The following is a 72,089-nucleotide window of genomic DNA, read 5'->3' on the forward strand; positions in this document are numbered from 1 at the left end:
AACAACAAATTGTATTTATATAGCACCTTTAACATAGTAAAACGTCCCAAGGCGCTGCACAGGAGTATTGTAAGACAAAAAAAATTGACACTGAGCCACATAAGGATAAATTAAGGCAGGTGACCAAAAGCTTGGTCAAAGAGATAGGTTTTAAGGAGCATCTTAAAGGAGGAAAGAGAGGTAGCGAGGCGGAGAGGTTTAGGCAGGGAATTCCAGAGCTTAGGGCCTAGGCAATGCATCTATGCTATTCACCTCAACCACTCTAAGTAGTAGCAAGTTCCACATTCTAACGACTCTCTGAGTAAAGAAGTTTCTCCTGAATTCCTTGTTGGATTTATTAATGACTGTCTTATATTTATGGCCCCTAGTTCTGGATTCCCCCACAAGTGGCAACAGCTTCTCTACGTCTACCCTATCAAACCCCTTCAAAATTTTAAATACCTCTATCAGGTCACCTCTGAGTCTTTTCTTTTCAGCATGTTCAATCTTTCCTGATAGTAAAAAAACACAGGTACTGAGATGTTCAGGATGATCTCCTCCAAGTTAGTCCAGGGTTTGTGATTACTAAGACTTATTTGGGTGTCCTGGGCAACACTTATCCCTCAACCAACACCACTAAGGCACTTTAATTGGTCATTTATTCTATTGCTGTTTGTGGGAGCTTGCTGTATGCAAATTGGTTGTTGCGTTTCCTACATTACCACAGTGACTACACTTCAGAAGTGCTTCATTGGCTGTAAGGCGCTTTGGGACACCCTGAGAGTGTGAAAAGTACAATAGAAATGCAAGTTCTTTCTTCCTTCTTTCGTGACGTCAGTCGAGTATGCAACACCCCGGTAGTGTCCGGACCGGATATTGAGTGGCACCCCCTGCCTTACCGCCTGCTGCTAGTAATGACAGGTTGAGGGGAGTGTTTTGCAGTCGGGAAGGGACTGGGGGAGCGCTATTTAAAGGCGACCGCATCCTGCCTTTTTTTGTTGGTGACATTTTTGCACCACCCATTCTGAGTGAGAGAGAGAGAGACTTCTGGAGAGATTCAACACTGTGTTGAGGAGTTTTGAGCAGCACTTTGCAGGTTCATTTTGATTTGATCTTCCTTGCATTGATTTAGAAGAGACTATGGGGTCTGCTCGCTGAGCTCTTTCCCTGGGCTTTTCCATTGTTCTTTCCAGCAGATTTGATGTACAGGTCTCTTCAGGCCGAGATTCAAGGTTGCAATGAGCAGGGTGTGGATGAAGAGCAAGATCAACCCTCCCCTTTAAGAACTGGCCGGCGCCAGTGTGTCTGTGTTCCATTGCTGACTGACATCACATGAGCTTTGCCAGCGCTCTGAGGTAGCGCCTCGCTCCTCAGCGTTAGCGCCTTAAGAGAGGTGTGTAGTGCCTGATTTCGCGCTCCAATCACCTCCAGGGGCGATAGAAGCCAAGTTTGCAGTCAGAGGCGATAATTAGTGCCAGGCGCTAAACTTTGCACCCGGCCAATAATTGCGCCCCAAACAGGGCGATACCGAACTTCTCCCCCAGAGAGTCTAAACACCTTCCCTTAACATTCAACAGCATTAACATCATCGAATCCCCCACCATCAATATCCTGGGAGTCACCATTGACCAGAAACTTAACTGGACTAGCCACATAAACGCCGTGGCTACAAGAGCAGGTCAGAGGCTAGTTATTCTGTGGCGAGTGTCTCACCTCCTGACTCCTCAAAGCCTTTCCACCACTTACAAGGCACAAGTCAGGAGTGTGATGGAATACACTCCACTTGCCTGGATGAGTGCAGCTCCAACAACTGTCAAGAAGCTTGACACCATCCAGGACAAAGCAGCCCGCTTGATTGGCACCTCATCCACCACCTTAAACATTCACTCCCTCCACCACCGGCACACCGTGGCTGCAGTGTGTACCATCTACAAGATGCACTGCTGCAACTTGCCAAGTCTTCTTCGACAGCACCTCCGAAACCCACGACCTCTACCACCTAGAAGGACAAGGGCAGCAGGCGCATGGGAAGACCACCACCTGCAAGTTCCCCTCCAAGTTACGCAACATCCTGACTTGGTAATATATCACCGTTCCTTCATTGTCGTTGGGTCAAAATCCTGGAACTCCCTCCTGAACAGCACTGTGAGAGTACCTTCACCACACGGACTGCAGCGGTTCAAGAAGGCAGCTCACCACCTTCTCAAGGGCAATTAGGGATGGGCAATAAATGCTGGCCTTGCCAGCGACACCCACATCCCGTGAATGAATAAAAAAATAAGTTAAATGGCTTCACCCCTCTCAATTTTCCCAGTTCATCTCCTGCTCCTCTGTCAGTGAGATTTCTTGTACCTGCTCCAACCTGCATGAAGAATTTATTGAAATGTGCTGACCAAGAAAGAAGAAAGATCTTGCATTTCTGTCGCACCTTTCACAACCTCAGGATATCCCAAGGTGCTTTACAGCCAATGAATTACTTTAGAAATGTAGTCACTGTTGTAATGCAGGAAATGCAGCAGTCAATTTGCACACAGCAAGCTCCCACAAACAGCAATGTGATAATGATCTGATAATCTTCTTTAGTGACGTTGGTTAAGGGATAAATATTGACCAGGACATCAGGGAGAACTGCCCTAATCTTCCATGAAATTGTGCTGTGGGATCTTTTATGTCTACCTGAGAGGGCAGACGGGTCCTTGGTTTAACATCTGATCCGAAAGATGGCACCTCTGACAGTGCAGCACTCCCTCAGTACTGTACTGGGAAGGTGCTTAAATCTCTGGTAGGGGGACTTGAACCCACAACTGTCTGACTCAGAGGCGAGAGTGCTATCTATTATGCCACGGCTGACAGTCCTGTGTTCAGTGACACAATGACAGTGACTCCCACGTTAGCACTCGGTGGCAGAGCTTAACTGAGTGACATCAGACACTGAGCGTTCATGGCCTTGCCAAGTCACATGACACCGTGCTGCTGATGTTATCAGTGTTCGCAGCCCATTACCAGGCCACGGTTGGTGCTGTACATTTGTTTAGTTAATTGCTCATTTTGTTCACAACGTGTTTCCCAGGGTCAGGGATTATAGAGTATGCATGAGTGCTCAAAAACAATGACACACTCACTGCTGTGTCCCGATGGTAATCCACACCAATTAATCATGCACACGTCAAATGATGCTCCTTCTGTCGCCACTTTCAACTCCACAGAAAAAGACTTCCAGCTTTTTGCTAAGAAACTGACTTGAAATAACAGCTAGAGTTCCAGATGTGCAGTTCCAGTAAACGTATTATAGCATCATACAGCACAGAAGGAGGCCATTCGGTGCCTGTGCTGACTCTTTGAAAGAGCTATTAAATTAGTCCCACACCCCTGACTCCTTCACAACAGCCATGCAAATGTTTTCTTCCTTCCTTAAGTGTAATACCCAGAAGTGGACACAATACTCCAGCTGAGGTCTAACCAGTGATTTATAGCACAAGACTGTACTACAAGATGTGCTAAAACTGGAACACTCCCTTTTACGGGATTAAAACACAGTTCTTTAAAGTACCTGTGTTTCTTTTCCACCAATTTTCTTCTGGTTTCTCTTCTCATCAAGGCATAACCCTAGGTTTTCCAGTCATAGCATTGAGTGTAGCCCCTTAATTTTAGTTGTCTCTTATTGTCTCCTTGCTGGAGTTTGTTTCCATAGATGACTCTCAGTCCCTTGTTCAAGCAACCATTACTCATGTGTGGTCATTGATGATCAGTGTCTGCAGGCTGTTCTACATAGAGGGCATTGCTGCTGAGCCTGATCCTGCCCTCGTTCAACTTTCATTCCCAGTGGGGGTTGCTGGATAGGAGCTGATTGGGAATCAGTTTTCCCTTTCCTGTTGCCAGGGGTCATAAGACCAGTTGTAGCACCCGACTGTGGCCTTAGTTAAAATCAGTTAACTCAGCGCAGACTGGAACACAAGCCTGGGACCTTCCTGACCTGTAAGATTCAGCTAATAAACTCACAGGCAGCAGGAGAGACTGAATTGCTTTCGAAAGTTGCATCAGCTTTACGAGAAACTAAGAGGTTGTACAGGAGGCTGTAAGTAAAGCGTGACAAAGTTTACATGGGCAGCTCCATTATAAATGTAGTCACTGGAATTTATAATGGAAAATGTTGACAGGAAGTGCGTGCAAGCATAACATTTTTAATATATGGATTGTTGATTGTGGCTTTTGTGAAGTATTGAACAGATCACAAGATAATTACAGAGGTGGAAGGCCATTTGGCCCATCTTAATTCATCCATCCTGAAAGATCCGACAGTCCCCATATTGCACCAGCCAACTCTTTCTTAAATGGTTGTAGGGTTTTTGCTTCCGTGTCTCTAGCTGAAAGTTTATTCCACAAACTGATCACTCTTTGTGTGAAGAAGAATCTTCTGATATCAGTTCTCAAATTACCTTTACCAGTTTGAACCTGTGCCCCCTTTTCCTACTCTCTAAAATTTGACCCTTTCCACTCCCTTAACTATCATCTATCCTCTATAAGATCACTTTCCAGGTTCCTTCTTTCTAGGCTGAAAAGCCTAAATTTCTCTAATCTTTCCTCGTAACTCAGATGTTGGACACGAAGGATCAGCCTTATAGCTCTTCTCTGCACTTAAGGCTTGAAGGTCTCCCATGAATCTCGGTGACCAGAACTGGATACAGTTAATAAAGGTGCAGTCTGACAGGAGCACTGTACAATTTGATTATGACTTCCTCTGTAGCATATTGTACTGTTGTACCTACGTAGATCAACATTCTATTGGCTTTGTTGATTGCTGCTCTGCATTGGTTGGACATACTGAGTGTTGCATCTACTAAGATTCCTAGGTCTCATTCATTTCATCCTCAGTTATTTCAACACCATTAATGAAGTATGTGTGTCACCCATTTTTCCTTCTTATGTGCAATACTTTATATTTGTTTGCATTAAATTGCATTTACCACTTTTCTGCACACTCAGGTATTGTGTCAAACTCATTGTGCAATTTCTGAGCTGCCTTCTCTGATTCTACTGGCCCTGCTAGCTTGTTAGTACATTACTTAATATTAGCTTTGCTCAGTCAGAAGTTTGTGGGTTCAAGTCCCCCTCCAAAGACTTGAACATATAATCCAGGCTGACACTGCAGTACAGTATTGAGGGAGTGCTGCACTGTTGGAGATGCAGTCTTTTGGATGGGATGTTAAACCACGTCTGCTCTCTCAGGTGGACGTAAAGGATTCCACAGCACTATTCGAAGAAGAGCAGCGGAGTTCTCCCTGGTGTCCTGGCCAATATTTATCCCCCAACCAATATCACTGAAACAGATTATCTGGTCATTATCACATTGCTGTTTGTGGGACCTTACTGTGCACAAATTGGCCTACGTTTCCTACATTACATCAGTGAGTACAGCAAAAAACTTACTTAATTGGCTGTAAAGTACTTTAGGATGGTTTGAGGTTGTGAAAGGCGCTATATAAATACAAACTCTTTCTTTCTGAGTCAGAAGGTTGTGGATTTAAGCTCCAGTCCAAGACATGGTATGTTGGCCTTCGTAGCGAGAGGGTTCGAGTACAGGAACAAGGATGTCTTGCTGCAGTTGTACAGGGCCTTGGTGAGACCACATCTTGAGTATTGTGTGCAGTTTTGGTCGCCTTATCTGAGGAAGGATGTTCTTGCTATGGAGGGAGTGCAGCGAAGATTCACCAGGCTGATACCTGGGATGGCAGGAATGATGTATGAGGAGAGATTGGGTCGATTGGGCTTATACTCGCTGGAGTTTAGAAGAATGAGAGGGGATTTCATTGAAACTTATAAAATTCTAACAGGACTAGACAGACTAGATGCAGGAAGGATGTTCCCGATGGCCAGGGAGTCCAGAACCAGGGGTCACAGTCTAAGGATAAGGGGTAAGCCATTTAGGACAGAGATGAGGAGGAATTTCTTCACCCAGAGAGTGGTGAACCTGTGGAATTCTCTACCAAAGAAGACAGTAGAGGCCAACTCATTAAATATATTCAAGAAGGAGTTAGATATATTTCTTAAGGCTAAAGGGATCAAGGGATATGGAGAGAAGGCAGGAACAGGGTACTGAATTTGGATGATCAGCCATGATCTCATTGAATGGCGGAGCAGGCTCGAGGGGCCGAATGGCCTACTCCTGCTCCTATCTTCTATGTTTCTATATGTTAAGTACAGCAAGCCGCTTTTGCGGTGCAGCACTGAGGGAATACTGCATTGTCAGACGTATTGTCTTTTGGATGAAACATTAAACGGGCTCCATTTGCATGTTCAGGTGGATGTAAAAGACCCCTTGACACTATTTGAACAAGAGGAAATAGCTCTTCTAGTACCTTTTCTAGTGTCTTGGCGAACATTCATCCCTCAACCAGCACTTTGGGATGTGCTGAGAGTGTGAAAGGCCTTGTATTAGTGCACGTTCTTTCTTTTTTTTATATTCAAGAAATCAGACAGCAAGCGTCGTTATTTCCAAGAAAGGAAATGTTTGGGATTTCCTGGAATGGATGGCTCCAATATCCTAACAGGTTACAAACTGCAGGTTGCTTGAGTTGAGCAGTCCACTTGGAGCTCTGAGATTTGTTCAGACTGTAAATTGAGGTTTGCGTTCTCTATATTATATTTCAATTTCAACAGACTGTGATGGTGAAAGTGGTATGAGAGATCGAGGACAGGTGGAATTTGTCAATCCAGACACTTTGTTAATGTCCAAGGATAGCTTTCGAATAGGGTAATTAATCCATTCTGGACTTTGCTTATATTTATGTTTGATATTATGCTCAGTGATGTTCACTCAACTCTTTCGAGCTACATATTTTCATTTAATTGTAAGTAATTATATTAGTTGGCTCACAGATGGCGACTCCTTTCCCCATACTGAAGCCTCCCTACCTGGCGATACTTTCCACCACTGGCCCTGCCCAAACTGCCGTGATGGCAGTGTGTCGCTGGAAAAAAACACTCCCCCAAGTCACTTACAACTGCACTTTCTAAATCCTAACACTCCAGTCTTTGACCCTTCATTCACCAAAATACTTCTGCAGCTGTCAATCTGCTCAACCACTCCTTCATTTCCACCTTTGATGCCTCTGTCCCCAGGTGGATTCTCCCATGCTAATCCAACCCCTGGCATGGCCCCCATCTTCATCCCTTCAAGTCAAAGGTGCCTCGACGATCAGATTTTGCTGCAAATGATTCAGAATCATTGCAAATATAAATAGGCAAGAGCAAACGGATCAAAGAACAGAATAGGTAGGACAGAAGCCCCAGTGGAGCCCTGTCCTTTCTGTTGCAAGGTGAGATCTCACAACGTGAACAAGTCCACTCCAAATTGGAATCTACGATTGAATCCTGAATTTAAGCATTAAACTTTGCCAAGTGGAGTCCACGTAAACAAGGGATTAGATAACCTCACACCTTTACAGAGTGCCATCAATCAGCCATTAACGTCCACAGCCATGTAACAGTAGCTTCCTAACTTGCTAGAAGCCTTCTTAAAAGATGAAGGGCTAAAAATTGAGTAACTTCACGCCCTGGAAAAATTAGCACCCCCGCGCCGGAAATTGAGTGGTTGCGCCCCAAAGGGGAAGCAGGGCGCCCCGCATCCCTCTATCCCTCTTGGGGCGTTGCGAGTCAATATCGTGGCGCTACGTGGCGCAGCGGCAGGTTGCGCCGCAGTATTGCAGGCCTTCCTCCCCTTCACAGCGCGACTTGGGGGCCCAGGGATCGGGAGTGCTGGCAAAAGAGCCTGGCACTCAAGAGAAGTGCCGGGCTCTTGGAGCGCAGCTGGCACTCCGCGAGGGGAGGGGCGTTCAGGAGACCGGGGACGGGAGCGCAGGTAGGTGCTGGCAGGCGGCCAGCAACAAAAATGGCCGCCCTGCACCTCGCCTTTAAATTGTGCCTCCCCGGCCACAGGTAGGCCCCCCTGACCCCGTCGGACATAGCGTCCAGCAGTAAGTCAGGGGGCGCTCCCGAAGATCGCAGCTGGGGCATTGCGTACGGCGATGACGTCATCGCCGGCGGTGCAGCGCCTCGGGGCGCTACCGGTTTACACTAACAGGAGGCGCAAAGCAACCCAACTTTCCCCCCAAAGGGTATACTGTACCCAGCATTGGCGTTTATATCTCAGTCAGCTCTGTCAGAGTTTGCTGCATTTTCATTATTTCAGCAATTTACAGCAACCAGTGGTGGGAGATTTGGAGGAAGAAGAGCGGTTCTCAAGGGAACGATGAAAGCAGTTGCAACAGTACTTTTGGCATTACATAAGACACCCATCCATACCCCATAACCTGTATTAACTGACCCACACCATCCTTCAGGATATATCAGAATAGATCTGCCTTTGGTGCCTCCAGTTCACGAAGGAGGTTGCCTCAAATCTACGACATGTTTTGGATGGTTGTTATGCCACCGGATTCTTCTATGGTGGATTGGTCAATCGGCTATCCATAGATGCATCAAGCAAGAGATAGAGCGTTGTTTGCAAAGGGCAGCAAGTTCATCACTTTCCTCATGGAAAGGAGGCAGCAGCTTGACACTGTACAAAACCTTTCTCGAGTGTCATGGGTTCCGAGGGTAATGAGCATTATAGGGCCTCTATCTCTCCCATCGACCAGTTCCTACCTAAAATGGCAATCGGGGCCCTATTTAGGTCCTAGAACCCCGGTTTCCATATTGAAAGGGGCCTGTCGCCTGAAACAGGCGGGTGCTTTGGTCACTCAGCGGTAGGCCAATTTCAAAGTGGAGCCCAACCGCATCGCTGGTGTTAACAGGATGGTAAGGCTACCGACACCATTGTGAGGCTGTTACCACCCTATTAATGCTATGCAAGGGCACTCAAAATCAATCCCAATGCCTTATGTTGTTGCTGGTAAGCCGGGAGAAACGTACTTATGGTTACACATGGTCCGTGCTTAGCGTAGCCCGTAATTTCAATTGCTGTGTCATGCTACCTGCTCCTGGCTTAAACACACGGCTTCGAACCCAGCAGCATCTTCGAGCCTTCAACTAACCCGACCAGAAACCCCATCCAGCAGAGGCCTGGACCCCTGTTCTCTAAATGAAACCTATAAAACATACAAGGGGAGAAATTGAGCTCTGTTGCACCTGTTATTTGTGCAGATTCCTCCTCTATCCTATCCTCTAAAATATGCGCAGTGCCAGTATCTGAGCTGGTGGCTGTGACTGTGTGATCGAGTGACGGTCTCCCTTAATCTTCACTTCTTCCTCTTCCTCCACTGACTGGGCAGGTTCCAATTCTTGAGTATCTGAAATGAAAAAGAAGTAAGGGTTGGGTAGTGGTAAGGGGAAGAGGAGAAAGTAAGATGTGCATGCCTACACCCTCTGCAGCTTCTCAGTCAGAAGAGATTGAGGGATGAGGGTGAAGTGGGATGAGAGCAGAAGGATTAGGTATGTGGATACCCTCATCATAAATCACTTCAGCCCCGCCAGTGGCCATGGCCTCAGCGATGCCCCTTCCCATGATGGCCAGCACTGAATCCTCCATGAGGGTGAAAACATGCAGGTGCGCCTCTCCCCCTTCCGTTAATTCCTGCTGCCTCCTGTTATGCAGCACCTTCTGCAAGAAAGAGGGAAGTGTGCTAATGAGTGTCATACAATATATTTGGATGATGTGGCTGTCATAATTGAATAGCTGCCAGAGTGTGCAAGCTGTGCAATTTGGGTGTGAGGCTTGCAACAGTGATAAGTGTGTGAGGGTGAGGTAAAGTATATGAATAGCCGGGTTGAGTCCTGATTGATAGAGATTGTTGGTAAATTGGTGATTGGGGTGTAGTGAATGAGGCTAGTGGTGCAGTTGGTAGGATACGGCATTTGAAGATAAACTCACTGACCTTGACAACTCGTGTGAGATCATTAAACTTCTTCCTGCACTGCATCCAGGTTTTTGCAGCTATACCATTGGCATTGACCTCCACCGCTATCTGAAGGGCCTCTTGTGCCCCTGAGGATACAGGACATCGCACCTCCATTCCACATCTTCCGCCAAAACCTCTAGTGCAGTGTCTGAAACCTTAATGCGCGCTCTCTACCATGGTCAGCCATTGTTGAATCCTCCACAGCAACTTTTGAAAATACTCCCAGCACCTATTCCAGCCACAATGCACCTAACCTTTAAGAGGTGCAGACTGGCTTTAAGTAGTGCTAGGTGTAATGATATCAGCAAATAGAGATAGCATTTGCCTGTTCGATTATGATGCCTTAATTGCATGTATTGATTGCTTGTGCCTGACCAGCAGAGGGCATGTGACCGAGAGAAGCAAGGCAGTTAGTTTGGTTTCAGTTTCGTTCTAGATGCATCACAAGCTTGTTGTCTCCTGTAAATGCTGTATAAAGAGTTGAACAGACTTTAGATTAAAACTCATTCTCTTTCATAAATGTCTCATCATTGAACCCACAAAGAAATCAATACATGGTGTCAGAAGTGGCTGAAAGAGATGAAGAGAAAAAATCTGCAGTTAAATCAGCTCTCCACAGATTAGCAAGCCAAAAGAGAACATCGTTACTTACCATTAGAGAATAGCTAACGAAGTGAAAAATGGAAGGTTTACTCCCACCGGCGACGCTTCAGTTGACAGGTAATGTGGCTGAAAATTGGAGGAGGTTCAAACAACGTGTGGGGTTGTATTTATCAGCAATCGGAGCTGACGAGAAAAGTAATAATAAGAAATTGTCAGTGTTCTTACATGTCGTGGGTGATGAAGCACTGGAGGTGTATAATAATTTCACATTCGCTGCTGATGGAGACAAAATGAAGTTAGATAAAATAATGGAACAGTTTGAGGCCTACTGCATACCTAAACGTAACGTGATGTTTGAGAGGCACAGATTTTTCACATGTGTACAGAAAACGGGTGAGACTATTGATCAGTATGTGACTGAACTGAGAAACCGAAGCAAATCGTGTGAATTTGGGGGACTGACAGACTCGCTGATAAAAGACAGACTGGTGTGTGGTATTCCAGATAATGGTCTAAGGGAAAGACTGCTAAGAGAGCAAGATCTAGACCTGGGAAAAGCCATAGCACTGTGTAGGGCTACAGAGACTGTGAAGTTGCAGGCAAAGGAGCTGTTCAGTGACAATAGCTGCAACGTGGATGCAGTGAGAATGAACGGATACAAACCGTTTAACAAAACGAGCGCCAATGTGAAAAAAGAGGTGTGGCCAGCGAACAAAAATGAAAGGGACAATCGAAAGTCATGTAGTCGATGCGGTACACAGCATCCACCAAGAAAGTGTCCAGCATATGGTAAAACATGCAATAGTTGCAACAAGAACAACCATTATGCCCGTTGCTGTAAGAACCAAATGCAACAAAGCAAGGTCCATGCAGTAGATGAAAGCGACATAGAGGAGTTCTATGTAGATGTTGTGTCTGAAAACAAAAAAGAAGAAAGAGACTGGATGTTGACACTAAAAGTGAATGACATACACATTCCATTTAAATTGGATACTGGAGCACAAGTTAATGTGATATCAGAGACTGATTTTAAGAAAATTAGACCCAGACCAAAGATACGTGGAATCAAAGTGAAAGTGACAGGATACTCAGGTACTGAAATACCAGTGAAAGGAAGATGCATTGTCAAAGTGACACACAAGGACAGAGAGCACACGTTAGCATTAATCGTAGTGCCAAAGGAGGTGCAAGCCACACTAGGTTTAAAAGCCTGTGAGAGACTGAACCTGGTAAAGAGAGTCCTCATTGTGGAAAGCGAAGGAGAGACAGTCTATGATGAACTCATGAAAGAGTACAAAGACCTATTTAAGGGTCTAGGCTGCATTCCAGGAGAACACACGATCAGAGTAGATAAAAGTATGACACCGGTCATACATCCATGCAGAAAAGTTCCGTTTGCTCTTCAAAAGCAACTGAAGGCAGAGTTGGACAGGATGGAAAGCCTGAACGTGATTCAGAAGATAGATGAGCCAACTGAGTGGGTGAGTTCCCTCGTCGTAGTGGACAAAAAGAATGGAAAGCTCAGAATTTGCCTGGATCCAAGAGATCTAAACAGAGCAATAAAGAGAGAGCACTTCAAGCTTCCTACACGTGAGGAAATCATGGCACAGTTTGCAAATGCAAAATATTTCAGCAAGTTAGATGCATCATCAGGATTTTGGCAGATGAAGCTGGACGAAGCAAGTTCAAGACTGTGCACGTTCAACAGTCCATTTGGCAGATACAGATTCCTAAGGTTACCATTTGGCATTGCCTCATCTCCTGAAGTGTATCACAAAACAATCCATATGATCTATGAGCACCTGGAGGGAGTTGATACATCAATGGATGACATCATAGTATGGGGAACCACGAGAACTGAGCATGACGAGAGACTGAAAAAAGTGCTGGAAGCAACAAGGAAAACAAACCTGAAGCTGAATAGAGAGAAATGCCAGCTCGGGGTGACAGAACTGACATTCGTGGGAGATATCCTTAGCAGTGAGGGCATCAGACCAGATCCCAGAAAGGTGTCCGCCATTGAGAATATGCCAAGGCCACAATGCAAAAAGGACGTGCAGAGGTTTAATGGAATGATCAACTACATGGGTAAATTCATATCCAACCTCTCAGAAAAGATGGCGCCACTGAGAAGACTAACTGAAAAGAACATAGAATGGGAATGGAATCATGAGCATGAGAAGTCATGGAGCGATCTAAAGAAACTGCTCACAGAGGAACCAGTTCTGAGGTTTTATGACCCAGCGAGACCCATCAAGATATCATCAGATGCATCACAGAGTGGGCTCGGTGCCATTCTTCTGCAACAATATGACTACTGGCAACCTATTGCATATGCATCGCGCTCAATGACAGACGTGGAGACGCGATATGCTCAAATAGAAATGGAGCTGCTCAGCATCACATACGCCTGTGAAAGATTTCACCAGTTTGTGGCAGGACAAGCAATCAGTGTAGAGACTGACCATAAGCCCTTGATTGCATTGTTCCAAAAGCCACTAAATAGCTGTCCACTTAGAATACAAAGAATGATGATCAGGCTGCAACGCTATACACTGACTGTTGCGTACACACCGGGTAAGCTGATGTATACAGCAGACACGTTGTCCAGAGCTGTTGACCCAAGTGAGCCCGCAAACACCACAATGGATGAAAAAGTGAACGCCTACGTGGACATGATCACAAGTGCACTGCCCATAGCAGATGCAAAAATGGAGCTCATAAAGACTGAGACAAACAAAGATGAAACAATGAGACGACTGAGGAAAAGCATCTTGGATGGATGGCCCAACATGAAGCAAGACTGCTCACCTGACATGGCAGAGTACTGGAACTGCAGGGCGGAACTATCAGTGGTCGAAGACATCATCTACAAAGGAAGTAAAATAGCTATCCCAAAGAGTCTGAGAAAAGAGATGTTAAAAAAGATCCATGGAGGACATCTGGGAATCGAAAAGCGTAAGAAAAGAGCACGAGAGGTGATGTACTGGCCACAAATCAACCAAGATGTGACAAATGAGGTGTCAAACAGCACAATATGCATGAAATATCGAGCAAGCAATCCGGTAGAACCACTAAAGCCACACCCAGTGCCAGACAGACCTTACCAGAAGGTAGGCGCTGACCTATTCGTATGTCAAGGGAAGGACTATCTTGTAGTCACAGACTATTACTCCCTGTATCCAGAGGTTTGTAGACTGTACACCACCACTGCAGATGCTGTGATAACATGTATGAAAGCCATATTCTCCAGACATGGCGTGGCAAGCGAGGTCTTCACAGACAACGGACTCCAGTTTTACAATGCAAGTTTCCGACACTTTGCCAAAGAGTGGGACTTTGTCCACACAACGTCAAGTCCTCACTTTCCACAGTCCAATGGTCTAGTGGAAAAATCGGTCCAGACTGTGAAAAGACTGATGTACAAGGCAAAAGACAGTGGAACTGACTTCTACCAGAGCATGCTTGTATACCGCACAACGCCGCTCGAGTGTGGTATGTCACCAGCCCAACTCCTGATGGGACGTCGGCTAAGGTCAAACCTACCCATCCCGGAGAACCTCCTGAAAACAAAAGAGGGGGAGAAAGTGAGGAAGTTCAAAGAGCAACAGAAAGAAAAGCAAAAGTACTACTATGACAGAGGAACACAAAACCTACCTGAACTCCACACTGGTGACCAAGTAAGGTTCAAAGACAAAACAAACACATGGACTCAGAAGGGAACTGTCCTGAGTGAAGTTCAACCAAGATCATACACCATTCAGACAGATGAGGGTGCTGTTCTGAGAAGAAATAGAAGAATGACCCAAGTTGACACCAAGGGTACAGACTACCCCAACAGCACAGTGTTCTCTGCTGTTAGAAAATGTTGTTTTGGAAAATGGGGCCCATGAACCAATGTTGTGAATGGAACTGAAGAAATAACTTCATTTTCAGTAAAGTAGAAATTATTAAGATGAAACACAATGGGCTGGATTTTCATTGAGGAGTCGGGTAGGAGGCGGGACTACAACTTTCGGGGTTGTAGTCCCGCCTCCATCAAGTTGTAGCCAACCCACGCGATTTTGACTTGATTGACCTTGTTGAGCCCGACCAGCGGGCTCAGCAGGCCAATTAAGGGCCACCCGGCAACAGGTGACGTCACAGATTGATATTTCATCTGTCAAGACCTTTTGACAGATGAAATATCAGCGTTTGACAGCTGTTTGAAGCTGTCAAACACTGACAATCTGTACTCTAAGTTAATTCCTTCATGTCAGGATGATTTAGAGATCTCCCCGGAACAGAAAGCTGAATGCTGGAACTTATGACAGCTCGCGGCCATTCTGCTTTCTGTGCCGGTGAGATGAGGGACTCCCGAGACCTGAAGGAAGGAAGGCTGTAAAGGTAAGTAAATGTAAGTACAACTTCTTTAAACACTTTACACACACCAAACACACTTATCTCTGCACTCATGCACCCATCACTCACCTGAACACCGGACATCTCGACTCTTCCAAGCCCTTCATCCCGACGGCCCGCCTCGCTAACTTGGCGTGGTTTGGAGCTGTCGGGAATCCCACATTTCAACAATGAAAATAGAGATTAGGCTAAAAACTGCCTGTTAACTACCTCCTTTGAAACTGGCATGGAGGCGGGTTGGGGGCGGGATGGGTTCGTGCCCCCGATTTCAGTATTTTAACCCTCCACATGCCTCCAATCCCACCTCCACGGCCCAGTGAAAATCCTGCCCAACGTATAACATGCTATCTTGAAGCCTTGGCAGGCGTTTTCGTTTTTTAGTGCAACACCAGACTAGAACTGAATCAGGAGAGTCTAAAACTGTAGCTGCTTTTATGTTGGCTTAGCACTTTCGTGGTGCCACTGACTACCAGCATGAAATTCGGCAGCCATGGCAATGGTGAAGTAAACTTGCCAGGTTCGCTAAGACTGGTAATGGGATGGGGCCGGGGAGGATGGGTGTCAGCTGTGGCTCAGTGGGTAGCACTCTTGCTTCTCCCACTCTGGAGACTTGACTGCATAATCCAGGCTGACACTGAGGGAGTGCTGCACTGTCGGAGGTGCCGCCTTTTCGATGAGACATTAAACAGGTGGATGTAAAAGATCCCAGGGAACTATTTGAAGAAGAGCAGTGGGATGGTTCTCCCAGTGTACTGGCCAATATTTATCTGATTATGATATTGCTGTTCATAGGATCTTGCTATATGCAAATTGGCTGCCGCGTGTGCAGTGACTACACTTCAAAAAGTACTTAATTGGCTGTAAAGCGCTTTGGGATGTCCTGATGTTGTGAATGTCACCATATAAATGCACAATCATAGAATCATAGAAATTTACAGCACAGAAGAAGGCCGTGCCAGCCGACAAAGAGCTATCCAGCCTGATCCCACTTTCCAGCACTTGGTCCATAGCGCTGTAGGTTACAGCACTTCAAGTGCATACCCAAGTACTTTTTAAATGTGATGAGGGTTTCTGCCTCTACCACCCTTTCAGGCAGTGAGTTCCAGCCCCCCACCACCCTCTGGGTGAAAAAAATTCTCCTCAAATCCCCTCTAAACCTCCTACCAATTACTGTACTTTAAATCTATGCCCCCTGGTTATCGACCCATCTGCTAAGGGAAATAGGTCCTTCCTATCCACTCTATCTAGGCCGGCTCCTCATAATTTTATACACCTCAATTAGGTCTCCCCTCAGCCTCCTCTGTTCCAAAGAAAATAACCCCAACCTATGCAATTTTTCCTCATAGCTAAAATTCCCCAGCCCAGGCAACATCCTCGTAAATCTCCTCTGCACCCCCTCTAGTGCAATCACATCCTTCCTGTAATGTGGTAACCAGAACTGCACACAGTGCTCTAGCTGCGGCCTAACTAGTGTTTTATACAGTTCAAGCATAACCTCCCTGCTCTTATATTCTATGCCTCGGCTAATAAAGAAAAGTATCCCGTATGTCTTCTTAACCACCTTATCTACCTGTCCTGCTACCTTCAGGGATCTGTGGACATGCACTCCAATGTTCCTCTGATCCACTGCACTTCTCAGTGTCCTACCATTTATTGTGCATTCCCTTGCCTTGTTAGTCTTCTCCAAATGCATTACCTCACACTTCTCCAGATTGAATTCCATTTGCCACTGTTCTGCCCAACTGACCAGTCCATTGATATCTTCCTGCAGTCTACAGCTTTCTTCTTCGTTATCAACTACATGGCCAATTTTTGTATCATCTGTAAACTTCCTAATCATACTTCCTACATTCAAGTCCAAATCATTGATATATACCACAAAAAGCAAAGGACCCAGTACTGAGCCCTGCGGAATCCCACTGGAAACAGCCTTCTAGTCACACAAACACCCTTCGACCATTACAGTTTCTCTCCTGCCTCTGAGCCAATTTCTGATCCAACTTGCCACTTTGCCTTGGATCCCATGGGCTTTTACTTTTGTGACCAGTCTGCCATGTGGGACCTTATCAAACGCCTTGCTAAAATCAATATAGACAACATCAAACACACTACCCTCATCGACCCTCCTTGTCACCTCCTCAAAAAATTCAATCAAGTTAGTCAGACACGACCTTCCCTTAAAAAATCAATGCTGACTGTTCCTGATTAATCCGTGCCTTTCTAAATGAATACTTATCCTGTCCCTCAGAATTTTTTCCAATAATTTTCCCACCACCGAGGTTAGGCTGAGTGCCCTGTAATTACTTGGTTTATCCCTTTCTCCCTTTTTAAACAATGGTACCACATTAGCAGTCCTCCAGTCCGCCGGTACCATACCTGTAGCCAGAGAGGATTGGAAAATGATGGTCAGAGCCTCTGCTATTTCCTCTCTTACTTCTCTTAACAGTCTGGGATACATTTTATCTGGGCCTGGGGATTTATCCACTTTCAAAGATGCCAAACCCCTTAATACTTCCTCTTTCACGATGCTTATTTCATCTAATATTTCACACACCTCCTGATTGCAATTTCTGCATCATCCCTCTCTTTTGTGAAAATAGACGCAAACCATACCCATGTCTTCCACCTCCACATACAGGTTACCTTTATGGTCCCCAATAGGCCCTACTCTTACTTTAGTTATCCTCTTGCTCTTAATGTATTTATAAAACATCTTTGGGTTTTCCTTGATTTTACTTTGCTTTCCTAATTTCCTTTTTAACTTCACCCCTGCACTTTCTAGACCCCTCTAAGGTTTCTGCAGTATTGAGCCCTTGGTATCTGTCATAAGCTTCCCTTTTTTTCCTTCATCCTTCCCTGTATGCCCCTTGACATCCAGGGAGCTCTAGATTTGTTAGTCCCTCCCTTTTTCTTTAAGGGAACATACTTGCTCTGAACCCTCACTATCTCCTCCTTGAATGCCTCCCACTGCTCTGACACTGATTTACCTTCAAGTTTCTGTCTCCAGTCCACTTTAGCTAAATCACATCTCAGCTTAGTAAAATTTGCTTTTCCCCAATTGAGAACTTTTATTCCTGGTCTATCCTTGTCCTTTTCCAGAGCTACCCTAAATCTAACTGAATTATGATCACTACCACTAATATGCTCTCCCACTGATATCCTTTCCACCTGCCCAGCTTCATTCCCTAAAACTAGGTCCAGAACCACCCCCTCTCTTGTTGGGCTTGCTACATACTGGCTAAAAAAGTTCCCCTGAATGCATTTTAAGAATTCTGCTCCCTTTAAACCTTTCACACTAATTTTATCCCAGTTAATATTAGGGAAGTTGAAATCCCCCACTATTACTGCCCTATTTTTGCACGTCTCAGAAATATGCCTCCATATTTGCTCTTCTATTCCCCTCTGACTGTTTGGGTGTCTATAGTACACTCCCAGCAGTGTGATTGCCCCTGTTTTGCTTTTCAGTTCAACCCATACGGCCTCGTTTGATGATCCTTCTAAGATATCATCCCTCCTCACAGCTGCAATGGTTTCTTTAATCAATATCGCGACCCCCCTCCTTTTTTATCCCCCTTTCTATCTCATTTGAAAACCCTGTAACCCGGAATATTGAGCTGCCATTCCTGCCCTTCTTTCAGCCATGTCTCAGTAATAGCTATAATATCATACTCCCATGTGTCTATCTGTGCGCTCAGCTCATCTGCTTTATTCCATAGACTCCTTGCGTTGAAGTATATACCATTTAGCACTGCCAAACTCCCTTGTTTATTTTCTAGCCTTTGTTTCCTCTGCCTTCCAAACTGGCTTGCTAATTATCTGCCTTCCATTTCTAGCTTTGCTTCTCTCCCTTCTGAATCTACTCTCGGGTTCCTATCCCCCTGCCAAGCTAGTTTAAACCCTCCCCAACAGCACTAGCAATCTCCCCCGTGAGGATATTGGTCCCGGTCCCAGTTCTTCTTCTTTGCTGGATCTTCTATCCCACTGTTCTTGGTGAATCCAACGAGTTTACCTTGATGTTGCCGTCAGCAGCCCAAAAATTTGCGTCAGGAACCAGCGACACCGTGTAGCGCCAAACCGACATAACAGTACCCTACGGACAATCAGTTTCAAATGTAACTTTTACGATCAGGTGTCCGTTCAGCTGTAATGTAAAACTAGCTTATCTCATCAACATGAGCTAGTCCTGGGTCTGGAGCCCTGTCAGTAGGAGTTCAATATTTCCATCAATCACTATTGTGTTGAATCAGCGAGTCTCTTCCATTCACTTTGCTCCTATACCCCCATCTTATCAATTGTCCCCTATGGCGTTTCTCTAATGATTCTCTCGCCTTGTTCAATGCAGATTGACAGTGATGTCACCTTCACGTTTACTCATCTGATTACCCACTCACCCTGTCTTTCCCACTCCCCTGCTGTTTCCTAACATTAGTCAGTACTGGGTCCCAATCATTGATGCCTTTAGCATGAGGTCACCATATGAGAGCAATATGGCTTGAGCGAAGGATTCCTCGGGGACTAGGTAATTCCATTTGCACCTCTCCACTACACTTCTTCATTCATGCCAAAGACATTCCTGCCATTGAAATTCACTGCAGGACACCTGCAGGAGCCTGTGGTCAGATTACCTCATCTGTTTCTTAATAGGATTCCAACAAAGTGTTTAAAAGCTGAGGAATTGTCTTAAAGTGCTCATCTTTCAAATGGCAACAAATACACAGATGACATCAGGTTCCATCCCAAAGGACGGACATCTTCCATCAGAGTGCTTTGAGATTGTGTATTGCAAGAGGAATGAGGCATTTCACAAAGTGCAGATTATGGGCATGATCTGCATAGCCATTTCCAATATGGCTCAATTTGTATCCAAACCATCTTTTGCCTTCTCCAGTAAGACCAGTGAACTGGCCAATATTTATCCCTCAACCAACATCACTAAAACAGATTATCTGGTAATTTATTTCATTGCTTTTTGTGCGACCTTGCTGTGCGCAAATTGGCTACTGTGTTTCCTACATTACAACAGTGACTACACTTCAAAAATACTTCCTTAGCTGTAAAGCGCTCTGGGACAGCCTGAGGTTGGGAAAGGCGCTATATAAATGCCCTAAATTCTTTCTTTAATCTCAAAGATCATTGAAAATATGAGAAAAGCAAAATATTCTGGATGCTGGAAATCTGAAATAAAAACAGAAAATGCTGGAAATACTCAGCAGGCCAGGCAGCATCTGTGGAGAGAGAAACAGAGATAATGGGCTGGATTTTGTGAATGGAGATGTGCTGGAGGTGGGACTGCTGCTTATCGGGTCGATGTCCCGCCTCCATCATGTTCTGGCCAACCAGAGGGATTTTCCCCTGATTGACCTTGCTGCGGGCTCAGCAGGCCAAGTAGGGGGAAGTCATTGACAGAGCACGTCAATGTCTGACGTGCCATCTGTCAAGACTTCTTGAAAGAAGAAATGTCAACGTTTGACAGCTCTGTGAAGCTGTCAAACACTGATATTCTGTGTAGTTTGATGAGCCCTTGTGTTCAGGACTCATCAAATCATTCAACTTTGTAGATTTCAGATGACTGTTGGTTCGGAGGATCCAACAGCCAGTCTGTGAAATCTACAAGGAAGATGTCGGGACTCCCGATCCAGAGCGGATGAAGGCTGTAGGCAGAAACCAAGGTAAGTGAACATTTTTTAACACTTAACACTCACCTTACACACTTACCACTCCACACTTGCACCCATCACTCACCTCTACATCTCACTTTCAGGCCCCTCTGACCTCGCAGACCTCCTACTCGACTCTCCCAACCCGGCGGGGTTCTCCGAGATCGAGCAGCCTTCATCTGAAAAGGTAAAATGGGGATAATCCTATTTTCTGCCTGTTAACTACCTGTTAACAGGCAGTTAAAAGGATTTAATCCCTTTCCCGCCTCCAGGAGACGGAACCCGAAGCAGCACATCTTCCTGCCTCCTGGCAAAAGGGCACGGAGGTGGGATGGGGGCGGGTTTGCCATCCGCCCCCACTTTCTGCAACTTTACTGGCAGTCCTGCCTCCATACCCGCCTCCTCGGGGCTGAGAAAATCCAGCCCAATGTTTCAGGTCGATGACCCTTCGTCAGAAAATACGGGTCTGTGGTGCCCTTTATAGTGGACAGTGTCTTGGACGGTGGGAGAAGTACTGTCTGCCATCGATGGTACTAAGTTATGGTAAGAAAGCCTTCAGGTTCATCAAATCTGGACTTCACTGCATTTTGTAAAAAAACTTCCCCGCTCCCCTGAATGTTCTTTCCTCCTCCTCTGAAGGGGAGGACTTATGCTGGGGTACAATTCCACATGTGGCCAACCACCTTCCAATATCTCATCCAAATGTGTTTCTGAAAATGTATTGCTTGCTTTGCACTCACACTAAGTCCCATTTATGCATCACCCAAGTGCTCACTGACTTAGATTGGCTCCCAGTCCAGCAGTGCCTCAGATTTAAAATTCACAGCCTTGTGTTCAAATCTCTCCATGGCCTCGCCCACTCCCTATGTAGCCTCCTGCAGCCCTACAACCTATCTCTGCGTTTCACTAATTCTGACCTCTTGTCCATCCTCCACTTTCTTCACCCCACCATTGGTGGCCCTGCCTTCAGCTGCCTAGGCCCTAAGCTCTGGAATTCCCTTCCTAAATCTCTCCTCCTTTAACATAAGAAATAGTAGCAGGAATAGGCCATTTGGCCCCTCGAGCCTGCTCCGCCATTCAGTAAGATCATGGCTGATCTTCTACCTCAACTCCACTTTCCTACACTATCCCCATATCCCTTGATTACCTTAATATCCAAAAATCTATCGATCTGTCTTGAATATACTCAACGACTGAGCCTCCACAGTCCTCTGGGGTAGAGAATTTCAAAGATTCGCCACCTTCTGAGTGAAGAAATTTCTCCTCATCTCAGTCCTAAATGGCTAACCCCTTATTCTGATACTGTGACCCCTGGTTCTAGACTCCCCAGTTAGGGGAAACATCCTCCCTGCATCTACCCTGTTATGCCCTGTAAGAATGTTGTATGTTTCAATGAGATCGCCTCTCATTCTTCTAAACTCTAGAGAATATATTCCTAGTCTACTCAATCTCTCCTCATAGGACAATCCCACCATCCCAGGAATCAGTCTGGTGAACCTTCGTTGCACTCCCTCTATGGCAAGTATATCCTTCCTTGGGTAAGGAGTCCAGAACTGTACACAATACTCCAGGTGTGGTCTCACCAGGGCCCTATATAATTGCAGTAAGATGTCTTTACTCTTATACTCAAATCCTCTTGTAATAAAGGCCAACATACCATTTGCTTTCCTAATTGCTTGCTGTACCTGCATGTTAACTTTCAGTGATTCGTGTACAAGGACACCCAGGTCCCTCTGAACACCAACATTTCCCAATCTCTCACCATTTGCCATGTTGTTGCCCACTTACTTAGCTTGTCTATATCACCTTGAAGCCTCTTTGCATCCTCCTCACAACTTACACTCCCACCCAGCTTTGTATCATCAGCAAACTTTGATATATTACATTTGGTCCCCTCATCCAAATCATTGATATAGATTGTGAACAGCTGAGGCCCAAGCACTGATCCTTGTGGCACCCCTCTAGTTACAGCCTGCCAACCTGAAAATGACCCGTTTATTCCTACTCTCTGTTTTCTGTCCATTAACCAATCCTCAATCCATGCTAGTTTATTACCCCCAATCCCATGAGCCCTAATTTTGTTTAATAACCTCTTGTGTGGCACCTTATCGAATGCCTTCTGAAAATCCAAATACACCACATCCACTGGTTCCCCCTTATCTATTCTGCGAGTTACAACCTCAAAAAACTCTAACAGATTCGTCAAACACGATTTCTCTTTTATAAATCCGTGTTAACTCTGCCCAATCCTATTATTATTTTCTAAGTGCCCTGTTACCACGTCCTTAATAATAGATTCTAGCATTTTCCCTACTACTGATGTCAGGCTAATTGGTCTGTAGTTCCCCGTTTTCTCTCTCCCTCCTTTCTTAAATAGTGGGGTTACATTTGCTACCTTCGAATCCGCGGGAACCGTTCTAGGACCTATGGAATTTTGGAAAATGACAACCAATGCATCCACTATCTCTATAGCCACCTCTTTCAAAACCCTAGGATGTAGGCCATCAGGTCAGGGGATTTATCAACTTTCAGTCCCATTAATTTCTCCAGCACTATTTTTTTACTAATACTAATTTCTTTCAGTTCCTCATTCTCGCCAGACCCTTAGTTCTCCACTATTTCCGGGAAGTTTTTTGCGTCTTCTTCCATGAAGACAGACACAAAGGGCAGGATTTTCATTAGGCTGTGGAGGTGGGATTGGAGGTGTGTGGGGGGTTAAAATCTCGAAATCGGGGGGCACGAACCCATCCCGCCCCCAACCCGCTTCCATGCCAGTTTCAAAGGAGGCGGATACCCGACCTGTGCTGGGACCTGCCTCCCGAGGCGGGAAGGGGATTAGTGCCAATTAACTGCCTGTTAACAGGTAGTTAACAGGCAGTTTTTAGCCTAATCCCTATTTTTATTGCTGAAGTGTGGGATTCCCGACGGCTCCAAACCATGCCAAGTTAGCAAGGCGGACTGTCGGGCTGAAGGGCTTGGAGGGTTCAGTTGAGTGATGGGTGCATGAGTTCAGAGGTAAGTGTGTTTGGTATGTGTAAAGTGTTTAAAGAAGTTCTACTTACATTTACTTACCTTTACAGCCTTCCTTCCTTCAGGTCTCGGGAGTCCCTCATCTCAACATCACAGAAAGCAGAATGGCCGCGAGCTGTCAAAAGTTCCAGCATTCAGCTTTCTGTTCTGGCGGGATCTCTAAATCAGCCTGAGAGGAAGGAATTAACTTAGAGTACAGATTGTCCGTGTTTGACAGCTTCAAACAGCTGTCAAACGCTGATATTTCATCTGTCAAAAGCTTTTGACAGATGAAATGTCAATCTGTGACGTCACCTGTTGCAGGGTGGCCCTTAATTGGCCTGCTGAGCCCGCTGGGTGGGCTCAACAAGGTCAATCAAGTGAAAATCGCGTGGGTTGGCCACAACTCAATGGAGGTGGGACTACACGCCTCCTCAATCAAAACCCAGCCCAAAGTATTTGTTTAATTTCGCTGCCATTTCCTTATCCCCCATTATATTTTCTCCTGTCTCAGCCTGTAAGGGACCCACATTTACTTTTGCTAATCTTTTCCTTTTTACATACCTCTAGAAGCTTTTACAGTCTGTTTTTATGTCTCTTGCTAGTTTACTCTCATATTCTATTTTCCCTTTCTTTATCAATTTCTTGGTCCCCCTTTGCTGAATTCTAAAATCCTCCCAATCCTCAGGCTTACTACTCTTTTTGGCAACATTATAAGCCTCTTCCTTTGATCTAATACTATCTTTAACTTCTCTTGTTAGCCACGGTTGGACCACTTTTCCTGTGGAGTTTTTGTGCCTCAAAGGAATATGTTGTAAATTATGTATTAATTCTTTAAATGCTAGCCATTGCTTCTCTACTGTCATACCTTTTAATGTAGTTTCCCAATCTACCTTAGCCAACTCGCCCCTCATACTTACGTAGTTTGCTTTGTTTAGATTTAAGACCCTAGTTTCGGATTTAACTAAATCACTTTCAAACTCAATATAAAATTCTATCATATTATGGTCAATTTTCCCTAAAGACCCCTTTACTACAAGGTTATTAATTAACCCTTTCTCGTTGCACAATACTAGATCTAACATAACCTGTTCCCTAGTTGGTTCCTCAACATACTAATCTAGAAAACTATCTTGCATACATTCCATGAATTCGTCCTCCACACTATTACTGCAAATTTGGTTTGCCCAGTCTATATGTAGATTAAAGTCCCTCATGATTACTGTATTACCCTTGTTACATGTGCCTCTAATTTCCTGATTTATACTCTGCCCTACATTACAACTACTGTTTGGGGGCCTATAAACAACTCCCACCAATGTTTTCTGCCCCTTACTGTTTCTTAGCTCCACCCAAACTCAGTCTACTTCTTGATTTTCGGTGCTAAGATCCTTTGGGGGAAAAATTGGGTTGGCTTGCGCCTCCCGTTAGCGTTCCCGGGGGGGCGCTAATGGGGCACAAAGCCCTAGCACCTAGGCATGGCGGTGCTAATGCCTCCCACAAAATTCAGCGGGAGGTTAGTGGCAGCCGGTAGCGCCCAGCGGCGCTGCGCCTCCATCAATGATGCCATCGCCATGCGCAGCGCCCCACTCGCGCCCCGGCCACAAACTTCAGTCACGCGTCCTGACCTACCGCCGATGACAAGTCCAACAGGGCTAGGGTGGTGCTTTTGCAGCCGCGGCGGCGAAAATTAAAGGGCAAGTGCTGGGCGGTTATTTTTTTTGGGCTGCCTGCCAGCACCTGCCCCCTTCCGCTTCTTGATGCGGGGTGACAACCGCAATCGGTCAGCCGGGCACTCCTCTTGAGTGCCGGGCTGTTTTCCTGGCACCCCGCTCCCCGATGGTCCAGCAGGGCCCCAGTGTGGGAGGCTTGTAATATCGCGGTGTTATGTGCCTACGTGCGTGGTGCTGTTGCACATAGCGCCACGATTTTGAATGGTAGCACCCTAGGAAGGAGTGGGGGCGCTTCCAGTAGTGCCCCGTATCCTGCTTGGGGCTCTACCACTCAATTTACAGCGCAGGGGTGTTAATTTTTTCGGGGCGCTAAAAGTAGCGCCCCGGTGAAGTTAGCGCCCCAAAGGGGGCGCAACCAGATTTTTCCCCCTTTCTCTCTACTGTCTTTATCCCATCCTTTATTATCAGGACTACCCCTCCTCCTTTCCCATTTTGCCTCTCTCTTCTAAAAGTTAAGTATGCTGGAATATTTAGTTCCCAACCTTGGCCACATTGCAACCACGTCTCCGTAATGGCTATTAGATCAAACCTATTAATTTCTATCTGCGCTATTAATTCATCTATTTTGTTGTGAATGCTTCGCGCAGTCAGATATAGTGCCTTTAGCTTTGACTTATTTCTATTTTTCCCTGATGTCACCTTAGTCACTGATGCCTTATTACCTTTGTTTACTGTCTCTGTCCCTTCCTGACGCACTCTACTTATTTTTACACAAAACTCTACTCTGCTCTAGAGCCTTGACATTTCTCACTGCTTTTAAATTTACTCTTTCCTGAATCCTCCCACCCCCCCTTCATTAGTTTAAAGCCCTGTCTACTGCCCTAGTTATTCGGTTCGCCAGGATACTGGTCCCAGCCCGACCCATCGGAACAGCTCCCTCTTTCCCTAGTACTGGTGCCAGTGCCCCATGAACTGAAACCCCTTTGTCCCACACCACTCTTTGAGCCATGCATTTTAACCTCTAATCTGTTTGTCGCTATGCCAATTTGCACGTGGCTCAGGTAACAATCCAGAGATTATTACCTTTGAGGTTCTGCTTTTTACTTTGGATCCTAGCTCCTCAAACCCCCTCAGCAGAACCTCATTCCTAGTTCTACCTGTGCCGTTGGTTCCTACATGGACCACGACAACTGGATCCTCCCCCTCCCACTCCAAGTTCTCCTCCAGCCGTGAGGAGATGTCTTTAACCCTGGCACCGGGCAGGCAACACAACTTTCGGAACTCTCGGTCGCAGCTGCAGAGAACAGTATCCCCTGACTATACTGTCCACTACCACAACTACATTCCTTTTCACTTCCCCCACTTGAATGGCCTCCTGCACCATGGTGTCATGGTCAGCTTGCTCATCCATCCTGCAGGCTTTTCCCTTATCCACACAGGCCGCAAGAACCTTATACCTGTTAGTCAAGGGCAAAGGCTGAGGCTCCTCCAGCACTGCACCTGGGGTCCCCTTACCTGCCTGAGTTGCAGTCACACCCTCCTATCCCTGACCACTAACCAGACCTGTACCACTACCTAACCTAAGGGATGTGACCGCCTCCTGGATCAAAGTATCCAGGTAACTCTTCCCATCCCTGATGCCCCGCAATGTCTGCACCTCAGACTCCATCTCAAATACTCTGAGCTGAAGTTCCTCAAGATGCAGGCACTTACTGCAAATGTGGTTGTCCGGGATCACAGTGCTCTCCACAAATTCCCACATGCTGCAGTTGTGGCACACCACCTGCACTGCCATCCCTATATAACATTGTTTTATTTAATTAAATGTAATTAAATTTGTAATTAGGTAACTTAGTTTACAGTGTAATTTCTTGACTACTTACTTGATCTAGATTAAGTTATGGGTACTGAAAGTAAATATCTACTTCCCCCTCCGACTTCCCACTCTTTCCAAATTCCCAAATAAAACACTGTTTAAGTACACTCTGTTTTAATCCTGCTCTGTGCTCTGCAGACGTGTTTACTCTTATAAGATGCTACTTATAACCTACCTCTTTGTCCAAGCTTTTGGTCATCTTTCCTAATATCTCCTTGTATGGCTCAGTGTTCAATTTTGTCCGATTACACTTCTGTGAAGCACATTGGAATGTTTTACTATGTAAAAGGTACTATATAAATGCAAGTTGCTGTTGTTGTGTGAGTTGCTTTTAGTCTAGAAAAATGTCTTCAATGGCTCTGCCAGTTTCTTTGTGTGCAGTACATTCCTTGTAGCCAAGAAACTGTTTGGCATGGTTATTTTCAGCCCAAGAGGCCTCTAACAGTCTTAGACCCCAGGACGCTGAGCTAATAATAACAACATAAAAGAATGGACTACAGTAGCCCTCTCATTGATGGATCACAAACTCTAATAGAAGATGCATTATCTATAGCTCCTCTCCCTCCCTTATGTGGAAAGGACTGCCTTGGACGTCTCTTCGCTTGTGGGCATTAGTGAGCTTTGAGGTAGGGAGTGGTCGCTAAGCTTTACACTTACCACCCCAAGTGCTCGAGCAATGAAACCCACTGGCGGTAAGTTGAAACTTGGGCTGTTACGTTCTGGGAAACGGCACGTGATGGAAGCGAGTCTTCACAAAGCAGAGATAGAGATAGTAATCCAGAGAATATGGGGTAGATTTTCCTGGAGCCGTCAGGCGGGGTTTCAGGCATGTGGGGGGGGGGAAATCCCGAATTCGGGGGTCCTGACACCATCCCGCCCAAAACCCGCCTCCACGTAAGTTTCACAGGAGGCGGGTACCCGCCCCGCACTGGGACCCGCCGACCCGAGGCGGGAAGGGATTAGTGCCAATTAACTGCCTGTTAACAGGTAGTTAACAGGCAGTTTTTAGCCTAATCCCTATTTTGAGGGGTGTCGTGTGGGATTCCCGACGGCTCCAAACCACGCCAGGTTAGAGCAGTCGGGCTGTCGGGTTGAAGGACTTGGAGGGGTTGCGATGTCGGTGTTCAGGTGAGTGATGGGTGCATAAATGCAAAGGTAAGTGTGTTTGGTCTGTCTAAAGTGTGTAAAGAAGTTTAAATTACCTGTACTTACTTTAACAGCCTTTCTTCCTCTAGGTTTCCGAGTCCATCACTTAGCCGGCACTGAAAGCAAAATGGCTGCGAACTGTCAAAAGTGACAGCCTTCAGCTTTCATTGCCGGTGACAGTTCTAACTGAGTCTGTGTAGAAGGACTCAGGTTAGAAGTCAGACTGTCAGTGTTTGACAGCTTCAAACAGCTGTGAAACATTGACATTTCATCTGTCAAGAACACTTGACAGATGAAATTTCAGTCTATGAGGTCACCTGTTGCCGGGTGGCCCTTAATTGGCCTGCTGAGCCCGCTGGGCTGGCTCAACAAGGTCAATCAAGGGAAAATTGCGGGAATTGGCCGGACGTCGATGCAGGCGGGACTAAAACCCGAAAGTTGTAGTCCTGCCTCCATCCCGACAGCTTCAGGAAAATCTACCCCTATGAGTTCAAATGGCATTGTTGTAGTTTGAGAATTTGAATTCAGTTTAAATCTGGAAATAAAAAGCTGGTATCAGTAAAAGTGACCGTTGTAGGAGTCGCTGGAAATAAAGAGACTGCGAGACTTTCATAGCAGCAAAGAAAAACGCGTGTTAGCTTTATTAACTCCCTGCATGGACTGAGGGACTCGGCCTCGTCGCAGGGCTATGACGTCATCACACAATCGATGACTCTTAAAGGGACCCAGCCCCGATAACCCAACCAAGTTCCGTACATAACGTGGAGCGATAACAACATTGGCTATACATAGTGAATTGTGTTACTGTCCCTATGTGGTCTCCGCCGCATACGTCCCCCCAGAATTCACTAGAACTGGCAATGTCAGTCGTTGAGGGGCCCGGATCACACGGCCGAAACGGCTCCTTAAGTCCGGGGCGGGGACCGGGGAGGTCGCAGGAGGGTCCCCGGGTGCTCGGTGGTGGACTGAGGGTGCAGAAGCCGGAGGTCGGCCCCGCCGCGGGGGCTGAGCCAACCCAACGGGTCGGCCCAGATCCAGGTGGGCCGGCTTAAGACGGTCCACAGAAATGTAGTCCGGCTTACCGCCGACATCCACCACGAAGGCCTTGTCCCCGGCTTCCAGGACACGGAATGGTCCGTCGTAGGGTGGGTGAAGAGGTCCCCGGTGGGTGTCGTGGCGGACGAAAACGTACTCCGCCGCACGGAGGTCGGGTGGAACGTGGAACTGAGGGAGACCGTGCTGCGACGTGGGCACCGGCACGAAAACCTTGGCGTTGTCCAGTGGGGCGGACTGCTGACGGGCTGCGGATCAAGAGTCCGTGGCGTTGGGGACAACATCCCCGGGAACCCGCAGCGGCTGCCCGTAGACGAGCTCGGCGGACAAGGACTGGAGGTCCTCCTTGGGGGCAGTCCTGAGTCCCAGCATGACCCACGGGAGTCTGTCGATCCAACTGTCATCCCGGAGGCTGGCCCGGAGCGCGGCCTTCATGGAGCGATGAAACCGTTCGCACAGCCCGTTAGCCTGAGGGTGATATGCGGTGGTGCGGAGGAGTCTCACCCCGAGGCCTTGGGCGACAGCATTCCAGAGCTCCGACGTGAACTGGGGCCCCCGGTCGGAGGAGATGGCAGATGGGACGCCGAACCGGGCGACCCAAGTGTTGATGAACGCCCGAGCCACATCGGCGGACGTTGTTGATGACAGCGGGATGGCTTCTGGCCATCAGGTGGTTCTGTCGACCATCATGAGGAGGTGGGTGAACCCGCGGCAGGGGCCCCACCAGGCCCATGTTAACATGGTCGAACCGCCTCTCGGGCACTGCGAAAGGCGCCAACGGGGCCTTAGTATGGCGATGCACTTTCGAGCGCTGGCATACCACGCAGGTATTGGCCCAGTCGCGAACATCCTTCTTGAGCCCGTGCCAGACGAATTTAGCCGTCACCAGCTTCTGTGACGGCTTCCTGCCCGGGTGGGAAAGGCTATGGACGGCGTTGAAAACCTGTCGTCTCCACCCGTCAGGCACGACGGGGCGTGGCTGCCCAGCGGAGACGTCGCACAGGAGCGTGGTGCCGGCATCGTCAAACGCGATGTCCGCTAACTGAAGGCCTGTGACAGCTGTCCTGTAGGCCTGGACGTCCGGGTCGGAGGCCTGGTCGGCCGCCATGCGGGTGTAGTCGATGCCGAGGTGTACGGCACTGGCGATGGCCCGGGAGAGACAGTCAGCGACAGGGTTGTTTTTCCCAGCCACATGCTGGATGTCCGTCGTGAACTCGGAGACGAAGGAAAGCTGGCGCTGCTGACGGGCCGATCACAGCTCGGAGGCTTTGGCCATGGCGAAGGTCAACGGCTTGTGGTCCACGAATGCCGTGAATGGGTGGGCCTCCAGCAGGAAACGGAAGTGTCGGACGGCAAGGTAGAGGCCGAGAAGCTCGCGATCGAAGGTGCTGTACTTCCGCTCGTTGGGGCGGAGCTGCCGGCTGAAGAAGGCGAGCGGCTGCCAGGTGCCATTGACCCACTGTTCGTGGACGGCGCCGACAGCATAGTCCGAAGCGTCAGTGGTGAGAGCGATCGCCGCATCGGGCAACGGATGCGCCAGCATGGTCGCGTTAGCCAGGGCCCTTTCATGTCCGTGAAAGAATTGGCCATCTCCTCGGACCAGTTGACGGCGAGCTTGGCGGGCTTGCCTTTGAGGGCCTCATAAAGGGGCCGCATAAGCTGGGCTGCCCGGGGAACGAAGCGATGATAAAAGTTCACCATGCCCAAAAATTCCTGCAGGGCCTTCACGGTGAGAGGTCACGGAAAATCCTTCACGGCCTCCACTTTCGACGGCAGTGGCACCGCCCCGTCCTTCGTGATGCGGTGCCCGAGAAAGTCGATCGAGGACAGCCCGAACTGACACTTGGCCAGTTTGACGATTAGGCCGTGCTGGCTGAGGCGTTCGAAGAGAGTCCAGAGGTGGGACACATGCTCCGTCCTGGAGGCGCTGGCGATGAGAATGTCGTCCAGGTAGACGAACAGGAATGGCAGGTCCCGCAACACGGTGTCCATTAGGCGTTGAAAAGCCTGAGTGGCGTTTTTGAGACCGAATGGCATGAGGAGGAATTCGAACAGCCTGAACGGGGTGATCACCGCGGTTTTCGGGACATCCTGCGGCCAAACGGGGACCCGGTGGTAACCCCGAACGAGGTCGACTTTAGAGAAAACAACTTTCCCGGCCAGGCGGGCGGAAAAGTCCTGGATGTGTGGAATCGGGTAGCAGTCGGGGGTCGTAGCGTCGTTGAGGCGCCGGTAATCGCCGCACGGGCGCCAACTGCCGCCTGGTTTCGGTGCGATGTGGAGGGGCGAGGCCCACGGACTGTTCGACTGGCAAATGATGCCGAGGTGCTCCATCGTGTCGAACTCGGCTTTAGCGATGGCGAGTTTCCCCGGGTCGAGGCGCCGAGCGCGGGCATAGACAGGTGGACCGGTGGTCGGGATGTGGTGTTCTACCCCATGCTTGGTGGTGGCGGACGAGAAAGTGGGCTTCGTGAGGTCCGGGAACCCGGCGAGGAGGCGGGAAAACTCGTCGGAGGCCGAGAGTGCGCTGGACAACTTTGTCGTGCCGGAACCACTGAGCGAACACGGGAGCGAACTGAAAGTCTCAGCGTTGATGAGACGTCGGTTCTTGACGTCCACCAAAAGGCCATTGGCGCAGAGGAAGTCAGCGCCGAGAAGGGGGGTGGACACTTTCGCTGTAACAAAGTCCCAAGCGAAACGCTGCCCGCCAAAACACAGCGCCACGCTCTGTTTCCCGAAAGTACGGATGGAACTGCCGTTGGCGGCTTCGAGGGCGGGGCCGTGGTTCCCCCCCTGTATGTCTACGGTTGACGCGGGCTGGATGCTCACCTGGGCACCCGTGTCGCAGAGGAAACAATGTCCAGAGTCAGTGTCCGTAATGAATAACAGACTACCTGAACGGCCGACAGCCATGGTAGCTAATGAGTGGGCCTTCGCGTTTCCCGACGCGGTAAAGCTGCACGGGGGCCGGCACTTCTTCGCGTTGGGGCCGAACTGCACGTGGTAGAAGCACATGCTTGGGGGCTGCCGCCGTTGGGCTGTGGTGGTGGGGGCAGGGCCCCGTATGGCCGCGCAGTACTGTTGCCCGGCGGAGAAAAATTTGTCGGCCTCCTTGGCCAGGGCGCGGAAACCACTAATATGAGAGTTGGCTAAAGCCGACCGTACCTGCCCTGGCAGCTGTTGTAGGAACAGTTCTCTGAAGAGGAAGCACGGCTTGTGCTTGCCCAGGAGGGTTAACATGTGGCCCATCAGTTCTGAGGGCTTGGAGTCGCCAAGCCCGGGTAGAGAGAGAAGCTGGCATGCGCGCTCGGGTTCAGTTAGTCCAAAAGTCTCTAGGAGGTGCGTTCTCAGCATCGCAAATTTGTGGTGCTCCGGGGGATCCTCGAGCAGGCTCACGACTCTGGCCATGGTGGAGCTGCCGAGAGCAGAGACGACGTAATAATACTTCGTGTCGTCCGCGGTGATGTCCCAGAGTTCAAACTGAGCCTCGGCCTGGGCGAACCAAGCGGCAGCCTGTCGTTCCCAAAGCTCCGGTAATTTGAGAGAAACGGCGTTCGTCGCCATCACGTCGGGGTCACCAATGTAGGAGTCGCTGGAAATAAAGAGACTGCGAGACTTTCATAGCAGCAAAGAAAAACGCGTGTTAGCTTTATTAACTCCCCGCATGGACTGAGGGACTCGGCCTCGTCGCAGGGCTATGACGTCATCACACAATCGACGGCTCTTAAGGGGACCCTGCCCCGATAACCCAACCAAGTTCCGTACATAACGTGGAGCGATAACAACATTGGCTATACATAGTGAATTGTGTTACTGTCCCTATGTGGTCTCCGCCGCACCGTGAAGCTATAAGATTGTTGTTAAAAGAAAACAACTGGTTCGCTGATGTCCTTTAAGAAAGAAAGACCTGCATTTATATAACACCTTTCATGACCTTGGGATGTCCCAAAGCACATTACAGACAATAAAGTACTTTTGAAGTGTAGCCACTGTTGTAATGTAGGAAACACGGCAGCCAATTTGCACATAGCAAGGTCCCACTAACAGCAGTAAGATACATGATCTGAAAATCTATTTTATTGATGTTGGTTAAAGAATAAATATTGGTCAGGACACCTGGGAGAACTCCCCTGCTCTTCTTTGAAATAGTGCCATGGGATCTTTAACTTCCACCTGATAGGGCAGACAGGGCCTCAGTTTAACGTCTCATCCGAAAGATGGCACCTCCGACAGTGCAGCCCTCCCTCAGTACTGCACTGGGAGTATCAGCCTCAATTTTGTTTTGGACGGCACCTAACTTGGTTTGACCTATATGTGACTCCAGTCCCACACCAGCGTGGTTGACTCTTAATTGTCCTCTGAAGTGGCCTAGTAAAGCCACTCAGATCAGCTAAACTAGGGATGGGCAATAAACGCCAGCTTGCCAGCGATGCCCGCAATCCTGAGAATGAATAAAAAGACAAGATCTACCCATGGGCGAAGCTGGGCAGTGAAGCTGGTTTCTCCCCCTCCGCCCTCCGATAGTTTTGTGGGTAAATGGAGAAGGGACGTGTAAAGTAGTTGCCGGCCTCTCCGACTGGTGTAGGAACCATCTCGTTTCCGTTGCAAGGCGGTTCCTACGGCCTACATTTAAAAATTGCTCAGATGCGTCACCAAGGACCCATCACCCTGGGGCTGTGGCAATGTTCCTACAGGCCAACAGTGGCATAGCACTTTGACTACTCCCGTCATTGGTCAAAAAATAACATGGCCACTTCTAACTCCGATGGCAAGCCCTATTGCCAGGGGTGGAAAGGTACTGCCCTGAAGATGCTGACTGGTGCAGGGAAATGACTCCATGAGTGCCCCATGTAGTGTATGTATCCGTCTACCTTTAAGAAAACCATTGTATGTAACCGTTCACCTTTAAGAGAACTATTTTTAGGTGTGGCACTACTTTGTTGGCTTCTGTATACTGTAATACCGATGGTGACCACACCGGTATATAAGTGCTGTGTCAGGATTTATTTGGCAGATTCGCCCTGACCTTCGAATAGTAAAGTCCTGTTTTAAGTTACTCTTGGAGTCTGTGTATTAATTAACTAAACAACCCACAGACTTTACAGTGGCGACGAGTCCGATCGTACCCTGCGGCAACAATACTTCCGAAGCAGTTAACGAGCGTCGAGAAGATGCAACCGCACTCGTCGTTCTGCTGGGAGAAAACTCGAGGCTGCAGAACTAGAAAGGAGGAAGAATTTAGAGACAAAGACTTCCATCAGCAACAGGCACTGACTGTCCCTTCTGCCACGGTGAGGAGTGAGCCGATCAGCACGAGAAGCAAGGCGGCCACGGTGACTGTGAGTAAGGGAAAGTAAAAAGAATAACCGGAGGATAAGGGCGGTGCACTCGACCACGGTCGAGGGGGAAAGGAGCCGGACAGAAGTCGGGTCCAGAGGCGCTGAGACTGGGGCAGCGTGGAGCAAGGAAGCCGCGGTACAGACAGGCTGGGGGACGCAACGGCGTCGTGAGACAGCTAGACCGCGACCGGCGAAAAAGGCCGGGCAGCGACCGAAGCCACGAAGCGCTGCGACCGGGAACGTAGGCGCGGGAAGAGATAAACTCAGCCGCTGCCGGGGAGGGAAGCACCGGACTGCGAGAGGGCTGGGAGGCGTGATTGGGAGCCGAGCAAGCGGGAGAGGCAGAGCCGACCAAGGGAGACTGAGCGAGAGCCAGTCCAGCGGCTGAAACTGTTCTCCGTCAACGGGGTGTACCCAGCGCCGATAGAGCCGAGCGAGCGGGAGAGAGACAGAACCCGAGCAAGGGAGACTGAGCGAGAGCCAGTCCAGCGGCTGAAACTGTTCTCCGTCAACGGGGTGTACCCAGCGCCGATAGAGCCGAGCGAGCGGGAGAGAGACAGAGCCCGAGCAAGGGGAACTGAGCGAGAGCCAGCCCAGCGGCTGAAACTGTTCGCCGTCAACGGGGTGTACCCAGCGCCGGTTGCCCTGCCGAGAAAAGGGAAAGCACTGAAGCCGACGCGCAGGCTGTGAACCTGAAAGCCAGCGGCCGTCGCCCGTGGGGAAAGTGTACCCCTCCCGCCAGGGGAAGAAACGCGGGAAACCGCCATTAGGCGGAGAAGAAGACAGAAGCGGGGAACCGCCATTGAAGTGGGCGGGGAGAGAAGATAAGCGCGGGAAACCGCCATTTTCGCGGGAACCGCCATCTTGAAAAAAAAAAGAAAATTTAAAGAAATAATCCGTGGTGTTATCAGGAAGAGAGGAAGATGCCTAAGTGTGGTAACATCAACGATTTTAATTCCGAGGTAGAAGACTGGGCCACGTATGTGGAACGCATTGAGATCTATTGTGAGGCCAATAAAATAGAAGAAGATGACAAAGCTATAACCTTGCTAAACTCGATGGGCGCGAAGACATACGGGCTCTTGAAGCATCTACTATCACCGGCTAAACCAGCGGATCAGACTTTCGATGATATTGTGGCTGTTCTGAAGGATCACTTGAACCCCACACCGTTGATGTTGGCGGAACGATTCAAATTCTATGCGAGAACGCAACGGAAAGACGAGAGCAACGCAGAATACTTGGTCGAACTGCGTAGACTAGCGAAATACTGCCAGTTTGGAGGGAATCTGACAGAGGCATTGCGAGACAAGTTCGTGTGCGGATTGGCAAAGGAAGGAACGCAAAAGCGACTACTCAAAGAGAACGACCTTACACTTGACAGGGCTGTCCTTATTGCAGCATCGCACGAAGCCGCAGCGAAGGGAACTGCGGAAATGCAGCTAAAGACAGCGGCACTCAGTGTGGATCAAATTACCTCGACAACAACAAAATGCTATCGTTGTGGGAAGACAACACACGACCAGAACCAATGCTGGTTTAAGAACCAGGAATGTAGGAAATGCGGCAAACTGGGTCACATAGCTAAGGTATGCCGGTCAGGGAAGAAGACCAACAACCAAAGGACCAACAGCCAAAGGAAGCCATCACAGGAAAAGTACAACAAGGTACACAAGGTGGCTGAGAAGAGTTCAGACGAACAGAATTCGGACTCAGACCCAAACGGCCAGGAGCTGGGTAGTCTGAGAATTCACAATGTGAGTAAGGAAGCTGACCTACAAACTATCTGGGTCATGCTAAAAATAGCTGGAGTCCAAGTGAAAATGGAGTTGGACACTGGATCAGCTCTATCAGTCATAAATCGAAGGGATTACCACCAGCTATTCTCACATATACCCTTAAGGGATACCAAGTTCGTATTGCAGACATACACGGGGCATAAAGTATACCCCATGGGAAAGATAAGAGTCAAGGTGAGAGATAGGGGTAAAGAACACCCAAGAATGAACTTATACGTACTACCTGAGGGAGGACCACCACTTCTAGGACGGGAGTGGATCAAGAAAATAGACATGGAATGGCACTATCTAAAAGCCATAACGAGTGAGGACTCGGTGCAGACAATCAGCTCAGATTCTGAATCGGATGACGATAAGACCAACCCAAATGTGAAAGACAAGGCTAAAATGGACTTGCCGACTAAGGTTGGAAAAACGAAGGCATGCAGAAAGGCTTATGCTTCAGAGAAGAACAAAGTTTCAGAACAGAGCTCCACCGAACAACGACAACATAGTTTGACAGAGAATTCTGAGTCTGTTCAGTTTAAGGACATATCCATGACGGAAGAACACCGAGCTCGGACTCAACTTTATTTCAAATCACGACAACAATTAGAACAATTGAGTTACCGTCTCGTACAAGAGATGAAAACAATGAAAAAGTTCTATGACACCGAATGGGAGAATCTGGAAAGACAGCAGAAGCAGCTAGCTCAAGCAGAGAGCGACCATAGAGCCATAGTGACCAATCACCGATCACATCTCCCTTATGATGTTCAGGAGTTAGAATATTTGCAGAAAGAAGCAAATGAAGAGGAATCTTCAGGAAGCCAGGATTTTATTCCAGTTCTTCTCTACGACTCCTTACAAGCAGAGTTTGAGAAGTTGAAGGAACAGTATGAACAGGCCCAGGCTACAATCCTGGAGGGGGTTAACTCGGCAACCTCCGAAAAGCTAGTTTCAGTGGAAGCATATGAGCAACTAAAGGTTGAACATGAACAAGAAGTCCAAAGGCTGCAGGAAATTCTTAATGAGCTCAAGGCCAAGACAGACTCATCGGTAGAAGTTCCATCCATAGATGAGAAATTAGAGGTGAAAGACATGGCAGAACATGAAAGTCAAGATGTCCAAGAACTCATAAAAATATTGAAGGAAACCCAAGACAAATATGAGGTGGCAATGACCGAGGTTCAACAACTTGAAGAACAGATTCAACTGGGAATTCTTTCAGTGAAAGAAAAGGCAACTGTAAGAAACACAGAGACTGTAAGAATGGCCCCTGAACATGAGCTAGAGAGCATCAAGGCGCAACTTCTCCGAGCGCTTAAAGCCAAAGTACAAGAGGAAAAAAAGGTGAAAGCATTGGAGGAAAAGGTGGATGAAATGGAGAAGACTCTGATCCACAGGGTCCCCGTGGAAGAGTTAACAGTCAGCCAACTCCTTCATATGCTGAGAGACAAGACTCTGCAATGGGAACCATTTGAACACGAGCTTCAATCTTCAAAGGGAAGGGGTTCGGAGCTCTCAAAAGTTTGGGGAATAGTTGAGGTTGCAACACAGATTTTACGGGGCTGCCGAAAGTACGCTGAATCACGTCAATGTGAACTACAGAATGTTGAAACAGCTGCTCCAGTAGAAGGATTGAATAGCCCGATCAATCAATCCCCGATGGAAGGGGAAGTATTGGAATCACAAATGAGGTCATTAGTGAAGGATTGGCAGGAAACCCAGGAAGAGCGGGATGAATATGAACGCATGAAGAAGTCTCTTCAGGAAAGATGTCTAGGGAGGGAACAACAGTCGGCTAACGTCCAGTTGGGTAAGGAAGAAGTAGCAGGCCCTCTCGCTAGACTAGTTCAGGATGACACCGAATATTACCATGACCTGTTGAGTGACACGGAATATTACGAGGACTTGGTCTGCCCAGCTTGTGATGAAAACTCCCAAAGTGCAGAAATCAGGATGAAGCACTTAAAGTCTAAGGAACATAGGGAGATGGTGGCGCTACAGCTGGCAGCTGATAAGGGAGCCCCGAGAGTCTCCAAGAAGCAGAAAAGAAAAAGACGAAGCAGAAAGTGATAACCATCTAAATCATTATCACTTCTACCAGATCATGTACGTGGGCCCTACGAAGGGAGCCAAATCAGTTGGCAAGTAGGAAAAATTACCAAGGCAGTCCAGCTGTTTGTAAAAGTCAGCACTGCTGGTTCAGCAGGACGGAAGTTCAAGCTGTTAAGTCAAGGGAAAGACTATTGGATGAGTCACGCTAGCAATGTGAACCGGCTACACCACAGAGATGTTGTTCGGACCGAGTCAAGACCAGAGACTGAATCTGTGAACTGTTCCCGCAGAGACTGAATCTGTAAACTGTTTCCCGCATAGATTATACCTGTGAATTGTTTTACATGAAGTTGAATATATGTTATGTTTAATGGGGGACTAAGTATGTTGTAAGCTAAAAAGGGAGGATTGTAGTGTATGTATCCGTCTACCTTTAAGAAAACCATTGTATGTAACCGTTCACCTTTAAGAGAACTATTTTTAGGTGTGGCACTACTTTGTTGGCTTCTGTATACTGTAATACCGACGGTGACCACACCGGTATATAAGTGCTGTGTCAGGATTTATTTGGCAGATTCGCCCTGACCTTCGAATAGTAAAGTCCTGTTTTAAGTTACTCTTGGAGTCTGTGTATTAATTAACTAAACAACCCACAGACTTTACACCCCAGACCACCAGTCCTTTACCATGATAGGAAGTATCAGCAGGCTAATTGAAAAAAGAAGAAAGACTGGCATTTATATAACACCTTTCTCAACCTCAGGATGTCCCAAAGCACTTTGACCAGAAACTTAACTGGACCAGCCACATAAATACTGTGGCTACAAGAGCAGGTCAGAGGCTGGGTACTCTGCAATGAGTGGCCCATTGCAGCCACTGGGTGGGCCTATGGGTCCCCGCCCCAGTGCGTTCCCTCCCCCCAGTGTGTTCTTCCCCCCCCATTGCGCCTCACCTCAGTGCGCTTCCCCCGCTGGTGCACCTCTCCCCCCCTCCCCACTCGGTGCGTCTCCCTCCCCCCCGCCTGGTGCGTCTCTCCCCCCCCCCACCCACCCGGTGTGCATCCCTTCCCCCCCCCCCCAGTGCACCTTCCTCCCGGTAAGCCTCTACATGCACCTCCCCTCCCAGTGCGTCCCCCCAGTGCACCTCCTCTGTGTGCCTCCCCTCAGCGCACTTTACCCATGCCTCCCCAAAGTGCGCCTCTTACCCACAGTGTGCCACCCCTGTCAGTGCACCTTCCCTCACCCAGTGTGTCACTCCCGCCACCCCGCCCCCCCGTGCCACCTACCCCCCTCAGTGTAACGCTCCCTGGATAACCTAACCCTCAATGTAACGCTCCCTATATAACCTGTCTCTCAGTGTAACACTCCCTGGATAACCTAACCCTCAGTGCAGGAGACCCTGTATAACCTGCCCTTCAGTGTAACACTCCCTGTATAATCTGCTCCTCAGTGTAACACTTCCCGGATAGCATACTCTTTAGTGTAACACTCCCTGAATAACCTGCCCTTCAGTATAACACTCCCGAACAATACACCCCTCAGTGTTGAACACTATAGTATTTAAATAGTGCGTTGTAACTTGTGTATTATAGTGTTAAACTCGTGGCTCTGGAATCAAAAGTAATTAATCACATTATAGAGTCTGAATCCAGCGAAAAGGCTCCTTCTTATGTTATAACAAGGCTAATCCCAGAATAAGGCTCACAGAGGTTAATTTTTAATTAAATGTTTTTACTACTGACCCTGGGCCTATCACAGTGTGGACTATAATCCAAAGGATACCACACATTAATCACTGTCAGCATGTCTTAAATAGTTAAGGAGAAGCTCACATTTTGACTCAATATTACCCCTGAGTGGATACAATTGGTTGCGGAGGACATCATCTCCTTCGTGCTGTCCTGGTTATACGATCTGAGCTCATGGTGTCCTGCAGGGTTGCATATTGCTTGATCCTAGGTCATACGGTACACAGGCTACTTACATTTCAGAGCTGCACACAAACGCTGACAAATTATACAGCTAGCTTATCTCAAATTTTCATTTTGTGAGAATGTTATCAAGGTTATCCACAGCTTCTCACAGCACCCCTGCCCCTCCCCCGCATTCAAGATAGAACAGGATATTTCCATCGAAACAAGATCAGTTCTAACCGGGAAACTCAGGATATGTTATATGCTGCACTGTGAGAGTTTAAGTGTTTCATAAAGCCACTCCCCCAGGCTTCTTTGATAGCATGTCCCAAACCTTGCGACCTCCACCACCTATAGCACAAGGTCATTGGTGCATGGGACCACCATAACCCCCAAGTTCCCCTCTAAGTCACACACCATCCCGACTTGGACCTATATCGCCGTTCCTTCATCGTTGTTGGGTCAAAATCCTGAAACTCTCCACCTAACAGCACTGTAGGAGCTCTTCACCACATGGGCAGCAGCAGTTCAAGAAGAAGGCCCACCACCACCATCTGAAGGGCAACTAGGGATGGCCACTAAATTCCGGCCTTGCTAGCGATGCCCACATCCCGAGAATGAATATTTTTTTTAAAAGTCTGTTATCTGGTGTGGTACTAAGCCTATAAGAAAACCTTACTTCTCATTTAAAGGGTTCTGCTCACGCCACTTGTCCCAGTCATGGGGGTCTACTTGCAGCCCTCCTCGCGCTCGAGTATGACTGGGACATGGAGCAGAGGCAGCGAAGAAGAGGAGAAGGAGGAGGAGGAGGGGCAGGAGGGCTCTCAGCAGGAGGCCTTACCCACCTAGGGTCTTCAGAGAGCAATTTTTCTACCTGCACTTAAGCCAGGAGCAGTGTATTCAGAGGCTCTGCTTCACCAAGGAGGTGGTCACAGAACTCTGCCACCCCCTGCAGCCTCAGAGCAGGGCGACGACGGCGCTGCCAGTGGCCCTCATGGTCACCATGCCTCTCAATTTTTTCGCCAAAGCCTTGAGCAATGTTGGAGCCGGACTCCTCCATGCTCCTTGACACTGATAGGGACTCTCTGGCAGACTTGCTATTGCACCAAGCATTTCTGTGTGCATGCCCATCATCCTTCTGCAGGCCGCCCCATCAAGGTCATCATCTGAGTCCTGTGCAGCAGAACTTGTGCGCAAACTCACCCTCCAGGGAGCTGGCACCCAAGCTACCCTTTTCCACTGGCCTGGCTGCAGCCCACTCGTGCCCAGTGAATCACCACGTGCAAATCCTGCCTCTATACTACCCTCTAAAGCCTGTGCAGTGCCTTTTTCTGAGCTGGTGCCTGCGAGTGTCAGATGCCAGTGATGGTGCCTCTTCTTCTCCTTCACACTCCTCCTCCATGACGTCAGGGAGTGGCTGTGCTGTTGGGACTTCTTGGGTATCTGAAAGGAGAAAGGCACAAGGGTCGGGTTGTGGTGAGGGGAGGGCGGGGGGAAAGCAAGATATCCATGCATACACCATCAGCAGCTTGTAAGTAAGAAGAGATTGTGGGATGAGGGGGAAGTGGGATGTGAGAAGAAGGATTAGGTATGAGCATACCATCATCATCAGCAATGCTTTCAACTTCGCCGTTCGCCACGGACTCAGTGACGGCCCCTCCAATGATCTCCAGCACTGCTTCCTCCAGCTCTGAGAGGTTCTGTAGTCGGGATTCCCCGCCACCTGTCTGCTGCTGCTCCCAGTTATGAGCCACCTTTGCCTGCAAGAGAAAGGGAAGTGTGTCAGTGAGTGTGGTGGAATGTGTTTGGATGATGTGCCTGCCGTGGTTGAATAGCTGGCAGTGTGTGCAAGGTGTGAGATGTGGGTGTGAGTCTTGCAGCCGTAGTAAGTGTGTGAGGGTGAGGTGAAGCTATGAATGTGAGGTTTGAGTGGTGATTGCTAGAGATTGTTGTTAGGTAAGTGATGGGGGTGTGGTGCATTGAGCAGTGTGTGAGGCTAGTGGTGCAGATGGTGGGATATGGCATTTGAAGATGCATTCACTCACCCTGAAGTGTGAGGTCATTAAACTTTTTGTGGAACTGGATCCAGGTCCTGGGGACAACAATCGTTGCACTGACAGCTATTTCCTCCCACAGCCTTCTACTGTTCTGCCTTGAAGGCCTCCTGTCCCCGCCCCCCACCCCCACCATGGGTAGAGGACCTGACGACGTCTTTGAACCCCAGGACCAAGGCCTCCAGTGCCACATCGGGAAATCTCCTCACCTTCTCTCTTGGCTGTTCTGCATCTTCGGGCTGGATTTTGCCAATGGGGAGCTTTTGGAGGCGGGACTCCCACTAGTCGGGTTTCAGTCCCGCTCCATCAACTTCTGGCCAACCCACGCTATTTTCCCTTGACTGACCTTGTTAAGCCCACCCAGCAGGCTTAGCAGGCCAATTAAGGGAAAGCAGGTTACAGAGAACGTCAACGTATGACGTTTCATCTGTCAATAATTTTTGACAGATGAATTGTCATCGTTTGACAGCTCTATGAAGCTGTCAAACACTGACATTCCCTGTAGTTTGATGAGTTCTTGAATTCAAGACCTCATCAAACCTCTTACTTTTGCAGAAATTAGATGGCTGTTGCTTTGGAGAATGCAATGGCCATCTGTCATCTCTGCTGCGGAGGTGCAAGACTCTCCGCATACCCAACTCTTGAAGCCTGCAGGAAGAAACAAAGGTAAGTAAACTTTTACTAACACTTTCCACTCACCTCACATACTCACCTATCCACACTTGCCCCCACCACTTACCTTCACAGCGCAATTTTGCACCCCTCCGACCTCCGCAGACCCACTGCTCGCCTCGGTAACCCTGGCAGGGCTTGGAGCCTTTGGGAAGCCCGCACTTGTGTGGGCAAAATGGGGATAATCCTCTTATCTGCCTGTTAACTACCTGTTAACAGGCAGTTAAGTGGCACTAAAACTCGCCCCCAGATTCTGCCATTTTCCCGGCAGTCCTGCCTCCATACCCGCCTCCCCAGGGCTGGCAAGATCACGCCTTTCCTCTTCTGCATTTTTCTCTCCTGTGTCTTCCTTCTCAAGTGGATGCTGTAAATCTGAACTAAAGCATAAAATGCTGGTAATACTTAGCAGGTCAGGCAGCATCTCGACCTGACACATGGGGCTCCATTTTGCCATTGGGGCGGGCTGGGGGTGTGTCAGCCGCTTTTCGTGTTAGCCACCCGACTCCAATTTGATGTGGGAAAAATATGCGATTTTCCCCTAATTGGGCAATTGATTTCCAGCGTGTGGGCACCCCTGACCCACTTAGCCTTTCCATCCTGAAAGTTGCCTCCGATTACGTCATCAGTGCTGCTAGATTTAAGGCCTGCAAGCAGCCTTGCTTCTTCTGCAGACTGCAAACCTTATACCCTTTGCTGTGATAGATTCCTCCAGCCAATATGTCCAGCAGTAGGCCAAAGTCTGCACCAAGGTTCGATGACGCCGCCCTGCAAGCTCTGGTGGAGGGAGCAAGAGGAAATAAGGAGGTGCTCTTCCCTTCCCCAGAGAGAAAGAAGCCTCCCCAACAGACGAAAGCTGTGTGGATACAAGTGGCCCAGGAGGTCAACTCTTTGTCTATGTGCCGCAGAACTTGGCTGCAGTGCAGGAAGAGGTTTCATGACCTTCTGCGCACTGGAAAAGTGAGTATGACTTTCCCATCACCCTCAATCTGATCACCATTGCCTCTCCTCACCAGCACTCAGCTTTGACAACCTCTTCCTCCACATCTCACTTGACACTGACATCCCTGCACCCTTACCCATTCCCTCTCTCTCTCTATGGTCACATTCGCCTAACTATTCGACTATGCAGCCCTCATACTCCCTATCACTGTGATGCTATGAAAACAACTTACAACACACAGGAAGGGCCCTTGGTCTTGCCACCTCACTCCATCTTTGTCTCCTTCTAACCATCAATGATATGGATTCTCTACATTCACTCCTTCATTCTCACTCAAACTCCACTTGTCTCCCTCATTGCAAGAAAAGAGAGCGAGGACAGGAGGAGGGCCACCCTCAGTAGCCCAGCTCACCCCCTGGGAGGAGGCGGCCCTGGAGATCGTGGGAGTGGAGGAGGATGCGTAAGTGGGGGGCGGACAGACGGGTGCATCAGAGCAAGCTGGTGACAGAATAGTTTATCATCTCTCTCATTGACATTGCATCAGTCACTGATAATGATTCTGATGCTCTAACAGATTGACTTTTGAATATCTGCAATATTCAATGTGCATGTAACTTTGACCTCACATCTCTGACTCTTTCCTTTACTCCCCCACAGGACCATCGAAAGCCCCCGTCCCCACTATCCAGGTGGAACAGCCTGAGCCTCCAGATTCCTCAGAGGAAGCTGCAACCTCTGAGGGTGCAGTGTCACCAGAATTCAATGCACCCAGCACCAGCGCAGACACTCACACCTCGGTTGTACCTTCGCGAGATAGAGTAGTGTTGTCACCTGGTGTATCACAGCTCACAAGTGAGCATCAGCAGATGGTGGAGACAGGGACAGCAGTGGAGAGTCCTAGTTGGAGGGTGCAGGACTCTGCCAGCTTGGCTCAGCTGCATGTCGGCCCTCTGCCTCTGGGTCCATCGAGAAGAAGAGCGGTGCTGGAACTCCAGGAAGAGGTGCAGGAGTCTCTGGCAGGTTTTGTCTCCAGGGTCGCTGCAAGTGTGGAGTGAATGGAGGAGTCCATCGCTAGCATGAGCAGAGCCTTTGTGGAGGCGTTGGCGCATGAACGCATCACCACGGAAACGATGGCAAACTCCGTGGAAAGGATGGCAACCTCCGTGGAAAGGATGGCTACCTCCATGGAAAGGCTGGCTACCGTAGAGGAGAGGATGGCTACATCCATGGAGGAACTTAGTCGCCAGGGTATGGAAAACATGGTATTTGTTCAGAATAGACTGACATCTCTTGAGGAGCGATGGTCAGCTCTTGAGCAAACAAAGCAGACCTTCAGGCAAGTCCTTGGGAGTAGGACTTCCAGTACAGAAACAGGTCCTCATGACCCCCCTGAATTGCAGCAAGGTGCTGTCAAGCCACTTGCTAGCTCTGAAGTGGGGCTGACCCATGAGAGGGATGTTGGTGGCATACAACAAGGAAGTGGGGGCTCCTCTCCAAGCGCTCACATGACCATGCCATTGCAGAGCCCTCGGTCAGAGCCCCACCAGAGTCCCCATCCAACTGAGATCGGCGTCTCAACCACTGCACAGCCGCATGAGCAGCAGACTGTTGCCGAGCTCTCACAGGTTCACAACCCCAGAGAACGCCCGACAAAGGTGTCGAGACAGGAGCAGCAAGAAAGTGAGCAAGGGGCCTTCACATCTGCTGAAGCCACAGGGGAAGCACCACGTAGGAGCACACGTAAGAGGCAGATAATGCACAAGTAGTCACAACAGTAGTCACTTGGGTGAAATGTTATGTTCAATGTTGAAAGCCATCAGTTGGTTATTGTCATTAAAAATTCTGATGTCAATTGTTGCAGTTGTAGCGTGTGTCATATCGCTAATGGGGCGTCCACATTGAGGGCTTAGGATGACTTGCAGTTGTCAGTATGGTGGTCAGAGTGGTAGGAACCGCAGGTTCTTGGCCATTGTCGATGCTCTGGTAAGAAGCTGCGAGGCAAAAGTGCTTGATTGGCTAGGCTAAGCAAATCTGGCCAAGATGAGTGCGTGCCTTGCATCGCGGCCAGCAATGTGCTCGCATGCTGCTGGCGCTGGTTGATGCGCCTCTGGAAGCTGGTCGTTGTTGCTCTCCTCCTCCTCCTCCTCATCTGAGGAGGCTATGTGATGAGCCATTTGTTCCTCAGGCATCTGCAAGCCACGATGCTGTGCCATGTTGTGAAGTGCACAGCAAACCACGACAATTCTGGAGACCCTGTCTGCTGAGTGCTGCAGGGCTCCACCTGACCTATCCAGGCATCTGAAGCGCATCTTCAGCAAGCCGATGGTTTGCTCGATTATGGATCTGGTGGAAATGTGGCTCGAGTTTTAGCACTCCTCAGCTTTGTTGGTTGGGCTCCTCAACGGTGTCATTAGCCACGTCTTCAGGGGATAGCCCTTGTCTCCAAGTAGCCATCCGTTAAGTTGGTCTGGCGGACTGAAGAGCGAAGGCACACTAGACTGGCGCAGGATGAAGGAGTCATGGCAACTGCCAGGGTACTTGGCACAAACATGCAAAATGTCCTTCTTGTGGTCACACACCAGCTGTACGTTGAGGGATTGGAATCCCTTACGGTTGACAAAAATACCTGGATTGTGATGGGGTGCCTTAAGGGCCACATGTGTGCAGTCAACGATGCCCTGCACCCTTGGAAAGCCTACCAGATTGTCAAACCCAACCGAATGCGCAGTTATACTGGCTTGATCCTTGGAGAAATGGATGTGATTGTGCGCGATGACAAAGAGGGCATCGGTTACCTGCGTGATGCAAGTGTGTGCAGCCGTCCGGGAGATGCTGCTGATGTCTGCTGCTGATCCCTGGAATGAGCCTGAAGCAAAAAATTTGAGTGCTGTGGTGACTTTGACGGCCACTGATAAGGGGTGTCCACCTGCTCCTCTGGGCTCCAGGTCTTGCTGCAGCATTGCGCAGATGTCACCCACTACCTCTCGCGAAAGTTTGAGCCTCCTTTGGCACTGCTGCTCAGTCATGTTGCGGTAGCTGATCCTCTCTCTGTAGACCCTGTTTGGGGGGTAGCTCCTGCACCGACGGGCTTCCATGCACTGGCGCCTTCTGGCCTGTGCAGCTTCAGGTGGGTGAGCAGCAGCTTGGAGCTCCTGCTGTTGCTCCTGCAGTTGGTGCTGCTGTTGTTCAGGGTTCTGCTGCTGCCGCGGCTTGTCTTCGTCCGAATCTGATGTCCAGGAGGAAAGGAAATAAATGGTTCCCATTCTTCTGGTATATACCTCAGTTGAGGAGGTGCTCATTCAAGGTGGGGAGAGGGGTTTCCCAGGAGGTCACACTGGAGATGGGTGTCAGGCTCCAAACTTCCACAACAATGAGTAGGCCTGTTAAAAGTTCCCCCAGACCTGAGACAACAAAGTTCTGCCACCTGCAAATGATGATTGGTGAAAACTCCTTTTTAATGGTGGAGCTGCAGCTGTTAATAAACAATCCACTTGTGCTGCCACTTGTGCAGGTTTCACTGGCGTGTTTCAGAGGAGGCGTGTAGCACGTGGGAAAACTTAAAATCAGAAAGGCCTCTCAAAATGGGATTATAGAGGCACTTAACTGGAGGCGGGATGGAGACGGGGTCAGAAAACGCGCATGTGGGAAAATTGCTTGGAGGCGGGATGGAGGTGGGATCGGGCCTGCCTGCCAGTTTTTGCAATTTTAACACCTCACACGCCTCCAATCCCACCTCCTCGGGTCTGGCAAAATCAAGCCCATGAACTCTGTTTCTCTCTTCACAGACACTGCCTAACCTGCTGAGTATTTCCAGCATTTTCTGTCTTCTCAGAGGCCTTCCTTCACCATCCGAGGCCTTGCAAGCATCCAGCAGCACTCCCTACACTCCCTGCACACTTAAAAAACTTTTAACATCTATTATACCAAGCCACTACTTCAATAAAATAAAAAAATTCCGGTCCAAAAGCTTAAATGCAAACTTACCTGAAAGATGTGCGTGTTTAAGAAGTGCTGACAGCATCTCTGTCAGTCTGCTGAACGCTCGCTTTTTAGAGCAAGCTTAGGACCCAGCGCTAAACTCAGCGCTAAGGTCGAAGTTCACAGAGCATGACATTAAATTGGCGTGACGTCACGCTCTCCCCATTTGCATCTCCAGGGCCAGCGTTGCTATCGGCAGCGCTAAGGCTCTCACCAAAATGGCGGTTGCCGAGTCCCGCACCAGAGAAGGGTGTTAGAGTGGCGGCTGCCATTTTATGCCAGGATAGCGGCGCAAACGGGTGGCGATATGGTAGGGAATTTCTCCCCCTATATGTTTAGGCAGAGTCAACATGGTTTTATGAAAGGGAAATCGTGTTTGACAAATTTATTAGAGTTTTTTGAGAATGTAACTAGCAGGGTAGATAAATGGGAACCACTGGATGTAGTATATTTGGATTTCAAAAAGGCATTTGATGAGGCGTTACATAAAAGGTTGTTATGCAAGATAAGGGCTCTTGGGGTAGGGGGTAATATATTAACATCGATTGAGGATTGGTTAACGTACAGAAAACAGAGAGTAGGAATAAATGAGTCATTTTCAGTTTGGCAAGCTGTAACTACTGAGGTACCGCAAGAATCAGTGCTTGGGCCTCAGCTATTTACAATCTATATTAATGACTTAGATGAGAGGACCGAGTGTAATGTATCCAAGTTTGCTGATGATGCAAAGCTAGGTGGGAAAGTAATTCGCGAGACGGACGCAGAGATATAGATGGGTTGGGCTGGATTTTATGAATGGAGACGTGTTGGAGGCGGGACTGCTGCTTGCCCGGTTTCAGTCCCGCCTCCATCAGCTTCTGGCTAACCGGCGGGATTTCCCCCGATTGACCTTGTTAAGCTCGCCCAGTGGGCTCAGCAGGCCAATTAGGGGGAAGTCAGTGACAGAGCACGTCAACGTATGACGTGTCATCTGTCAAGAATTTTTGAAAGAAGAAATGTCAACGTTTGACAGCTCTGTGAAGCTGTCAAACACTGACATTCTGTGTAGTTTGATGAGTCTTTGTGTTCAGGACTCATCAAACCTTTCTACTTTGCAGAAATCAGCTGGTTGTTGGATCGGAAGATCCAACAGCCAGTCTGTGATCTCTACAATGGAGATGTTGGGGTCTACGGCTCCACAGCGGCTGAAGGCTGTAGGGAGAAACAAAGGTAAGTTAACATTTTCTAACACTTTACACTCACCTCACATACTTACCACTCCACACTTGCACCCATCACTCACCTCTACATTGCACTTTCAGACTCCTCCGACCCCCACAGACCTCCTACTCACCTCCTACACCTTGGTGGGGTTCCCCCAGGTCGGGAAGCCCGCACTTCAGCATGAAAAATGGGGGTAATCCTATTTTCTGCCTATTAACTACCTGTTAACAGGCAGTTAATAGGCTTTAATCCCTTCCTGCCTCCAAGGAGGCGGGACCTGGGGCAGGACGGCTCCCCACCTCCTGGTAAGAGGGCACGGAGGTGGGTTGGGGATGGGTTTGCCACCTGCCCCCCAATTCTGCAACTTTCCCAGCAGTCCGCCTCCATACCCACCTCCTCGGGGCTGAGAAAATCCAGCCCGTAAAGTGAGTGGGCAAGAGCCTGGCAAATGGAATATAATGTGGAGAAATGTGAAGTTATCCACTTTGGTAGGAAAAATAAAAAAGCAGAATCATTTTTAAATGTTGAGAGATTGGGCAATGTTGCTATTCAGAGGGACCTAGGTGTCCTTATACATGAATCACAGAAAGTTAACATGCAGGTACAGCAAGCAATTAGGAAAGCAAATGGTATGTTAGCCTTTATTACAAAATATAAGATCCCAGAGAGACCCTTGGTTCTGGACCCTTTCTATCGCCTTCTGATATGAGTCTGCTTCTGGACTCGTCAGAAACAATACTAAATCAGTTACACATAATTTTCTGAACTCTTTATCCATGGCATGCTCAACTTCTGTCAAGCCCGCCATTTCTACTAACTTGTTGCTATTACTACTGGTAGCTCGCTGGGTCCTACACCCCCTGAAGTTTTTCCTTCCTTAACTGACTAAGTCGCGCTAACCACACTAGTCCTAGGATCTTGCCTGCACCAAATAGTTTATAAAAGAATCATCTGTCAATCAACCTCCTGGCTGGCTCGCCAATTTATAAGATCCCAGAGAGACCCGTGGTTCTAAATGATTCGAGGTTGAACCATAATGGGGACAATGATTCAGCACAAGCAAGACTTAATACATTACAGTATTCGAGCAGCAGTTTACAGAGTATAATTGAGACTTATATTACCACTTATACTCTGGGTAGAAGCCACAACCGTAAGCTGCACCCTGTGTCTCTTGTTCTGGACTTATTACATGCAGATAGCACCCTCTAGTGGTAGTTAGTATATAGCAGTGTTAGTATACTGCAATAGGTCATTTGACCTTGTTCCTGTCTTGACCCGGAAGTAGTATTCCAGGAAGAACCTGGCAGAGTTATGGAAAAGCCCATGAGGGATTCTCAATCCGGTCGCATCTCTTCTCATACGTTAGGCAAGCCGCAATGTCCGTGAGTATCTTTGTTTGTTAACATGATAGCAACTTTGTCAGTGTACTATTTGACAATACTTTGTTTATAAGAAGTTAGTAGTTGTTAGCTACAGAAGTTTTAACTCCGGTGCCATTTAGTTATACAATTAGTCTATTCTATTGTTATAAATATGTTTATATCTTATGTAACATCTAATGTATAGTACTCAGTTCTATGTACAAAACATACTTTGTCTTTGTTTACAGTTTCACAAATTTGTTCAAGTAAAGCTTCAAAACAGCAAACCCGCTTGTCGAGGAATTATTTGAATGAGTGTTTAGCTGGCTGGATAACTAGATAGGAGCACGTCTAGCGAGACCAGTACATCTCTTGTCTTTCATCTCTCCTCGTCTCCCAGGTGTCTCTTTGATTCTTCCTGAAACTTCTACTGCTGAAATCTTCTACAATTTGTGGCTGTTAAGACCCCCTTCTTATACACTTACTCTCATTCAAAACCTATGGAGTCCTCCTGAACCAATCACTGGCTGACACCCAAACCCAAAATCCAATCATAAAGATTGTATGTTCGCAGTACCCTGGCTTACACAGGTTCTAGTCTTATGACACTCTTACATCATCTGTTTTGACCGTCAAGACTCATTTTTTTTACTCGTTTATACGGTCTGAGCGTCGCTGGCAAGGCCAGCATTTATTGCCCATCCCTAATTGCCCTTGAGAAGCTGGTGGTGAGCCGCCTTCTTGAACCGCTGCAGTCCGTTTGGTGAAGGTACTCCCACAGTGCTTTTACGTAGGAAGTGCCAGGATTTTGACCCAGCGACGATGAAGGATCGGCGATAAACTTCTAAGTCAGGATGGTGTGTGACTTGGAGGGGAACTTGGAGCTGGTGGTGTTCCCATGCGCCTGCTGCCCTTGTCCTTCTAGGTGGAAGAGGTCGCGGGTTTGGGATGTGCTGCCGAAGAAGCCTTGGCGAGTTGCTGCAATGCATCTTGTAGATGGTACACACTGCAGCCACGGTACGCCGGTAGTGGAGGAAGTGAATGTTTAAGGTGGTGGATGGGGTGCCAATCAAACGGGCTGCTTTGTCCTGGATGGTGTCGAGCTTCTTGAGTGTTGTTGGAGCTGCATTCATCCAGGCAAGTGGAGTGTATTCCATCACACTCCTTACTTGTGCCCTGTAGATGGTAGAAAGGCTTTGGGGAGTCAGGAGGTGAGACACTCGCCGCAGGATACCTAGCCTCTGACCTGCTCTTGTTGCCACTGTATTTATGTGGCTGGTCCAGTTAAATTTCTGGTCAATGGTGGGAGATTCAGCGATGGTAATGCCATTGAATGTCAATGGGCAGTGGTTAGACTCTCGCTTGTTGGAGATAGTCATTACCTTGCACTTCTGTGGGTCGAATGTTACCTGCCACTTATCAGCCCAAGTCTGAACGTCGTCCAGGTCTTGTTGCATGCAGGCATGGACTGCTTCATTATCTGAGGAGTTGTGAATGGCACTGAACACTGTGCAGTCATCAGCGAACATCCCCATTTCTGACCTTATGTTGGAGGGAAGGTCATTGATGAAGCAGCTGAAGATGGTTGGGCCTAGAACACTGCCCTGAGGAACTCCTGCAGTGATGTCTTGGGGCTGTGATGATTGACCTTCAACCACCACAATCATCGTCCTTTGTGCTAGGTATGACTCCAGCCAGTGGAGAGTTTTCCCCCCGTCCCACTGACTTCAGTTTTACTAGGGCTCCTTGATGCCACACTCGGTCAAATGCTGCCTTGATGTCAAGGGCAGTCACTCTCACCTCACCTCTGGAATTTAGCTCCTTTGTCCATGTTTGGACCAAGGCTGTAATGAGTTCTGGGGCCGAGTGGTCTTGGCGGAACCCAAACTGGGCATCAGTGAGCAGGTTATTGGTGAGTAAGTGCCGTTATCTAGGGTAGTTATGGCAATGCAAAAGGAATATGCCTCCATAGTTTGAGACACGGCCCTTGCTGTTGGCCTTTGTTTTTAATTCACTGCGGAAGTTATAACATTCCAACACAGTGGCAACTGCACTTAACCTTGGTTCCCAGGCTAGCTGTACTAGTCTCATCCTTACTGTTCGTTAATATCCAACTTTCACCCACTGCCTCACTATTCGACTATAGCAATCCTCTTTCTCACCCCAGGTTGTCTGGTTACAGCTTACTCACAGATTTTTAATTATAAGTAAAAGGCTTACATGTTATATATAATTCAGATTACCATTGCATACAGTTGCTGATAATGGACTTTTATATTTAATTCTGACACACGATTATAAATCCATTACTGATGATTATAAGATACTGATGATTATAAGATAGTAAAGTAAGTATTCTAAAAACCAACTAATAATCTTACAAAACGTATTGGAGTATAAGAGTAAAGACATCTTACTGCAATATATAGGACTTTGGTGAGACCACACCTGGAGTACTGTGTACAGTTTTGGTCTCCTTTCCTAAGGAAGGATATAATTGCTTTAGATGGAGTGCAACGAAGGTTCACTAAACTGATTCCTGGGATGGGGGGATTATCCGATGAGGAGAGATTGAGTAAACTGGGTCTATATTCCATAGAGTTTAGAAGAATGAGAGGTCATTGAAATATATACAATTTTAAGGGGCTTGGCAGGGTAGATGCTGGGAGGATGTTTCCCCTGGCTGGGGGAGTCTAAAACCAGGGGTCACAGTCTCATAATAAGGGGTCGGCCATTTAGGACTGAGGTGAGGAGAAATTTCTTCACTCCAAGGGTTGTAAATGTTTGGAATACTCTACCCCAGAGGGTTGTGGGTGCTCAGTTGTTGAGTATATTCAAGACAGAGATTGATAGAATTTTGGGTACTAAGGGAACCAAGGGATACGGGGATAGTGCGAGAAGGTGGAGTTGAGGTAGAATATCAGCGGCAGCAGTGAACGAGGCCCGACCAGAGCATCGGACCTGTGTGGGAGCAGTGAGGAGCGGCGGCAGTTAAAACCGGCGGCAGCAGTGAACGAGGCCCGACCAGAGCATCAGACCTTGGTGAGAGCAGTGAGGAGTGGCGGCAGTTAAAACCAGCGGCAGCAGTGAACGAGGCCCGACCAGAGCATTGGACCTTGGTGAGAGCAGTGAGGAGCGGCGGCAGTTAAAACCGGCGGCAGCATTGAACGAGACCCGACCAGGGCATCGGACCTTGGTGAGAGCAGTGAGGAGTGGCAGCAGTTAAAACCAGCGGCAGCAGTGAATGAGGCCCGACCAGAGCATCGGACCTGTGTGGGAGCAGTGAGGAGCGGCGGCAGTTAAAACCGGCAGCAGCAGTGAACGAGGTCCGACCAGAGCATCGGACCTTGGTGAGAGCAGTGAGGAGCGGCGGCAGTTAAAACCAGCGGCAGCAGTGAACGAGGCCCGACCAGAGCATCGGACCTGTGTGGGAGCAGTGAGGAGTGGCAGCAGTTAAAACCAGCGGCAGCAGTGAATGAGGCCCGACCAGAGCATCGGACCTGTGTGGGAGCAGTGAGGAGCGGCGGCAGTTAAAACCGGCAGCAGCAGTGAATGAGGCCCGACCAGAGCATCGGACCTGTGTGGGAGCAGTGAGGAGCGGCGGCAGTTAAAACCGGCAGCAGCAGTGAACGAGGTCCGACCAGAGCATCGGACCTTGGTGAGAGCAGTGAGGAGCGGCGGCAGTTAAAACCAGCGGCAGCAGTGAACGAGGCCCGACCAGAGGATCGGACCTGTGTGGGAGCAGTGAGGAGCGGCGGCAGTTAAAACCGGCGGCAGCAGTGAACGAGGCCCGACCAGAGCATCGGACCTGTGTGGGAGCAGTGAGGAGTGGTGGCAGTTAAAACTGGCGGCAGCAGTGAACGAGGCCCAACCAGAGCATCGGACCTGTGTGGGAGCAGTGAGGAGCGGCGGCAGTTAAAACCGGCGGCAGCAGTGAACGAGGCTTACCAATTCAACAGCGGTGGAGAGAGGTAAAAAGTAATCAAAGTGTGACGTCACCAGGAAGCAGGTAAGTGATTGGTTGGTAAGTATTTCTCTCTTTTTTAAACTTTAACTCTGTGGTTTATAGTTACTAAGGCCTCTCTGGTGTAGCGGGGACTATTGGTAAACCAGTTAACGGTAGTGTAATTAGTGGGATTGATTGATTTAATTTAAATTCAATTAATTAAAGGGTAAGTCATGGCAGGACAGCCGGGCCACGTGATATGCTCCTCCTGCGATATGTGGGAAATCAGGGACACTTCCTGTGTCCCTGACAACTACATGTGCAGGAAGTGCATCCAGCTGCAGCTACTGACAGACCGCAGTGCGGCACTGGAGCTGCGATTGGATGCATACTGGAGTGTTCACGATGCTCAGGACAGCGTGAATAGCACGTTTACGGAGTTGGACACACCGCAGGTAGAGGTTGGATAGGAAGAAAGGGAACAGGTGACCAACAGGCAGAGTACTAGGCGCAGGCAGGTAATGCAGGGGTCCCCTGTGGCCATCCCCCTCTCCAACAGATACACTACTTTGGGTACTGTTGGGGGGGCTGGCTTATCAGAGGAAGGCAGCAGCAGCCAACTTCCTGGCACCAGGGGTGGCTCTGCTGCACAGAATGGGAGGAAAAAGAGGGGTAGAGCTATAGTAATAGGGGATTCTACTGTAAGGGGAATAGATAGGCGTTTCTGCGGCCGCAAACGAGACTCCAGGATGGTGTGTTGCCTCCCTGGTGCAAGGGTCAAGGATGTCTCCGAGCGGCTGCAAAACATCTTGGAAGGGGAGGGTGAACAGCCAGTTGTCGTGGTGCATATAGGCACCAACGATATAGGTAAAAAGCGGGATGAGGTCCTAAAAGCGGAATATAGGGAGTTAGGAGATAAATTAAAAAACAGGACCTCAAAGGTAGTAATCTCAGGATTGCTACCAGTGCCATGTGCTAGTCAGAGTAGAAATAGAAGGATACTTCAGATGAATACGTGGCTAGAGGAATGGTGCCAGAGGGAGGGATTCAAGTTCCTGGGACATTGGAACCGGTTCTGGGGGAGGTGGAACCAGTTCAAACTGGACGGTTTGCACCTGGGCAGTGCTGGAACCGATGTTCTAGGGGGAGTGTTTGCTAGAGCTGTGGGGGAGGGTTTAAACTAAAATGGCAGGGGGTTGGGAACCTGAGCAGGGAGACAGAGGAAAGGGAAACAAGGATAAAAGCAAAAGATAGGAAGGAGAAAAACAAAAGTGGCAGTCAGAGATATCAACCGTTTAAATCAAACATGGCCACAGTAAATAATAATTCTAATAGGTCTAAGAGCGTTAAAAAAACAAGCCTGAAGGCTTTGTGTCTTAATGCGAGGAGCATTTGTAATAAGGTGGATGAATTGGCTGCGCAAATAGAGGTAAACGAATACGATTTGGTTGGGATTACGGAAACGTGGCTCAAGGATGGCCAAGACTGGGAACTCAACATCCAGAGGTATTCGATATTCAGGAAAGATAGGCAAAAAGGAAAGGGAGGTGGGGTAGCATTACTGGTTAAAGAAGGGATTAACACAATTGTAATGAAGGATATTAGCTCTGATGATGTGGAATCAGGGGAAAAAAACGTTAGTGGGAGTGGTATATAGACCTCCAAACAGTAAGGCGGAGGTTGGGGGTGGCATTAAAAGGGAAATTAAAGAAGCGTGCAATAAGGGCACAGCAGTCATCATGGGTGACTTTAATCTACATATAGATTGGGCCAACCAAATTAGTAACAATACTGTGGAGGAGGAATTCCTGGAGTGTTTACGGGATGGTTTCCTGGACCAATATGTCGAGGAACCAACCAGAGATCAGGCCATCTTAGACTGGGTATTATGTAACGAGAAAGGATTCATTAGCAACCTTGTTGTACGAGGCCCCTTGGGTCGGAGCGATCATAATATGATCGAATTCTTCATTAAGATGGAGAATTAAGTAGTTGACTCAGAGACTAGGGTCCTCAATTTAAATAAAGGAAACTACGATGGTCTGAGGAGCGAGTTGGGTAGGATTGATTGGGGAATGGCACTCAAAGGGTTGACGGTGGATAGGCAATGGCAATCATTCAAAGACCGAATGGATGAGCTACAGAATTTGTTCATCCCAGTTTGGCATAAAAATAAAACAAAAAAGGTGACTCAACCGTGGCTAACAAGGGAAATTAGGGATAGCATAAGATCCAAGGAGAGGACATATAAATTGGCCAGAAAAAGCAATAATCCTGAGGATTCGGAACAGTTTAGGATTCAACAAAGGAGGACAAAGGGATTAATTAAGAAAGGGAAAATAGAATATGAGAGTAAGCTTGCAGGGAACATAAAAACTGACTGTAAAAGCTTTTATAGATATGTGAAGAGAAAAAGATTGGTGAAGTCAAGCGTAGGTCCCTTGCAGTCAGAATCAGGGGAATTTATAATGGGGAACAAAGAAATGGCAGACCAGCTAAATACATATTTTGGTTCTGTCTTCACAAAGGAGGACACAAATAACCTCCCAGAGATGCCGGGGAACATCGGGTCTGATGAAAGGGTGGAACTGAAAGAAATCAGTATTTGTAGGGAAATGGTGTTAGGAAAATTGATGGGACTGAAGGCCGATAAATCCCCAGGGCCTGATAATCTACATCCCAGGGTACTTAAGGAAGTGGCCCTAGAAATAGTAGATGCATTGCTGGTCATCTTTCAGAACTCGATAGACTCTGGAACAGTATCCATGGATTGGAGGGTAGCTAATGTTACCCCACTATTCAAAAAAGGTGGTAGAGAAAAAGCGGGGAATTATAGACCGGTAAGCCTGACATCGGTAGTGGGGAAAATGCTAGAGTCCATTATAAAAGATGTAATAGCAGAGCACTTGGAAAGCAGTGACAGGATCGGACAAAGTCAACATGGATTTACAAAAGGCAAATCATGCTTGACTAATCTACTCGAATTTTTTGAGGATGTAACTGGTAAAATAGATAAGGGAGAACCAGTGGATGTGGTGTATTTGGACTTTCAGAAGGCTTTCGAAACGGTCCCACATAAGAGATTAGCGTGCAAAATTAAGGCACATGGGATTGGGGGCAAGGTATTGACTTGGATAGTGAACTGGTTGGCGGACAGAAAGCAAAGAGTTGGAATAAATGGGTCGTTTTCCGAGTAGCCGGCAGTGACTAGTGGGGTACCGCAAGAATCGGTCCTAGGACCCCAGCTGTTCACAATATATATTAATGATCTGGACGAGGGAATTGGATGTAATATCTCCAAATTTGCAGATGACACAAAGCTGGGTGGGAGGGTATGCTGTGAGGAGGATGTCGTGAAACTCCAGTATGATTTGGACAGGTTGGGTGATTGGGCAGAAACATGGCAAATGCACTATAATGTGGATAAATGTGAGGTTATCCACTTTGGTGGCAAAAACAGGAAGGCAGATTATTATTTGAATGGCAATAGATTGGGAGAAGGGGAAGTGCAAAGAGACCTGGGTGTTCTTGTGCACCAGTCACTGAAGGTAAGCATGCAGGTGCAGCAGGCGATTAAGAAGGCAAATGGTATGTTGGCCTTCGTAGCAAGAGGGTTCGAGTACAGGAGCAAGGATGTCTTGCTACAGTTGTACAGGGCCTTGGTGAGACCGCACCTTGAGTATTGTGTGCAGTTTTGGTCACCTTACCTGAGGAAGGACGTTCTTGCCATGGAAGGAGTGCAGCGAAGATTCACCAGGCTGATACCTGGGATGGCAGGAATGACGTATGAGGAGAGATTGTGTCGATTGAGCTTATACTCACTGGAGTTTAGAAGATTGAGAGGGGATCTCATCGAAACCTATATAATGTTGTCAGGCCTGGACGGACTAGATGCAGGAAGGATGTTTATGATGGCTGCGGAGTCCAGAACCAGGGGTCATAGTCTAAGGATAAGGGGTAAGCCATTTAGGACTGAAATGAGGAGGAATTTCTTCACCCAGAGAGTGGTGAACCTGTGGAATTCTCTGCCACAGAGGGCGGCGGAGGCCAGTTCATTAAATATATTCAAGACGGAGTTGGATATATTTCTTAAGGCTAAAGGGATCAAGGGATATGGGGAGAAGGCAGGGACAGGGTACTGAATTTGGATGATCAGCCATGATCTCATTGAATGGCGGAGCAGGCTCGAAGGGCCGAATGGCCTACTCCTGCTCCTATCTTCTATGTTTCTATGTTACTGAATGGCGGAGTTGGTCGAGGGGCCGAATGGCCTGCTCCTGCTCCTATTTCTTATGTTCTTATGTTCTTTAGGGTGAATCTTGTAACTCATTCAATGTTAATGCTCCACCTTCCTAACTTAGAAACCATGGGATGCCCTGAGATGGTGCAGGTTTGATCTTCAAATTACGAATTCTCTGGCAATTCCATGAATCTCACTGACTCGGCTGCAATTATGCATTATGGACACTGAATTCTGGGCATCTTTCCTCACTAGTGCAGGAAAGGTTTGACATTAGCTTTGTGGTAAACCATCATTGCAAAAGGTACACACAGGAGTAGGCGACAGTGCTTGGTGATCTGAGGAGAGTGGACTATAGAAAGGAGGCGGTTGGGCCATCAGAAAGAGGTGTACCTGCCAGTTATGTTTACCAAGTCCCAATCACCCATCACTCCTGTGCTACATTGGCTTCTGGTCTGGCAACGCATCGATTTTAAAATTCTCATCCTCATGTTCAAATCCCTCCATGGCCTTGCCCACCCCCCACCTCTGTAATCTCCTCCAGCCCTACAACCCTCCAAGATCTCTGCGCTCCTCCAATTCTGGCCTCTTGTGCACCCCGCACACCATTTGCCCCACCATTAGGGGTTGTGCCTTCTGCTGTCTAGGCCCTGAGCTTTGGAATTCCCTCGCTAAATCTCTCCACCTCTCCTCCTTTAAGACATCTTAAAACCTACCTCTTTGACAAGGCTTTTGGTTACCCCACCTAATATCTCCTTATGTAGCTCGGTGTCCATTTTATGTTTGATTATGTTCCTGTGAAATATCTTGGGATATTTTACTCCTTATACAATTGCAAGTTGTTGTGAGAAGGCCATGCACAGATACCAGGATGGAGTCTTGGTGGATTGTGTGTTTGGCGGGAGGAGCGGAGCGACTGAATACCCTGCGGCATGTCGGGAGAGTGGCCTGGTTGGGACCACCCGTTTTTCTAGTTAAGCCGAGGGAAATATTCCACACAAGCAGGATGACGGCGCAAGAAATCTGCCCGTCTGGGGTGACTGCAGACGTGACAAATAGCTCGAAGCAGCAAAGAAATGAAGTCACAGAATGTAAATTTTTAATCAGTGCAAAATTAAAGATTTTCTAAACAGCAGACAGCCAGGTCAAGAGAATGAAATCAAACCTTGGCAGAGGTCACGGATAGCTTTGCAGGAGTGGTGAGTCGAGTTTCATTTGGGGCTCGGGCTAGCATTACGAAGGAGATCACGAGGAGGATCTGAAACACTTGCCTCTGACACAGAGTAACCTGACTGCAGTTTAGTCTTGCTTCAAAAGCGTGGCTGTTTCTCCTCCCCACCCCCACCCCCGTCTGCTGAAGGCTACTGGCTCGTGAAAGGTTATGATACCATGGCGCCGACTGCTCTCTAGCACCGTAACAAAGCTTTGTGTTGGAGCCTAGGCTGGGGGGCTATTGAACCTTGGGAGGCATCACGGCTGAGCCCAATCCTGCACTCAGCCGAAATCCACATACACACTGGATAGTGATCAGAAACGAATTCTGCTCACCCTCTCCCCCCGCCAAAGCCCTGCAGCAATCTGGTCAAATGCAGCACGCCTGCTACTGCCTTGGCTGAGATCCCTGAATGCAGCTTAGGAATGCATCAGGCCCGCAATCTGTACACCAGGGAGAGAGCCCTGTGGCCTACCAGTGGGATAGCTCAACACACGCAATCTATGTGAATTGATAAAAGAGTTCAACAGTGTTCCTCCTTGAACTATGTACAGTTCACGTATCACAGGTGCCAAGCTCCACCACAACCCAGCGCCCAACACGAATATTCGCTCTCCCTATTCCACCTACTGTGAACAACAACTGCTCAAGGACAGCGTGATGTCTCCGACGGCTTTACAGGGGGTAAAGCAATAGCACTCTACAGTTATATATGTAATGTATATACCTTTAAGGGGGGAACTATCTTTTACAGCTCATGTATACTGCAGTACTGGCAGTGACCACACCTGTATATAGTACTGAGTAGTAATCTGTACAGATCAGTTCCAGTGTGAGCCACGTTGAGTAAACACCTGTTGTACCGTTCTCCTGCAGTCTGTGTCTTATTATACACAGACACAACATTGGCGACAAGGCAAGTTCGAACCTACCTGCAACTCTGCATCACCTCCCGGGGATTTGTTCCTGGAGATCAGTGGATTGGAGGTCAAGGCCAGAGACTTGAGCGTCGACCACGGGCAACCGCCCAGTCATCCAGCAGAGACTCGAGAATTGTGGGGGAGGCTGTCGAGAGCCAGGCTTGGCTTTCCAGTCGAGGTGGTCCAGCGAAACGGGCTGGCAACAGGTAGTGCGCAGACCCTTCCCAGACAGCGGCGGGCTAGAGCCCAACTGAGCGGCACAGCAAAGGGCCGAGCAGCATTGACGGGGGAGAGAGAGAGAGGGCAGAGCGCACAGGGCGCAGCCGGTGTTCAGGGGCTGAGCAGCGTTGAAGCGAGGGAGAGAGAGATGCGCAGAAACCCGCGAGGCGCCGCCATTGCCACGAGGACCGCTGAGAGCGGCGTTGGCAGCAGCGCAGGAGAAGCGCGCAAAACCTACAGGGCGCCGCCATTGCCACGAGAACCACCGGGAGCGGCGTTGGCAGCAGCGGGGAGGAAGGAAAGCGCGGGAGACGCCATTTTAAGCCATTGGGAGACGCCATTTTAAACCACACCCAAAATGCCAAAGAGTGGCAGTATCACCGCATTTGACAATGAAGTCGAAGATTGGACTACATATGTCGAACGAATAGCGGTATACTGCAAGGCAAATGAGGTGTCAGATGACAAGAAAGCGTCGGTATTGTTAAATTTAATGGGTGCAAAGGCGTATGGTTTATTACGAAATCTAGTAACCCCAACGAAGCCAATGGAAAAGAGTTTTGAAGACATAGTAACGATACTACAGGAACATTTAAACCCCACACCGCTGCTGATAACAGAAAGATTCAAGTTTCACAAACGGAACCAGCATAAGGATGAAAGCAATGCTGATTATTTAACAGAACTGCGCAAACTATCAAAACACTGCCAGTTTGGAGCGGGACTGGCAGATACCTTAAGGGACAAGTTTGTTTGTGGGCTTCAAAGTGAAGGAACCCAGAAATGGCTTTTATCTGAAAAGGACCTTATGCTGGAAAAGGCTTTCAGCATTGCGGTATCATATGAAGCAGCAGCACGGGGTGCTGCAGAGATACAACAGAGACCGCAAGAATATGGCACAAACAAAATGTCATATAGAACAGAGAAGCGCTATCACTGCGGCAGAACAACACACGACCAGAATGATTGCTGGTTCAAAGACAAAGTATGCAGACAGTGTGGAAAAGTAGGACACATAGCACGAGTCTGCAGGTCGGGAAAGAAAACCAGCAATAAGAAACCTACCAAAGAAAAGTACAAGAAGGTACATAAGATGACGGAGAATAGTTCAGACGAACAAAAGAGTGATAACGACTCTGAAAGCAGGGAACTGAGTTGTCTGAAACTACATAATGTGATCACAATGGAGGATCACCGAACCATTTGGGTCACTCTCAAGATAGCAGGATTCCAGGTAAAGATGGAATTGGACACAGGATCAGCCCTAACAGTCATAAACCGATGGGACTACAAGCGGCTATTCTCACACATACCCTTGAGAGACACAAAAATTATTTTGAAGACGTACACGGGCAAAAAGTCTACCCCAAAGGAAAAATAAGGGTGACCGTTATATATAACGGTAAGGAAACACCAAAACTAGACCTGTATGTATTGCAAGATGGAGGACCACCATTACTGGGACGTGAATGGATCCGGAAAATACAACTGGTTTGGCATTCCATACAGGCACTGACTGTGGCTGACAAAAAGGATGATGACGTCACACCTGGGCGACTGTCAAAGATCCTAACTGACGTGAAAGAAGTGTTCCAGCAAGGACTCGGAACACTAAAAGGCATGACAGCGATGATTAAAATTGAAGAAAACGCAAGCCCAAAATTTTTTAAGGCCAGACCGGTACATTATGCGATCCGCCCAGCCGTCGAAGCAGAGCTGGAGAGTCTGGAATGTTCAGGTGTACTGTCCAAGGTAGACTGGAGCGAGTGGGCTACACCCATCGTCCCTGTGATGAAAAAGTCATTGAGCAGCACGCCTGGGGAACCAAGGAAGGTTCGCATCTGTGGGGACTTTAAGGTAACAGTGAACCCGGTCCTTCACACCGTACAATATCCACTTCCGCAGATTGAAGATATTTTCGCCTCGCTATCTGGAGGGAAACGCTTCACTAAGGGCAGCACGGTGGCATAGTGGTTAGCACTGTTGCCTCACAGCGCCAGGGACCCGAGATCGAATCCGGCCTCGGGCGATTGTCTGTGTGGAGTTTGCACATTCTCCCCGTGTTTGCGTGGGTTTCCTCCGGGTGCTCCGGTTTCCTCCCACAGTCCAAAGATGTGCGGGTTAGGTTGATTGGCTATGATAAATTGACCCTTAGTGTTAGGGGGATTAAATACGTGGGGTTACGGGGATAGGGTGGGATATGTGTTGGTGTAGGGGTTACGGGGATCGGGTGGGATATGTGTCGATGCAGGCTCGATGGGCCGAAATGGCCTCTATCTGCACTGTGGGGTTTCTGTGATTCTGTGATTTCTGTGAAGATTGATCTGGCCCAGGCGTATCTGCAAATGGAGGTAGAAGAAGCATCAAAAAAATACCTCATAATCAACGCCCATAAAGGTCTCTACCAATACAACTGGCTGGTATTCGGGGTAGCATCAGCTCCGGCTATTTGGCAGAGGGCAATGGAACAAGTCCTGCAAGGGATCCCAGGGACCCAGTGTTATTTGGACGACATCCTGGTCACGGGCGAAAATGACAGTGATCACCTTGCCAACCTGGAGCAGGTGCTCACTAGATTGCAGGAATATGGGCTCCGAGCTAACCGCCCCAAATGCGAGTTTTTTAGAAAACAGATCTCGTATTGTGGCCACGTTATCGATAAAGAGGGGTTACATAAGTCCCCAGAGAAGATTGAGGCAGTAGTCAAGGCTCCAGCACCGGAAAATGTGTCACAACTGAGGTTGTTCCTCGGGCTGGTAAACTACTACCATAAGTTCTTGCCAAATTTGTCTACAATATTACACCCACTGAACACCCTACTGCAAACTGGGGTGCCATGGAAGTGGAGTGACGAATGTAGACGAGCTTTCCAGAAGAGCAAAACACGAATCACATCGAAAGAGGTATTGGCCCATTACAACCCGGCATTACCAATTCGGTTGGCATGTGATGCGTCACCCTACGGAATTGGAGCGGTGCTGTCGCACAAATTCTCGGACGGCTCAGAGAGGCCAATAGCCTTTGCGTCACGATCACTAACCTCAGCCGAGCGTAACTACGTCCAGATTGACAGGGAGGCCCTCAGCCTAGTGTGGGGAGTGAAAAAGTTCAATCACTATCTGCACAGGCAGAAATTCACCTTGCTGACTGATCACCAGCCTCTTGTCTCCATTTTTAATCTGAAGAAGGGCGTTCCGGTGATGACTGCGCAACGACTACAAAGATGGTCACTTTTTCTAGGGGCGTACCACTATGAGATTGAATATAAGGGCACGAAACAGCATGGAAATGCTGATGGGCTATCACGCCTGCCACTGCCTACTGCGGAGGAAGCACCAGCAGTGGATCCTGTCGAAATATTCCATTCGACTATAGTTGAATACCTACCGGTAACTAATGCTTGTATCGAAAAGGAAACCCGAAATGACCCGACACTGTCTCAGGTATATGATTTGATGGTGAAGGGATGGCCAGCACATGGCGACTCACTGTTGCCAGCATTCTCGACAAGGAGAGAACAGCTGTCAGTGTGCCGGGGGACCTTGATGTGTGGATCCCGAGTGGTAATTCCACCCAAGTTAAGGGATAGAGTGCTCAATGAGCTTCATGAGGGTCATCTGGGAGGGGTAAAAATGAAAAGCCTAGCCAGGGCTTATGTGTGGTGGCCGGGAATCGATAAACAAATCGAGGACCTGACCAAGAGCTGCTCAGGATGCCAGAAAGTCCAAAATGCACCACCACAGGCCCCTCTACACCCATGGGAGTGGCCCTCATCTCCATGGCAACGGGTGCATATTGATTTTGCTGGTCCATTCATGGACTCAATGTTTTTAATAGCCGTGGATGCGCACTCGAAATGGCCTGAGGTCATCAAAATGTCCTCCACCACCACGGAGAAAACTATTGCAGTCCTACGGACCATTTTTGCCAGGAATGGCTTGCCAGAACAGATTTGCTCCGACAACGGACCACAGTTTGTGTCCGAAGAGTTCCGGAGGTTCTTGAAAAAGAATGGGGTAAGGCATTACACATCCGCCCCGTATCATCCAGCCACAAATGGATTGGCTGAGAGGTTCGTACAAACCTTTAAGAGGGCAATAAAGGCTATGTACAATGACAACATTCTGCTGCAGCACAAGGTGGACAATTTCCTGTTCGCCTACCAGAATGCGACACATGCAGTCACCAACCAGGCCCCAGCCATGTTGTTCTTTAACCGAAGGTTAAGATCTCGCCTGGATTTGCTCAGACCAAACGTACGAAGAGATGTTGAGAGTAAGCAATTCCAGCACATCCATGAGAAGCCAACAAGGAGCTTCAATGTAGGGCAACCAGTCTTGGCCCACGACTACCGAACAGAAAAATAGCAGCCAGGAACGATATGCACACGGCAGGGCCCACTAATGTACACAGTGGACGTTGGGGAGAGCATCGTGAGACGCCATGCTGACCAGATACTAGAGTCACAGGAAGAAGTCAACCCCATGCCTCGCCCATACGTACCTGGTGATGAACCCGACGTACAGGTCGCATCTACCCCAGAAACAGTAGCATCGGAAGCTGATGAACCAACCGACGACAGGGGGCCAGAATCGCCTCCGCATCAAGAGCAAGACACTCGGGAAAGGCGCTATCCAGAAAGGATCAGGAAGCCTCCCCAAAGACTGAATATATAAATAGACTATTTTCAGCTAATGTTGCATGTTAAAAGTGTTAATTGTAATTAGTTTGATATTTAATTGTTAAATGAGTGTTATGGTACTGTTAATCTAAAAGGGGAGGAATTGTAATGTATATACCTTTAAGGGGGGAACTATCTTTTACAGCTCATGTATACTGCAGTACCGGCAGTGACCACACCTGTATATAGTACTAAGTGGTAATCTGTACAGATCAGTTCCAGTGTGAGCCACGTTGAGTGAACACCTGTTGTACCGTTCTCCTGCAGTCTGTGTCTTATTATACACAGACACAACAATATAGGTGTCAGCTTGGCTCAGAGGTAGCACTGTCGCCTCTGAGTCAGAAGGTTGTGGGTTAAAGTCCCACTCCAGAGACTTGAGCACATAATCTAGGCTGACACTCCAATGTAGTACTGAGAAGATGCTGCTACTTAGGTGCTGTCTTTCGAATGAGATGTTAAACCGAGGCCCTGTTTGTCCTCTCAGGTGGACATAAAAGACCCCATGGCACGATTTCAAAGAAGAGCAGGAGAGATCTCTTCGGTGTCCTCGCCAACATTTATCTCTCAACCAACAGCACTAAAACAGATTAACTGGTCATTATCTCATTGTTTGTGGGACCTTGCTGTGTGCAAATTGTCTGCCACGTTTCCTACATTATAACACAAACTGCACTTCAAAAAGCAGGATGACGGCGCAAGAATTGGCTATGAGGTGCTTTTGGACAGCCTGAGGTTATGAAAGGTGCTATATAAATGCAAGTACTTTCTTTCTTATAGGACCCTCAATGTACCTATTTGCAAGTACTAAGTAACCAGCCTACACTCTGTGTTCTGCATTCAAATTGTGATCTGAGGAACAGCAACAGCAACTTGCATTTATATAGCACCTTTAACGTAGTAAAACGTCCCAAGGCGCTTCACAGGAGTATTAAAAGGCAAAAAATTTGACACCGAGCCACATAAGGATAAATTAGGGCAGGTGACCAAAAGCTTGGTCAAAGAGGTCGGTTTTAGCGTCTTAAAGGAGGAAAGAGAGGTAGCGAGGCGGAGAGGTTTAGGCAAGGAATTCCAGAGCTTGGGGCCTATGTGTAGGGTTCTCAAAATTCCCACATTCCCCAAAGTTAGTAATAAGGGGACCCTGAAGGACAAAGTTATTAATAAGGGTACCCTAAAGAAAATGGCTTCTGGACCTCGTGGCAGAAGCCTGCAAGATTGGAAAGCAGGGCCCTGCAAAAACGGCAGGTCAAATGACATGCCTGGGCCTGTGAGAGCTGAAGCTAGACAATAGATAATGCAGAATACGCATTCTTCATTTTGAAACCAATCAACTCAGGAAAGACTTAATCTTGAACCCATCAAACCTTTGCATAAATAATCACTTTGTGGCAAAGCCATAAGAGACTCTCACAGTGACTTGTATAATTGCCTTTAATCATGTTTATTACCTTTCAATGTTGGCTCTGGTTAAACAGAGCTAGATCGACAAAATCGCGATCTGACGCGATGACGTCATCATGTGGGTCATGTGACGCCCCCAACGGCGGGAAACGTGATGACATCATGACGTCAGAGGTAGAGGGCGTGGCCAGCCAGTCCTCGTGTGGCATGATAGAGAAAAGACCTGTTTAGAGCTTCTCCTGCATTTTCTTGTTTTGTAAAGTTTTAATACATTAAACTCAGTTTGTTAACTTCCAGTGAGTTTATAGATTCTTTGCTAGGAGTGCAGAGACTCCTACCTTGGTGACCCCGAATCCTCGCGATCGTTTTTCGCGGTGAACGCAGAGAACGGGCCAGTAATGGAGGCCAATGCAGTGGCCTTGAAACTCCACCGCACTACGGCCTATCACCCGCAAGCGAACGGCTTGTGCGAGCGGTTCCACCGTTCCTTGAAGGCGTCGCTCAGGGCCAGCCTGCTGGATGCATCCTGGGTCGACAAACTGCCGTGAGTGATGTTAGGACTCCGCACGGCGCCGAAGGAAGATCTCCAGTCGGCGGCGGCGGAGATGGTTTACAGGCAACCGCTTCGAGTCCCGGGTGAATTCCTGCCATCCCCTACACGACCATGGTCCACGGCCAGGCAAAGAGAGACCCACCGGGATGCGGCCCGCTGTTTCCGCCCAGTTCCGACCTCACAACACGGTTTGCCTTCGTCCAACGTCCCGGGGGAGTTGTCGAAAGCCAAGTTCGTGTTTGTGCGCCAAGACGGCCATCGTACCCCGCTCGCACCTCCTTATGCCGGGCCCTTCAAGGTTTTGCAGACAGGGGACAAGAGTTTCGTGATTGACGTCGGGGGCAAGCCGGATCACATCTCTGTCAATCGCCTCAAGCCTGCGCACCTGGACCTCGAACGACCGATCGAGCTGGCGCAGCCTCCGCGCTGCGGCCGGCCACCAGCCGCCACCACACCTGACAGCGCCGTGTTACCTGCCAGCTCGCCGCCTGCTCAGCGTTTTCCCCTCCGGGAATTTAGGAGTTGGTCCAACAGACTTGTCTGACCTCCTCAGCGATTGACTCTTTTCGTTAAAGACAATTCTGGGGGGGGGGCGTATATGGCAAAGCCACTAACAGACGCTCACAGGGACTTGTATAATTGCCTTTAATCATGTTTATTACCTTTCAATGTTGGCTCTGGTTGAACAGAGCTAGATCGACAAAATCGTGATCTGACATGATGACGTCATCACGTGGGTCATGTGACGTCCCCAATGGCGGGAAATGTGATGACGTCATGACGTCAGAGGTAGAGGGCATGGCCAGCCAGTCCTCGTGTGGAGTGATAGAGAAAAGACCTGTTTAGAGCTTCTCCTGCATTTTCTTGTTTTGTAAAGTTTTAATACATTAAACTCAGTTTGTTAACTTCCAGTGAGTTTATAGATTCTTTGCTAGGAGTGCAGAGACTCCTACAGCTTACAGTTTAAACTGGCTACCGAGCCAGGAAGATACCAATTCACATTATGAATAACAAACACCGAGACATTAAAGAGCATTTAGCAACAGGGCTACCACCCAAAAAGCAGTTAAGGTGAACGACTATAATCACTTTAACGAGCCCGCCAAAAATCGGACAAAGAACTAACCCTGATTTGGCATGCAGATAACAACCTCCGAAATAGTATAACTGTAGGCCCACCGGCAACCAAGGCAAGCAGGCGAACAAAAAAAACGGTAAGCAGACGTGTGCAGCAAGCGGGCAAGCGAGGCGAGATGAACGGCAAGGTTGACAAGCAGAGAAGGTCAGTGTGGAGAAGCGTTGGGGGACGAGCTGGCACACGCCGTGGTCCAGGAATACTCGAAACTCAACGAAGCACAACGACCACGAGCACCACGGTAACAAAGGGCCGGGTAAACCATACCTTCAGATCATTACCACTGCACAGGTAGTGATCTAGGTCACCGCGACCGAGTTAACACCGAAGACCGCCAACCAAACCCCAACCGCAACAAAACTTTGACGACCAGACCACCGCCAGAAGAACAAAACCCAAAGTTTTCCACTCTACAAGGTAAAGTACCCAACAAAGACTTTACTCCCTATCTCTAACAGAGAAAAGAGGGTACTTTACTCAGACGACTCCACCACCGTGCCCTGGGACCACGTGACGACGGCAGGCCCCAAAGGACACAAAGAGCGAACCCCAAAACCGCAACCGGCTTAATCGACAGGATTCGGCCTGTCCAGAAACCCTTATTGGTGAGCATAATCCCTGGCCCCTCACAGCACAATTAGTTAGATATTGGGGGTGGGACAAGGGTAGGGGGATTAATACTGTGATTTTTCCCTCGATGTGCCGTGTGTTCCCCATTCCTAATTAAGTGTACTCTTGTAAGCCTGTAACCGTTCCAGTAATTTTCAATGTTGTAATTTTATTGTGCCTTTTTAATAAAATACGGTTTTCTTGTACCAAACCAGTTGTCTACTCCAATTCTGCATCGCCGCCTGTACCTAAGTCCGGTGTCTAGAACCCAGGGGTGTGGGAGCGATTCGAACCACTCAAAACAGTCAGGGGCAAGCTGACTATACACACGCCACCCCCTACATATGTAAATTAAGTTAGGAACTGTGTAAATTTGTGAGCAATTAATAACAAAATAAAATTATTTGGAAAAGGAGATGGACTCACAACTATTGTGTGCTTGCGGAACTGGGTTTGAATAAAATTCCAAAGGAACTAGAAAAAGAACCAGCATTCAAATAATGCTGATATCAGTGTCAATGTAGTTCTCCATCTTTCCTCAGCTACCACTTTACCTGTGGCCATCTCCACAAAGACTGTCAATGGTCTCTTCAGTTGACACATTGGAAGTAACACTTGTGCAGTCATACTCTATACTATGGAGGAACTCACACCAACAGAGAGCTCCAATTCTGCCTGTCACCAACATTCAGACTCAAGTAGTTACACTTTGATGTAGTGTTCACTGTGACTATAACACGCGCTTGCGTTTAGGTGTCAGCTGTGGCTTAGTGGTAGCACTCTCACCTCTGAGTCAGGAGGTTGTGTGTTCAAGTCCCACTTCAGAGACTTGAGATTATAATACAGGCTGACACTCCCAATGCAGTACTGGGGGAGTGCTCCATTGCCGGAGGTGCCATCTGTTAGATGAGACGTTATACCGAAGCCCCCTCTGCCCTCCGAGGTGGACATAAAATATCCCACTGCACTATTTTGAAGAAGAGAAGGGGAGTTCTCCCTGCGCCCTGGCAACATTTATCCCTAAGTCAACACCATCATAAACAGATTAATTGGTCCTTTATCCTATTGTTGGGGATGTTGCTGCTGCAGAATAGCTGCCATGGTTACCTACATAACGACATTGGCAAAAATAAAGGTGCACGGAATTGGAGGTATCTGTTAAGTCCGTGAATGATTGAGACACGGACTAGCAGGAGAGAAAACAAACAGATCTTTACTGGTGGAAGTCAATAACGAAACTAAACAACAGAGGCTCTCTAGCGTCTTTTATATAGGGGTGGTCACTGCCGGTACTGCAGTCTGAGACCAGTTATTCTCTTAAAGGTACATACACAACAATTCCTCCCCTTTTAGATAAACAGTACATAACATTCATTTAACAACTAAATGATAATGAATTACAATCACAATTACTGTTGCTAGATACATTGGTTAAGTTTAAGCAATTATAAGTTCAGTCTTTGAGGAGGCTTCCTGATTCTGTCTGGATAACGCCTCTTTGGGGTAACAGGTTCTTCTGGCAATGTTGAGTCGGAATCAATGTCGTTGTTTGGTTCATCTACTTCCAATATTACCGGTTCTGCGGTAGCTGCAATTGGAACGTCGATTTCATTACCAGGTGTATCAGATCGTGGTGTGGAGTTGACGTTTTCCAGTGACTCTAGAATCTGGTCAGCATGGCGTCTTACAATGCTCTCCCCAATGTCCACGGTATACATGAGAGGTCCTTGTCGTGTACAAATCGTTCCTGGCTGCCATTTCTCAGTGCGGTAGTCCCGGGCCAAAACTGGTTGCCCTATCTTAAAACTCCTGGTCGGCCTTTCATTCATATTCTGAAACTGCCTATTCTCCACATCTCTTCGGACGTTTGGCTTAACCAAATCCAAGCGGCATCGTAGTCTTCGATTGAAGAACATCATGGCTGGAGTTTGGTTGGTAACCGCATGTGTCGCATTCCGGTAGGCAAACAAGAAGTTGTCCACCTTGTGTTGTAGGGGTATCTCTTCATTACACATTGCCTTGATAGCCTTCTTGAATGTTTGGACAAACCTCTCGGCCAATCCATTAGTGGCTGGATGATATGGGGCAGATGTGTAATGCTTAACACCATTGTTCTTTAAGAACCTCCGGAACTCTTCAGACACAAACTGTGGTCCATTGTCAGAGCAAATCTGTTCAGGCAGCCCATTCCTGGCGAATATGGTTCGTAAAACTGTGATAGTTTTTTCCGTGGTGGTTGAGGACATTTTTATTACCTCTGGCCACTTTGAATGTGCATCCACCGCAATTAAAAACATCGAGTCCATGAAGGGACCAGCAAAATCAATGTGCACCCTTTGCCATGGAGATGAGGGCCACTCCCATGGATGCAGAGGAGTGTGTGGTGGGGCGTTTTGGACCTTCTGGCATCCTGCACAGCTCTTGGTCATCTCTTCGATTTCTCTATCGATTCCCGGCCACCACACAAACGCTCTGGCTAAGCTCTTCATTTTTACCCCACCCAGATGACCCTCATGAAGCTCATTGAGCACTCTATCCGTCAACTTAGGTGGAATTACTACTCTGGATCCACACATCA

This window comes from Somniosus microcephalus, chromosome 12 (assembly GCF_052327205.1).
Source record: "Somniosus microcephalus isolate GS21.2 chromosome 12, FLI_Smic_1.0, whole genome shotgun sequence".
NCBI lineage: Eukaryota > Metazoa > Chordata > Chondrichthyes > Squaliformes > Somniosidae > Somniosus > Somniosus microcephalus.